We start from the raw sequence: 71,932 nt of genomic DNA on the forward strand, positions 1-71,932 counted from the left end.
TTTGCTTCAATTGTTCAGTCTTGTTATTAAGGGTGCCCTCAACTTGCACGGTGATTGGTCAATCCGCGACCTCCCTCGAGAGAACAACTCTTGTCCATCCAATGACAGCAGTTCTGCATGTTCGCGGTTGGACAGCTTGCCTTGTGTTTTTGTTTGTATTGCCCTCTTTTCAGCTGACATAATGCGCACAAAGGTAAAAAGAGCACACGAACGCTTTAAATGCGGCACGCGCCGGCAAATTAGCCAGTTGATACAGTGACACGCTTGCCAGCCTCGTGCCAGCTAAAGATTCGCGTGCGATTTGTACACAAACTCTTCGAAACCTTGCTATCGAACGTTTGATCGTGAATTTTGGGAAAACATTTTGGTTAAAGTCCGTTTAAGAGCGTCTACAGTTCTGACAGCGAGATTAACAGAGCCCAATATAACTGTCTTGAAGGTCATAGGGACATGCCTCGATCATTTCTTGTTAAGCTGAAAAAGAGTAGTCCATCTCCAATCTTCTGGGATGAAGGTAAGTTTCATTTTCTGCAAGAGTGATTGTAAGGGTGGATTTACCTGGTCTGAAATATTGATTTTTCATAAACTGCCAAAAAATTTTCGCTGGAAAAGCCCAATCTTGAAACGCTGAAGTTTTTCAGATTCAAAACTGCCACACCTCATTAAATATTCATTAGTGCGCAAATAGAGACAGCAAAATCTAACACTGCTCTTTCCCTCTTATTTCTGTAGCAGGCTCTGACGTGCCAGCCGCACCGCCAAACGTTTGGGAGCCTATCAGAGTTGAGATCGAACCGGCGCAGATATTCCAGCCCATCAAGCTAGATCTGGCTACTCTCGACCCTGAGATTTTAACTGGAAAAGGACAGCTGAGACCCAAGGCACGCTTTTTCAGCCCATTTACGTTTAATTCTCTCCAGTTAAATTCTGACCACCGCGATATTGGTGTAGGGAAGCCGGTGTTCAAGGAAGTGCCGTGTAGTTACGACTCCAGAAATCACAGTCCTGTTGGTTTGGATGGTGCCCTTGTGCCTTCGCCGACTAGCAGCGATGACGGCTACCCTAGCGCGGGTATTTACATCCCCGGAAGTGGATTCCTTGGGCTGGAAAACACAAAACCCTCTTCACTGCCGGTGCCAAGCTCCGGAGCTGGTTCTGTTGGCCGCAAAAGACGTAACGGCGCCCCGAAGACCTTCACATGCGAAGTCTGCGGCAAAGTTTTCAACGCGCATTACAACCTTACGCGTCACATGCCAGTGCATACTGGCGCGCGCCCGTTCAAGTGTAAGATATGCGGGAAGGGATTCCGTCAAGCAAGCACCCTCTGCAGGCACAAAATCATCCATACTAAAGAAAAACCTCACAAATGTAACATTTGCGGAAAAGCTTTCAACAGATCTTCCACGCTGAACACTCACATTCGCATCCACGCTGGTTACAAGCCATTTGTATGCGATATTTGCGGCAAAGGATTTCACCAAAAAGGAAACTACAAAAATCACCGGCTGACACACACAGGCGAGAAACCCTTCAAGTGCCACATCTGCGGCAAAGCTTTCCATCAAGTGTACAATCTGACATTTCACATGCACACGCACAATGACAAGAAGCCATTTACATGCAAAGAATGTGGAAAAGGATTCTGCCGGAATTTCGACCTCAAAAAGCATATCCGCAAATTACACGAAAACAAAGAACAACGTGACAGAATTGAACAATGAAGCACGCTTCGCGGTTTTGCAATAACTCAAGAAAAAAAAGACAGCGAAAGTACTTTATCAGTCCTGTAACTCATGTACAGACTTGCAAAGCCAAGTTTACTGTAAAAGAATCGTTCTAGAAATTATAAAGAAAGTATATTATCGAGACAGTTTAAGATTATGTCAATGCAAAGTATATTAGGTATAACGGATAAACTGACACGTGGGGAAACAAAGACAGTTGTAAAGAACAAGTTGTAATGTGTACATTATAGAACAATAGCCTGTGACAAGTTGTGAATATATAAATATCAGTTTATAGTTTATAGTACAGTTCCCCCTTTGGAAAAATACAACAATTTTATTACTATTATATGTAAATATTCAGGGAGGAAGATTCAACCGCTTAACAAAATAAAATGTTTTATTAGATCATGTTATTTGGATTCAAGTCTAGAGGTCTCGTGTAAAACGCGGTCATCATTTATGCAGGAAATTTACCTTTTTTAAAATGTTTGTTTGGGTGAATATTTAAAAGCGCGCACTCCGCAGCTTGATACAAAGTTTAATTGAAAGAAAAATCAATGCGACAAGTTTAATTTTCTGATTGATATAATTTGGTAAATGCATATTTAAGGAAATGCGGCGCGTCGGTCCTTGTGTAGCTGATCTTTCAGTAAATATTTAGCAAAGTTGTTTTTCGCTCCAGTTCGTTTCTGTTAAGTGTGTGAGCGATTTATTTTTCTCTCGATTGAGAGCGGCTGATTGTATTTAGTGTGTACCGTACTGTACTTTGTCCTTGTGTATCGAGTCGCTCGTCACGGTTTTATGAATTCCCGCTCGTCCGTGACCCATACACTGAATTAAGATTGCGCGCGGACAGTCTTTTGAATTGCGTTCCTTTCACGTGGCAAATCTACGTTGAAAAGAGTTTAGTTCCAAGTCCAACCTCCAAACATTAAGTTTCCTTTCTTGTTGAGATTTTTCTTTTCAAAGTAGTGCAACATACGTGTACTTGCTGCAAACAGCTAATTAGCATGTTCGGTTTTCGAGTCCTTAGTTTTTGCACAAATTGGAGAGTTTTAATAGGAAATGATCAAAAGGAAGTCATCATTTTCCTGCCGGTGGATGAAACGAGAAGTTTTCTTGTATACTTGTGTTACTTGTAAATAGAACTGTTTTTGTTCTTTCTGCCGTAAGTTAGCCATCTGCCAAATCTTGCGCTTTTAATTAAGGACGAGACGAAATTTAGAACTTGTTTAAATTAATGTTTTTAAATTTCTCCGTTTTCAATTGGCTAAGGACGCTACAAAAATATCCTTTGGACCAGTAATTAATTTGTTCACATTCGCGTGTGGTCTTAAGTGCAAGCGTCATGATGGTTAAAACGTCAGCAATCGAACGCTTACTGGTTGATGATTGAAATTTGGAAATTTTCTCCTCTTTTGTATTAGTTAGGGACGCCAAATCAATCAGGGTCTATGATGATTTATTTCGGTGGATATCTGTTCGTATCTTAATCCCCTCAGAAATTCGGAGTTAGTAGTGAAGAAAATCTGTAGTTTCCTTGAGCAAAATATCGTAACACGCGCTGGAAAGTAATCCCTTCTGTTTTCAGAGCCGGTAAACCTGATTTTTATGATCATGTGAAAAATACGAAAAAAAAAAAAAGCCTAGGCCAGCTGGCATTTTCTTAAAACCAACAACAACTGGTATATTTGGCGAATAAAATTTCGTTTCCTTAAACCGTTCTTCAACTTAAATTTCAGATTAAGCGTCCCAACAGATCATTCTGTATTAGCTTACCAAAATATGTCTTTAATAGGGCATAGAACGATCTGGGACCAATCCGTGTTTGGTGCCCCTCATGGTCAGTTGATATTAAGCGATTTAAGTCATTTAACTCGACTCCATATCTTCATTTATCTTGGTATCTTCGTCAAAAGTGGATAAGAATTCTTATCCACTTCTAGCATAGCCAACAAGGCGCGCAGCGTCGAGTTGGCTATAATCATGTTGTATCAAACGACCGCGAGTGGAATAATTGTTTTATTAAAAATAAATAAATAAATAAATAAATCAAATCAAATCGATAAATCACTAAATTTTACTGGTTTAGTGATATTTTCTTTTCCCCTGACGTATACCTCTTACCATTTTTGTGGGGCGTGTTATAATGGCTCATGTGCCATTACGACTAAACCAATCATAATTCAGGAACTACGTCATCCAATGAGTAAGATTTCAATAATACCGGTTATTACCGGGGGTTGTAGCCCGTCTGCGAAGCAGGTTAATCTACTTCCGGCACCATATTATTTTTGACACATCTCCGTTTCGACTCCTCTTTTTAAGGAATCAGGAAGTGATGGTAAGAGGAAAAAAAATTTTTGTTCTCTCGTGGTGACCCCGCAAACTGTTTCGATCGACCTGCGGCTATCAAAAAACGCATTTTGTTTTTATATAACTGTAATGAAAAGTCGCGGCCTGGATGCTCAGTTTCTGTCCGATCAGATCGATCAAGTTACAAATTGAAGACCAACTCGAACGGAAATTATTCAGATTTGGGGCAGTTTTCATGACCTGAAATGGTAACTAGCATTTAAGACATTACATCGAATTTTCTTTATGTTTAATTTTTTCATTTGAAAAAATTTTTAGGCGGAAAATGAAGTCAATGGCGAAGCAGAACATGGTTTGTCTTGGGCAGTGAAAGTTCTCGACGCGAGCAAAGATGGCGAGATCGTCAAGTTCACGATACAAACAAACATTGTAAGTGTACGCGTTTACCTCCATTTAAACAGTGTGCAAACCGACCCTACTTACCCTTGTCCTTGTCAAATCAGATCATGTCTTTTAATGTACTGTCGGGTGCAGAAATCGATCTTTAGCCTCCATTGTGAGCTCTGGGATGTATTGTGAGCTCCGTTTCGATGGGAGTTACTTCGAAAGGGGGATAACCCGATGAAATTTGGTGTCCCCGCATACCTTGTGAGTGTTTCGGGTTCGCTAGCCTTGTGAACAGGCTAACATGGTGAGAATAGAGCGAAAAGAGCGAGAGACGAGAGCCGCACACGAGGAAACAGTCGAATCCATGGTCAAGTGAAGACGATAACAGATCATTATATCATATCATATTTTTTGGTTGAGGAATGGGGCGGGGGGAGGAAGGGAGGGGGGAGAGAGAAATGAAGGCCCGAGAGGTTTTACACTTCCTCTCCACCTATTGTATGTCTTGTTTATCTTATCTTATCTTATCTTATCTTGGTTTTATCGTCTTCTCCAAAACGAGAGAATACAAACAAGGCAATAGCTGTCCTTTAATAGAAAATCATGAGGGTCTTGCCAGTACCCTTCTCTTATCTCCCCTCTATGCCCCCTCCAACCCACTCCCTTTTCTTTTCACTCTTTATCCTTCTTCCCATTCTCCTTAATATGCCTTATCACGGTTTTCGACGCCATTTGGACGAGTAGGCAAACAGGCTTGAAATAACAGTGTTTGTATGGAAATCCGATGTCAAATAATTTTCATAAAACATCGCTTCTGAAAAATTTGTGAATTGGAAACTTTTGGCACTAGGAAAAGGATTTTAAGAACAAAATTGGAGGGATGTAGCTGTGACAGAAAGTGTCCAGTCGTGTTTTGAACTTTCCATGCATTTCCCTGTATTTTTTCCCGCGAAGTATTTTCAGTAGCAGTCCACGGCTGGTTCACTATACAGGGAAATGTATGGAAAGTTCCACCATTTGTACTCAGGGCCAGTCTCTCCGACTTACATAGAAATCTGATGAATGATATATGCTTTCAAGTTAGCTACAGTTAACCAGGAAATACCGTTCCATTCGGCAGCTAAAGTTTCAAAACTCCAAACTGGAAGATTTGGCTGAATGGAAAGCGCTCTATGTTTCTCTAATGTATGGAACTGAGTTTTTTTTTAAAAATGCTATTAACTGTTAATAGTCGCAAAGTCTAATATTTCGATATCAGTAACTTAACTTTATCATATGCAACTTAAGCACAAATTTTCCCGGGCTAATTAAATTATTCTTAGGTTTTATTGTGGTGGTACAGCATCTCTTATTTTCTGTTCTAAGTCCTTTTTTCTGAAGCAGTTTCCATAAACAATTTTGTTTTTCATGCAGGATGATGGTGGTGATAATGAGAAAGGAGTGATAGTTCTTCGACAATATGAGGATCTTGAATGGCTATATCACTGTTTGATAGCTCACAACGATGTGGACGGAGTTGTTGTAAGTTAGTAAATCAGATTGTCAAAATTTAGGCTAAAAACAGCGGTGCATGCCATCCATGAGCCTACCATGTCCACACGTCTCAGTACCACTCTGGGCCCGTTGTTCAAAGGCCGATTAACGTTAATCCACTATTAAAAGTTAACCTCAGTTAACTTTGCCTCAGTTCCAAACGTTTGGAACTGAGGCAAAATTAGAAGGATTTGTATGGAGTCATCGGGGCATAACAGAGCTAATATCTCGACCCCAAATCGCAATAAGATGCTGATTTTTGGCAAGTAAGCATTTTTCATCATGCTCTTTCCAATCATATGAAAAAATCCCATAAATTGTTAAGCTAGTGGTAAAGAAAAGTCAATGTCAATTAAACTGCGGAGCAAAACTCTTTTTGAAAAATCTTTATTGTTGTGGTATTAAACTTGAACCAAAGTTGTTGTTAATCCAGGATTAGCTTAATCAGGCTTTGAACAACTGGGCCCTGATGCTGACTTGTCCCTAGTCACGTCTCTTATGACCTGGTACATGGGGTTGAGAGTCACAGGAGACTAGGACTGCTTCCTTCTTCCCATCTTCCCTTTTCTCTCCCTGCACCCACCTCTCTTGCGCTTCTCTTGTTAACATCAAAATTTAGACTGGGAATGAGTCAGACTCTAATATTATTGGAGTAACCATACATTTTTCAGATATTCACATGATGATGATGAATATTTAGTAAGCTTCACTCTGGAAAAATTGCCATACATTGTTTTGTAATATTCAGAACGCCTTTTTAAAAAATTGTTGAGATTGTGTAATTATCTCTTAAAAATATGTGGCTGCCCCCACTTTTCTTTTTGGATTCCAATAGCCCTTTCTAAGGTCTGTTTTTACCGCATACAGCAAAATATCACTGTCTTAAGAGGCACCGTCCTTAAAGGGACAGTATCACGCTATTTCCAGTACTTAACACATTGAAAATTGAAAAGACGCTATTCCGTTGATAGCAGCCAAGATGTAATGACCAAAATTCCATTAAAAGACTATCAGAATGCAAAGAAACTATCCATGGATATTTTTGGTGGCAGATGGCAAAATAAAAGTACATGTACTATATTTTGGTTCAACCTTTCGTCTCAGTAGAATCACTATTAATATTTCTTTAAATTAGTGATTTAGAAATTAATTAACAGATTGTTCAAAGTTTAAATTTAGTGAACTTTTGCTTAAAATAATGATGTCTCCCATGATACAGTAGTTAGTTATTTTACTATCTGTGAATTCACCAAATTTCCAGTAGCACATATTGACTCTTAAAATCCACCATTGTAATTTCTTAATTTATTTTCTGGTCTAGATTCCACCTTTACCTCCAAAGCCAGTCACTACAGTGAGTGCCGCTGAAGCCAAGTCTAAAAAACAGTTAGGTTAGTGAAACTTCCGTCATGTTATTTGACTGTGATTTAGTTAGTTCTTAATGTTACAGTCTAATTTTTTACTTATCATTTAAATTTCTGATTGAATTTCTCTCAGCAACCATCAAATTGCAAATTAGGTATATAAAGTGTAATGTTATGAGCACTGTGAAAGGTGAGGCCCTTTCACTTGTAGGAAATTCACCTGGATTTGAAAGCAAGTGGCTAAGGCGATTATAGATATCCCAGGCAACATATGTGTAAATCTGGATGTTGCATTGTGTGTTGACAGTGACATACTCCCATGATTAGATTGACATCTGTAGCTTGATATGGCATACTCCTGTACATGATAAATTTTGACTTTTGAGCACTTACCAGTTGATTAGATGTTGTTGATAATTTTTATCGAAAACTTAAAAATTCTGAAAATGCTGGTGGCCTTTTCAATGCAAGATTTCCTTTTACTGAAGGTCGTGATCTTTAGCCTTAAGGGGAAGACCTTGTGTGCCTTACATGCATGTTAAGCCGAAAGTGGGCCCATTAAGGAAAATAATGTTCTTTTGTGCTTTCTAACGATATTAACTGCCATTTCAGGAAAAGATGCAAAGAATATGGTGGCAGATGAATTTACAAGAGATTGTCGCAACTTTGAGAAGTAAGTGTAAACCTATATATATTTATATGTATGTTGTGATTTAGTTTTTTTTTTTTTGGTTTAAAAAATTTTCAAACCACTTTAAATTAATTTTTATTTTCCTTTGTACAGTATTTATTACCATAATCTGAGACTAAGGGAAATAAAAATCAAAGCTGTTTAAAAATTTTTAAATTAATAAAAATTTGAACCCCGACTTGTGCGTACTACATACAGTAATTACTGCTGCAATTTATAAGCAGATGCTTGACAATGTGGTTTCTTGATGTGCCCCTAAATTCCCAGAACTGTGTGTAATATTAAAAGAAATGTTTGGAAGTAAGTGCCTGGTTCCAAATCTCTTTTCTCAGGTCTTTTTGGGTGAGAGTGTGAAAAGGTGTGAAGAACTGTAAGTTGTGTAAAGAAGTGCATTGAAGGGCGTTTCCCCCAATATTTTGACGGCTATTTTACTTTTAACAGCAAGATTCACACGCGCACAACTAGACAACGTGATCTGCTTCATTTACCTGCCGTAAGAACAGAAGTCGCCAAGAGATCCTTTTACTATCATGGGTGCATAGTTTTTAACAATTTTTCAAAATACCGGTAGCTTTTTTTCTCTTTTGTTTTTTTGGTCTCGGCTTATAGCCGAGTATTTTCAATTTACATGTTTTAAAAACTTGAAACCGATTGAAACAGACAGAAGTTTAGGGTCTCAGGGCCGGCTTGTAGACAAATAAATACAGTAGCTTTTTTCTCTTTTTTTTTAATTAACTTATTATATAGTCCATTGCTTTTATTAACACATTGCATATAATTTTTATAGTATATTGTGAATAGTTTTTCCTACTTTTTATAGTATATGTACATTGTAATTAGTGTATTTAGTGGTCAGGGCTCCTATTGATAGCAGGCTGCTATTAAGCTCCTGAAGGGACTACCCTGAGCTTTATAACTAATCACACGAGGTTACACTTGTCCACAAGCCTTTCAATTCCTTAAGATCACAACTAGTTCATGTTAAGGACAAAACAGAAAATCTTAAAAAGTGTGGAACAGTCTATCACATCGGGTCTTGACAATCTGCGAGCCAGCGAGCCAGCGAGCCATGCGAGGCAGATGTGCGAGGCACTCAGGTTAGCCTAAAAAACACTCCGGTTAGCCTAAAAAGCACTCCGGTTAGCTTAAATAGCTCCCCGGTTTGCTTAACGGTTAGCATTTATGTGGGGGTTGTTCATGCCTCGCAAGCCTCGCATGTTTGGCTCGCATGGCTCGCATGCCCTGCATGTTTGGCCCACATGCCTCACACCTTTGGCTCGCTGGCTCGCTGGCTCGCACATTGGCCACACTCTATCACATCCATTGCAAACAATGTGATAAAGATTATATTGGTAAAACCTCTTGGTTATTAGAAACTCAAGTAAAGGAATATCTTTCTAGAAATTTGTCAGCTATTCATGAACATTGCCAGCTCATGGGTCATTCAGTGGATTCCAGTAAAACAAAAGTTCTTGCCACGGAAAGTAACACATTCAAATGCAGCATAAGGGAGGCAACTGAGATAAAATTACGTAACCCTCCTTGAACAGAGACAATGGCTTCGAATTAGCCAGCATCTATGACGCCATCTTAGCTCCCTCAAGACCATTATATAACCCTTCCTAACATTCAAATTTGCATTGTGGCTGACGAAGTTCGATCCGGATCCGAACAAAATATCCCACTTTTAAGTTTTAATTGTGCTCTGTGTACAGAATTTTTATATTTTAAAATCATGATTCCAGGGCAGGAAAACGATATTTTTGATTCCATAATGTTGATGTTTGAAACCTCAGTAACTTCTGTTGTACAACCAGTAAGTGTTTTCTTCTCCAATCTGCTGGTCCATTTACTGTATATATTGTACTTTTCTTGAAAACTCGTCATATCCGCCGCCTCCTACAACAGCCATTTGACATACACAGCTGTACAAGAGCCATATTTTCCTGTCTTGACTGCCAAATATATTTTTTTAGGTTTCTTCAACTGGTTATTGCACACCCTGCCTTTTCAAAGGATGAAGATTTGCAGAAGTTCCTCAAAGATGAAAATGTAAGTAACAACTACAATGATTTGAAATTTCATGTTAAGACAGCTTCATAGTGGAGGTTTGCTGTCCATGTCTTTTCAAATGTCATAAGTCATGTAAGAGAAAAAGATTTTTCCTTGATCCTGTCATATTATATCAAACAAAAGGTTTTATTTTCAGGATCAAAATTTATGTTCAACCACAAGCTTTCGATTCCCTCACGGAATCTTTGTCAAGTGGTGTTGGACGTTTTTGTCACATGATTAAGTTGATAAAATATCACGTGAAAAAACGTCGCGGTAGATCATCGGGAGCTCATATCCAATGTTGCTATTCAGTGTCGGAGCCTGGCAATGAATTTCAATAGCCTCTCGAATTCTTCTTTTGAAGGTGCCGTTCTCCCTTACAACAGTTGAAGAGGAAGAAAGATTGAGCGCGTGCCTCATGTTCCTTAGGTGGTCACCCACTGCAGTTGTTGAGGATCTTGTACTGTTGACATGTTCTCTTAATCTGACCCCAAAGGGTCTTGCCGTCTCCCCGATATAAACCTCATAGTAATTAGTCATGCTTTCGTTCATTTACTGTTATTAATTTGTTCCCTAGCCACCAGTAAGAACCAAAGTAAAGAAAGGCGTGATCGAAAGCTTGTCACGTTCAGTGAGCGACTTTAGGCATCATAACCACAAGGTGAGGACACTTTGAATTTTTTATGTTGAATGCTCTTAAAGGGACACTGTCAAGAAGATTTTTGCCGTATGTTGGTCAAAACGTCTGCTCAAATATTTGACTAAGAACCTCTTTTCTAACATGAATTTACTCTCAGAGTACTGGAAAGAAAATATGAAATAATTTCTGTGAGGATGAATAAAATAGCCATTTTTTTCAAAATACTCAGAAAGAACTTGAAACAGTTGGCCAATCTTTTCAAGTTTCATTCCGCTTCCATCCTAGCTATCTGAAGCCAAAGATGAATGATTCATACTAGTTTTTGTACACGGGGAAAAAATGCCTTACAGTGCTATGTATTTTACTGCTTTTAGAATATTTGTCCCTTAATTATCTCTAAAAACTGTGTGGTTACCCCCAACTTTCTTTTGAGATTTAAGTAGTCCTTGCTAAGATCTGCTTTTCCCGCACAGTCATAAACTGCGCAAAAATACTTCGGTATTAGTAGGCACCATCCTTAAGGATGGTGTACCAACCATACCTACACTATACTATGACTATGTAGGAAAAGCAGATCTTAGCAAACTGTGTTATTCAAGTCTCACATGGACTGGTGATTTTCAAAAAAAAAATTTTTTCTTGGGAAAAGAGACTTTAGATGACTCTTTACATTACTTTTCGACAGGTCCTACACTAGGGGAGCATCCTAATATTGAATACCCTGCACTGGTCAAATCTTAGCCATGTCATTCACTGTTTGTACCATCTACATGCATTTCCAGTTGTATCCAGTTGAGCACTTAGGCCTGGTTCAGACTTTGTACTTCACATGAGCCGAATCAAATTCGACTATAGACCGGCCCAAATTAATTAACCCTTGCTACATTGATTCAGACACCAAACTTAATTCAGCTGAAATTAATTCATAGAAGCATAGTGTGACTGAAGAAAATTGTGGATTTGTCATAATTTATGTATTTGATTCGACACATGTGAAGTGCGGTGTCTGAATCAAAGCCGGTTGAGCCAGGTCGGCCGTTCTGAATTGATTCAGATGCCGTACTTCACAGGAACTTAATTCACTGAATTCGATTCAGCTCATGTGAAGTACACCATCTGAACCGGGCCTTGTTGACCTTAGTCTGCATTGAAGGGTTTTTTGTGGTGGATTAATGCTGCATTTGACAAAATATTTTGTTGTTTGTAACAGGATCTAGATGAAGAATTCCAGAAAAAGAGAGATTTTGTAGAGCAATACACACCTTTGACTAAAGAAACTTATGGGGTAAGGCAGTTCAAAAACAGTATTCCTAACAGACTGGAGGTGTTTTGTTAGACAGGTGGGAGAGGGGGGAGGGGGGGGGGGGCAGATTCTGCCCTTGGCGACTTTGTACCTGGATAACGTTTAATTTTTTAATATTCGCCCAAATGCAATATTAGTGTTCCTTCATTAGTCTTGATTACTTTTCGTTTGATTTTGGCGCTTTCCTGAGGTTTTGGGAAATACAGAAATCAAAGATGCCCGCCACTTTGGCAATCATGACGTAATTACCGCCTTATATGACGTCATCACTTCCCGATGCGGACCTCAAAGGGACCGTCTTTGGTTGTACTATCTATCCTCCTCCAAGGCTCATTGTCATAGCTTCTGTAGCTGGAAGTTATGGAGAGGGGGCATTCCCCCCTCCACCCTCTGGCCCCAAAAGACACAAGAAGCCTGGTCAAGATAGCGTTAAATGCTTGCAACAACAAACACAACAAAATTTAACTTTGCTCAGAATGCCACTTACGTCCAGAAATTCACCCCAGGGTACTTTATATAAAACAGGCCTTTTTGTGGTTTTCATATGTCTTCATGTTTGGCAGAATTGTGTGTGTTTTAGTGAGAATTAAGGCTAGGGGACACCTTGCGATGTCTATCATACAGTTCATGAATCTCAGTAGCGTGAATTTCTGGATGGCTAGTAATTAAACCCACCAAACTAAACTATTTCATATAAATTTCAAACCTAAAAAGATAACTTAGTTTCTTACTTGAAATACGCTATACTGCTTTTTACCAAAGATACTTTTCAGATATCTTCGTTAAAATTTTTTTGTTCCATCTGTCTCATCTCTTCTGTACCTTCTGTTTTCTAGAACTTCGTCAAAATGGTTCACAGTCAACAACGTAAGTGGCGCTTAAAGAATCGTTTTTTGTTTTAATGACTTTGTTTGTATGAAACAATGTGGCATTTTGCGACTACAGTCAACTTTCACCTTGTTGACACCTCGCTATTACAGACACCCCGATAAAGTAAATCCCCGGCAAAAATAAATAATTATGACAGACGTTTGACTGAAATAAATTCCTGCTCTATTACAAAATTAAGGACACTAACTCGCAATCCCGAGGGTGTCCGCAGTAAAGAGAGTTGACTGTATATGCTGTCAACTTGACATTAGTGGTATAAATTTATCAGTCACTCTTTCAGCTTGCTTACATACTGCCTTATCCAGAGGTCCTTTCCTCTCTTCTCAGTACTTCAGCGTTAATGTAGATATTCACAGACTGATTTTTGTCCAAAATGGCGTCTCCATTCTCCAGGTGTCGCATTAGCAGTGAATGATTTCAGCGCTGCTGTGATGACATCATCCGCAAACGATGACAACAGTACCAAGGAGTTAAAAGGGTTTGTTAAACAGTTTCAGTGAACTTTACTCTATAATGTTCAACCTCTATTTTCTCCGTTTAAGTTTTGAACTTATTAATCTTTGGCCTTATGGACAAGTGTCACCCGTTTGTTCTTTTGCAGGAATTTGGGAACTTTAGCGAGTTCACTGAACGGAATCAAGGTAATTATCTGTCACACAAAGATAGTACAAAGTCATACAAAGATAGTAGATAGAAGACGAAACGCGTAGCGCCGAGTTGGCTATAAGCATCTCGTATCCAGCAAGCGCGAGTGGATTAACCGTTTTATTAAAAACAACCACAAAATATCGCTAAATCTTGCCACATATTATTTCGCAAAACATGACCGGAAGATCAGGTATATTATTAAAAACTGGATCGTTATATAATGCAATTCCAGGGATTTGATTGGCTTAGCGGCCATGGTATATGAGCCATGATACCATGCCCGAGAAATGGCGACCATTAAATTGTCTTCTAATTGTTCTTGCAAGCGAAATGAGCAAAATCTAGCAATATTTCTTGATTGTTTTTAATAAAACAATTATTCCACTTACGCTTGTTGGATATGAGATGATTATAGCTAACTCGGCACTACGCGCCTCGTTGGCTATCTATCATCTCATATCCAACGCGCGCTCGTGGAATAATTGTTAAGTGTAAGTATTTGTGGGGATGGTATAATGCCTCATATACCATGACCGCTAAGCCAATCAAATCCCTGGAATTACATTATGCAATGATCATGTATTTGATGATAGAGAGATTTAGAATCGCGTTTACGGGAAACAGCAAATGTGAAATTCGCGTTTATGTTTTCTTTAAAAAATGAGTACATAAATGAGAATAGTGCAAAGCAGTTCTGACCTTTCATGATAAAGGAAAATTAATCAATTTTACTCAGACACTGAAAACAGCGAGCGACAAATGAAGGATATCAATTCTTTTCAATTTTTATTTTTCACACGTACAACGAGATTCAGTACAATACATAAAAAACAATAAACATTTATATATTACAAAGGAGAATTAAAAAGAATTAGGATAAATTTGTTTGGTTTAGTGTGAGCAGTGCCCAAAGGAGCATGCTGCTTTCGAGTTGGGCACTTGGTCATTTCTGCCATTTGCCGTCAACGTAATTCTATAGAGATTTAGCATCGCGTATACGTGAAACGCGAACGGCAAAAATGACCACGTGACCACGATTTTCCCGCCATTTTTCGCGTTTGCTGGTTGCCCTTTCTACGTGAAAACAGGCTATTTCGCGTTTGCCATCGACATGAGAACTACGTAAGTATTTCTTCCTTTTTTTCTGATACATATAAGTTGTTAATTGTTGAAAACAAGTACCCCAATAATTTTTTCCGGCAAGTCATACTAGAGCAAATTAAGTTTCGTGTTTAAAAATCCTTCATAACTCACTCCTTACCGCACTTTTCTTCATGAACTCACCACAGCGAGTCGCAAAACAGCTTCATCGAAACTCGCAAAATTAGCTAAAGTCAAAAGGTTCGCGCTATTTTACATGGAACATGAAACGGCAAGGTGACGTCTACCGTTTCACGTAAACGCGATGCTAAATCTCCGTGATCTCTCTAATATCTCTTGTGCGATGTCTCTCATTTATAACAGGACTAGTGTTTTGTCGGGATTTAAAACCACGAGGCGCAGCCCAGTGGTTTTAGACCTATATAAAATACGTGCCTCGAGATTTTTGAACCGCTTCAAAAACATTCCTGGAAAAGCGTGTGTCAAGAGAGTTCATAACAGTGATGCTTTTGTGGACGTTGGAAATTAGCGTACGAGAAAAACATTAAACACCGCATACTAATAAGGAGGAAGTTTTATCGGGTTTTAAAACCAATGCACGTGATGTTTTATCGACCATTTGATGATATGAATTATTAATGACTTTTGGAATGTTTGCTTATAAGCGTTTGCTCTTTTGTTTGTTTCAGGAGTCACTTGACGTGATGACCACCAATGACGAGAATACTTTAGGATCAACTTTAGAGCTTTACTCTCGATACATGGAGGCAGCGAGGGTGAGGAACATGTCTTTACACTTTTCGTTAATTTTGAGAACACAAAGCAAGGGGGACTAGAAGACGATTTACTACAATAAAATTTTCAGATTGTTAAGCAAATTATCTCCAGTAATTTCCAGTCTTTTTTCGTTTTCCTCCAACAAAATTTTGCCGCGAAGCCGTAGCAGTGTGTTTTAGGAGAAAGAAGAAATAAAACCTTATGGCCAAGGTACACCAGCAAAAAATTCCGGAGTCAACCATTGAAGTTGGAAACATAGGTTATCAAAAACAAAGGTATTGCGATAAACTCTGAGCTGTGATTTTCGGAAGGCTCGACTCATGTGAAGTATACTCGGTGGTTCGAGGTGATCTCGTTTGCAAAAGAAGAATGAATTCTGCTGCATGCAGCTGCATATACCTTAATGTTGTATTCATTCTTTTCTACGAAGGAGATGCTTTTCCGTCGAACTTGCAAACTGGTAGAGTTTGAGAATGCCACGAAGGCACTGGAGAAAGCGAAACCCAAGAATCAAGAAGCGGTAAGCGAGAAAATTGTTTATGTTGTTGTTTTTCGTTTGTTTGGTTGTAATGGGACTTTTTTCGGGGATGATGTATTATTCAGTCAGTGATTGTTCACAGTCCCTTATTTCCGTGGGATTTTCGAGATTCATACGCTTCGGTGGAACTACCGCCATCTTGGTTTGTAAAAGCGAACGCAACCTGGGGAGAGTGTCTATACTACCGAGGGGAGCGGGCGCTTTTAGCTGTTCCATTAGACTGTTCGCAGTCCCCTTTTTTTCCGTGGGATTTAGAGACTCGTACGCCTCGGTCGAACTCCCGCCATCAGTTTGTAAAGGCGAGCGCAACCTGGGGAGAGTGTCTAAACTACCCAGGGGGGCCCTAGTCAGGGTACGTTGAGTGGGAGAGGAGAGGTGAGAAAAATAGCCCCCTCCCCACTCCCCTCAGTAGTTTAGACACTCTCCCCAGGTTGCCTTCGCCATTAAAACAAAATGGGGGGAGTTCGATCGAAGCGTACGAGTCTCGAAAATCCCACGGAAAATAGGTCTAACTAGTCAGTGACACATGTGGAAAAAAAAATCCGAGGTGTCCCAACAGTTCGGATGCTCTACCACTGAGCTACAGGGGGTTCGTGGCAACTATCCTAGGTTCATGTGACAAACATCCTGCATACTGCTGGGATTTTACATCTTCTTTGCTTAATGCAATAATTCTTGACTCATAAATAAAATAATTCTTGAATTTTGACTTGACAGCTTCAGAAAGCCAAAGAAGACGCCGAGAAAGCGTTCAACACAATTTCTGAAGTTTCTAAGAAGGAGGTCAGTGATCGAAGTTTATGTTGTGAATAGTGAAGTATTATTGTCGTCGCAATTATAAAACAAAAAGAAGAAAAACCTTCTTCTCTTGTGCCTTGGAAAAATATCCAATCATTATGGATTGCTTTGTCTTCGGAAATTTGCGTGACGCCTTCATCAGTCTTTATGCTCTTCCTGCGAAAGATGACGTGTATAAGCGATGGTACTCAGTAAAATTGGTGTCAGATGTAGGTTGAATTTGCTGTTGGTTTTCGTCCTTGCTCCAAGAGGTTTTTCTCCGGGTACTCCCTTTTTCCCCTCTCCTCAGAAATCAAACTTGTTCAAAACTTGGCTTTGAAACCACTCGCCTGTGGCTCGTGGTTTCTACTTGAGTTTTGAACATTTCATGACGTCATTTTATGGTTTATAAGAGTAAGGACCATAGTAAAAATGCCTCATCCTCGATTAAAAGTTAACCAAGGTTTTCACTTAACTCGTTGAAAAAATGCAAAGCAAAGCAAAGGTATATAAATCTTTTAGAAAAAAATTTATTGATTAGTACTTAAACTTGAATCAAAGTTTACGTTCACCCAAGATTGGCAGAATCGAGCTTTGAACAATTGGGCCCTGGCTTTGAAGGGTAATTCTCAAACCATTAATAATTCAAAAGCCAAAGACAAAGGAAATCATGCACCGTACCGTGTTTGGATATCTGATGAAAAACTCCTCATTTTTGCATCCTTAATTTCCCCTTGAAAATCAGTTTGTTTGATAAGTTATATCAAACGCTCGTCACAGTGTTTCATCACAATATCAAAAACCTCGAAGTTTGTCGAAAATACTCCGGCACGCGTCGTATTTTCAACTCTCTTCTCGGTGTTTAATATGTGATGAAACACTGTCTCGTGTTTGATATATTACTTCATATCCGTTGTTTTTATTTTTAACAGCTAAGTCGTTATAACGCACAAAGAGTTTTAAGCCTTCAGTCAAGTCTGATCCAGTATGCAGACTCCAGGCTAAAGAATGGAAGAGACACGTATGCTATATTAGCTAAACTATTGAATGACTTGAAGAAATCATCTTAATTCACTAGATAAATAATTTTGTCGAATGCGTTGCGTAGTTATAAATTTTTGTATAACAAGACTTTCAATAAAATGAAATGCTCAAATTGTGGGAAATGCACACAGATAATGAATATGAATTGTATTTTTGGTATCAGGTTTAATTAATCACATCATAAAATCAAAATATAGATTTGTTACTTACTTGTTAGGATAATTTATTAATTACATCTAGGATAAGATACAGGTACACCCTGTGCAACTAAAACATAATACTAAGGTTCTGGTACGGTACATGCTGAGGAAAACAAGGAGTTGTTAGATCGATAGATCGTTCACTGCCGTTATTTTTGACAACTTAAGTAACGGCCGTTTCTCGGTAAACGGACATGTTATTTTCCTAGTTTGAAAGCCTAATATGTGATCAGCCCACCCTCTTTTTCTTTTCTTTCGCTAAAATAATCGGGATGTCACCTTCGATCGTGTAGCCGCCATTTTGGATCATTTGGCGCGCGAAATCTTGGGACAACACAACACCGCTCTGGGGATGGGGGCGGGGCCCATAGTCAGTGGGAGGAGAGGCGCCATAAGGCCTCGCCGCACCCTCCCCTATACTCAGAGGTTTTGTCCTCTCCCCAGATTTCGCTCGCCAAATTATCCAAGATGGCGGCTACACGATCGAACATAACGGCCGGATGATTTCTGTGCTAAAAATAGGGGAGCTGCTCACAGTTACGAGAAATAACTTGTCAAACTTTTCCGGAAACGACTTTTCACTTTGTGTTAGCAATGGAAGTAGAGAATGTCAAAATGATGTGCTACAAAAATACATGTTTAAAGTTCGGACTCGCCACTTTTTTAAACCCTAAACAGGTTTGCTGAGGATAAGTTGGGTAACGGGATCAGAACCGTGCTATTGTTTTTTGTTTGTCCTAAAAGTACCGTGCGAGCAGTCTCTTTCTCGTTGGTCAAACGGGAAAACTTAGTAAGTGTGGGTGAGCTCGAGGTGACAGGCTCTCCCTTCCCCCCTCGACTTTTACTCGTTCCAGTCTTCGGTTCTTTCGTTTGCCAGTATAAAAGCTGGCCCTGTGGACTATTTAGAGAGGGACTGTTCGTTTGGTCAATCGTAAACATTAAGGGAGAGTACATTTGTAGCGACTATGCCATTTATTAATTTCAATAGAGTGGTTTTCAATTTAGTGTCGTAAAACCAAAACCACAGTCATTACTCTAGCCATTCACAACAGACGCAAGCAGCGGAATGAACCAATCAGAACTCGAACTAAATTCATGTACCAAGCGCGGGAAAACGCGTGCGGACAAGCCACGATTGGTTCTTACTTCTGTTTCTCATTGGTTGAGAAAATGGCGCGAGTTTTGTTAACCAATCACAGAGCGAAGTGGAGCAAAACGAAAACAAAGCAAAATTACTTTCGACGCTCAATTTTAAACCGCTTTAAGCATGAGATAATGTAAAATGATTATTAATATTAAACAAAGGTTATCTTCACTGGCATTTGTGCTGAAGTGACATCCAAACGTGTGAACGTTTGTGGTTCAATTTTATCCTTGGTTTTAATTTTAATTTCCTTTAATCTGTTCATGTTGTCCTTCAGCAGCATGGTTAAAAATATATAAAAAAACTGTTCAATTGAGGCCTTAAACTGCTGTTTAAAATTTTTTACTTTTAAACAGCAGTTTAAGGCCTCAATTGAACAGTTTTTTATATATTTTTAATTTCCTTTGTTTCAAACTCATTATCAGACATTACCATACCTAAGAACAATAGAAAGTTAAAATTTAAACCAAGAATAAATTTGAACCACGACACATATATATTATGTTTGAATACTTGTTTTATACCGTTAACTTTTTTATCATTGCCCATTCAGATTTGGTATTATACTTACACTTTATATTTTCTCTTTCCCCTGACGTAAATTTCTACTTACGATCGTAACATTTATAAACTGATTGACAAATTAGAAGATTGCACTATTGCGTAAACATAAAAAATTTAATGATAACTTACAGAGGAACTCGTTATGTCGTTTGATACACAAGAACGAGGTCTCTTAAGTTTTCACCAGGGATAAATACGAGAAACATTAAAAAATAAAAACTAATATTAGTTAAGTATTTCCATTTGAGAATTCCCTTGTATCAAAATAAATGTCCACTAAGCTAAGAATTTGTATTGGTCTATTGTAGGATTTTCTGTTACATTCAAATGTAATTATGAAGTCACCATACATTGGGTTTTTGAAGTTTTTTCATTGTAAATTGCCCTGCTGTCTTTAGTGTAGAAAAGGCGTTGTTTACTGTCTGCCGTCTGGTTAAAAATACTTTCAGTATATTTTTTTTATATAAGAGAAAATTGAAAAAGGAATGGAAGTAAGACATTGATTACAACCTAATACGTAAATTGTGTTGCCTTTCTATGACTGTTTATAATTGGCCATATTCAAGATGGTTTAAGGACGGTGCCTGCTATTGTTATTGCGCATGCGTTCTGCGCATCTCGAGATACTCGGGTTTCCTATGGGTGGTTCCTACTAATACAGCAATATTTTTGCGCGGTTTAAAACTATACGGAGAAAGCGGAACTTAGCAAGTGGTCTTGATATCCCAAAAGAAAATTTGGGGTAACCATGCATTTTTCAGAGAAAATTAAGCTTCAATTTGGAAAAAAAATGTGATACATTGCTTTATATGTTGGCGCGTTTTGAAAATATTGTTGCTTAATTATCTCTGAAAAAAAAAGCGTTTTTACCCCCCAATTTTCTTTTTGGATTCCAATAGCCATTGCTAAGATCTGCTTTTCTTGCATAGTCATAAACGGCACAAAAATACTTCTGTGTTAGTGGGGACCGTCCTTACTTTTCTTAAAATTCGTATATAAACCCTGTGGATACCAGAGAAAACGTACTTGAAACGGGGACTCGAGATAAATGCGGTTTCAAATTATAAACGGTTAATGAACGATGTTGTAGTGTGATGCGTCTAACTAATTCATATCTTATTTTGGTGCATACTGCATCTAACAGTCCTTTCCTGGACAGCATGGATGTGTTTTTCTCTCTCCTGCCCGAAGGAAATGCTGAATTTTTCAAAATCACTAACTGTGAACTGGGAGACCTCATGTGATATACCATTTAAAAGGTATTTTTTGGGGTGTGCTATAAATCATACCAACAGAGATGGAGGAGGTCACATATTGGAGTGAGAAAAGTCCAAAACGAAAGAACAAACACATTCATTAACAATTTTCCTATTCGTTGTACATACTGGGTATTCCCCTAAACTATAGCTTAATGTACAGCTCTCAGTGCATTGGTTGTTGTAAGATATCAACTGGCCCCTTAATGTACAAAGGAAAAAAAGTTTAAGGAGTGGTAAATCAAGTCTCGTATAGGAGGGGGGCATGATTTTATGCCTTCCGGCAATTTGTAGATCTTTCCAAGATCTTTTGGTTGTGCAAATTTCACACAAATTGATCATACACCCAGCTCAAAATTGCGTCTTGTACCATATGAAACTCTTGGGCAGGAAAGGGTTAAAAAACCATTGGGTAGTGACATTTCACATGTGCGGCGGTACACTAACCTGATTAGTGTTTACGAGACAATGTAATTGGTTTGTTAACGTTATCGGGTGACTACGGTTCTTGTTCATTGACACTATACCTAAATACGTACACGGATTCAGTGGTCTGTAAGAGAAAGTAGTCTGCTAGAAAAATCAGTCACTGACTGCTTTCAGGACATACCCTCCCAAATGCTTTTGGCAGCTGGAGGTCGAGTTGAAAGCAGGCGCGATCCAAATTGAGTTGGAATTATTCTTTTGGCGCTTCGCTTTATTCCTTTTCCCTAATCCCCCATATCGTTGCTGTCGATTACTGACACTGAGCTACACTCGGAAATAGGATAACTGAGTACTGTTATAAGGCCTTAACTGTTGATAAATATATAAGTGATGTCCGAGTTGCTTTGAACCTCATTATGAAATCGCGGCTAAGTGCAAAGTTTTTATTTTGAAAATTAGTTTTCATTCTTATGCAAACAAATCTAATTTTCATATGAAAAGCTTTGCACTTTAAGCCTCTTTTTCTTAATGAGGTTTAGAGCAACTCGGAAATGGGCTTTGGCGGAGCACCAAATACTTTCGCTTCTCCCTCCCCCCCCCCCCCCCCCCCAAAAAAAAAATAACTTTCGCTTCCCTAGCTATTTATAGTGCTGGCATGAAAACAAAAATATATCAGTTTAAGAATAGGTATATTTCCCGTGTCAACCGTATCGAATTTTATGGCAATTGCGTTTTATCTTTAGTTCCAGATGGTATATGATTACAAGATTAAACACGGAGAACAGGCACGTAACCCCCCCAGAATATGAATATTTTGTCAGAGTAACTGAAGCGGTAGTGTTTGAAGTTAAGCGAAAAAATATAAATAATCGCAAACCCATTTTCGTCCGAATAACTTGAAGGACCTGGCCATATGCCGACTTAAGTGATGGACTTATATAAATCGCCGATGAGCTAGACAGTGACAAAAAAATGTCATAGGTTTTGTGAAAGCAAATTCCCCTTATTCGTACATCCCTTAACATTTCCGCTCTAGCTGGAGCTTCATACAGTTCTAGTAGTTTGCTAGTTAAACGGACATAGTTTTAGCAATTGAAAGTTGAATTTCTTAGAGAAAGGATAATTCATGGCGCTTCAAGACAAAGGAAGCTTTGACTGAATGAATAATGTCTAACCTCTTCGTGACCTCCTCGCTTAGTATTGTTACTTGGCTGAAAAGGCAAGACGTTCGACACGAACAGTTGTGCATTGTATCGAACAACGAATGGCCTGCACATAAGGATTTAAGGTAAGCCCACTTTGAATGAAGCGCCAACTTAATACAGATGAGGCAACAGACGAAGAAATTTAACCAAGTTACATAAAATACCTTTTTCTGTTAGTCCCACACCGTTTTAGGGCGCTTACGAAGGGCTATTTGGATCGGATAAGGTACGTAAGAATACTTTCGTCTTTATTTCATCAGTAAGTGTACACTAAATTTAAAAGTGCATTAATTAAATGTATAAATACAGAGAAATGAATTTAACATAGCAACATCGCGTTATGATCTCTTGACAAAATTTAGCCGACTGATATAATTGAGGTTGGAAAAAATCCGGTAGCGAGTTGCTTTTGGTTTCCAAAAACTAGCTCAAAGCGAATGTTTGCCTCTTAGAAAACCAAATGCATTACAGTTGCCAATGTCATGAAATTTTGAGTTTAAATTTTACTTAAGAAAACAATAGGGCGTCATCTTAACTGAATTCGAAAGTCTGAGGCAATCAACGGCTTTAAACAAATCACGGCTGACCAAGAGATATTCTTCGAATTAAAAGGAACCATTGCGGGCTGTTCGTTCAAGAGTGTTTAGGGAAGTATTACAATTATGTTTCCACATTCATTCGGCAACCCGAAGAACTGTATTAGATTTAAATAACTGGATTCAATATTCATCGTTCAACTTTCTGAATTAACAACGGATAGGTAAGAACAAAGATACCTTGAGTCCATGACGAAACTCACTGCATGTATTCTCGTTACCTTAAATTTAACCAAATTTTGGCAGCTGAGCATGTTCTGTGCTTCTTGAGCAAAGCATGGTCAGGAGTATTTTATGGAAGGGAGCCTTTTTTTATTCAGTAACCTTCTTAAATGTATAATCAAGAATACCGATTTTTGGCAACAATTGGTTATGTGTTCAGGTCAGATCCTCTGTACTCCATTATTTGCTATTTTGTTTATTCTCATCGACATTTTAGGAAGTCGTTACAAAGTTTACGGAAATTTTTAAGTTCAATGTTCCCGTGAAAGAAATGTGATGTTATTTTATAAGTCTGGATGAATTTTTCAGTCAGTGTTACAGGCATACTCGAGAAAACAAAAACCGAGTGCACCCAACAGGAGTTGAGCCTAATCGTGATGTGACCTTGGACATTACTAGTTCGGATTCTCTACCACAGAGCTGCAGGAGACTCGTGGGAGCTAAGGCAATTAGGCTAGGTTCATGTGTGCCAAACATCCTCAAACAAATAAAAAAAACTCAGATTTTGTACTGTTTTAACTGCTGTTTTCTATTCTTTTTAGGGTTTTTTTTTTTACGAACAATGAACCCTTTGTTTGCGTTAGCTCTGGTTCTTGCCGTAACAACCACTGTTTACCACGCTGTTGTGGAGGGATGCAATAGACGTAGAGGCTCATCGGGGGGAGGACCGTGTGAGTATGTTCTGGTGATGCAGTTTTAAGGAACGAGTAAGGAATGAGGACGGCAACACCAACGAAAACTTCAATTGCAAATATCTATTGACGTTACTTACAATTCTCCCAACTCATTCAAATTGTCTAAGTTCCACAAGCGCTAAAAAGGTTTTCTACTTTCACAGTATTACGAATAACGCCAGCATAAAACTGGCCTTTGTACTGATCCTTTTGCATGGAGGTATCATGTAGACCGTGAAAATGCTATTTTTTGTTCAGTCATCGGATCCATTTCCCTGTTAGTTACAATCGTCCGCTTCCTAAGAAGCAGGCTCAACCTTTCCTTTCATTCATAGCCCCCACACACGGTGGGTGGGGTGCCTGGGTTCCACATGGGTGGCCCAACAATCCCTGCTCTGGTCCGTCCAACACTGCAAGCCGTTCCTGTAACAATCCACCTCCTGAGCACGGAGGCAGGGGATGCAGTGGTCCAAACACCGCGACAGTCGATTGCAATGAATGTATGTATAATAACGGAGAATGTGACCACCGCTGCATAAACATTGTTGGCGGGAAAAGATGTGAATGTCATCCTGGTTACAAAAGCAATCCTGAGGACTCAAACAGGTGTACTGGTAAGATTTTTCTTCCCTTAGACATGCCTTTTGTTAAGGACGGTGCTTACTTTTGTTTCTGCGCATTTCGAGATACTGACGGGTTTCTATGGGTGGTGCCTACTAATACAGGGACATGCGTGGTTTAAAACTATTCGGAGAAAGCAGAACTTAGCAAGTGCTCTTGGTATTTTGTATTTTCCTACTTTTTAGACTATAATTGTTGCTTAACTATCTCTACAAAAATATCTCCCCCCCCCCCCAACCCATTTTAGTTATGGATTCCAGTAGTCCATACCAAGATAATATTGAGATGTGATGTTCATAGCCTCAGGCGCGGGCCAACAAAAGATCTCAGTCCCCAACGAGGATCGAAGCCATGGCCTTCAATTACGGCGGTCAGATTCTCTAGATATCTAGTGAGCTGATGAAGATTTGGAGCGCGTTTTGTAGAGACCGCCAAACTTACGAGAGCAAAGTTTTGACAATTAACCTTGAAGGTTGAGTCACACTCCAAAGATTTTTCCTTCGAGAGATGTTCATAATTTCCAAACTTTGGCCGTCTTGGAGCCACTAGCATGGATTTGTGGATTTCTCAAACACTTCATTAACTCACTGAATTTGACCAAAAAATAGAAAACTAAATCAGTCTGACTTTGAATGTTTATAACGTTTTTAATATTCGCAAAACGAAAAGAGACTCATGATCAATGGCGTTTGCAGGAATTTATCGGGAAACAGTTTGGTATGGTAGGTAAAAGTTTACCTAATTCATGTCACTTTGGCCGCCAATTTCTGATAGGCAGGTTTCTAATTCTAATGTACGAAAAGTAACTTTTTACAACAAATGTCATATTTTTATATCACTTTTTTCATTTTCATTCCTTTATTGACCAATTTTGGTGGTTATCTTAGGTTTTACCCGAATCAAGAAATCAAAAACGGTGGATCAAATTAAGATGCACCAGGCCCGCCATTTTGAAAACATGAGACGTCAACATTTCTCTTTGCTGGACTCAAAGGAAACATCTTTTGCGTACAATCTAGTATTGCCAAGTGTTTATTATTTTCTAGCTTCCGAAAATTCAAATTCAATGAATTATGACCAACTTCGCCAATTTATTCCAAAATAAATTTGTGAAAAAAATTGGTAGCGCGTGTTCACATGTTTCTGATAATTTCAAAGCCGCGCGGGAAAAATCCTTTCGCCTCCTCCTCCCTGTGACACGTGTACTGTTCTGCGTACTGCTAGGATCTGTAATGTTCAAACTTCCTGGTGTTGAACAACAACTATTTTTGCGCGAAAATTTCACACACTTCAACAAAGATGTACAAACCAGAAGATGACGAAGAATTTAAAAAGTCTTGTTGCTGAGAATTCAACAAATTATACCGGTATTGTATTTTTATTTACAGCAATCACATGTGACGCAAGCAACTGGCCCACTCCTAGTAACGGATATTCTTCTTGTAGCGGGCTATCGAAAGTGAAGTCTGGGACAATTTGCACGGTCACATGTAATCGAGGCTACAAGATATCCGGTTCTCCATCTTCTCGCTGCGATAATGATGGCAGGTGGTACCCGAATGCAACGTCAAACTGCCAAGGTGAGAAGAAGGCTCAACTGTGAATGATACATATGCTGTTAGCCCCCAAGATGGAGCCGTTTTGGTGGGAGGAATAAAGTACGGTGCGATATTAAGAGTGACAGTTCTCAAAACAACGAGATTAAGAAGAATTTAGTCAAATTTGTTGTAAGAAGTGTTCCATGGTAAGCAGAAATATTTAACCAAAAGTTATTATAAGTAAAAAGTACATTCTTGTAACTGCCTCTGAAACTTTAGCCTCCTTTGCAGACGTTGCTTGTGTCGGTCTCGTTCTCCCTCCTGCTGAGGAGGGAGAATGGGACCGACACAAACAACGTCTGCAAAGGAGGCTACTGGAACTTAAGTTTATCCACTACCATTGATCAAAGGCTTTTCAAGGAAGGGGGGGGGGGGGGTGAGTCACTTACGCACCTGCTGTGAGATACCAATAATCTTGGGGCAGATCGATCTCGTTCAAAATTAACCAGTCTGATCACAGCCAAAATTAGTAAGAAAAACAAGAAATATTGTGGAATGCAACGACCTACTTTTTGTCAAAGTCTGGGGGGTGCATGTTTCCATAAACACGCTTAAAGTTGGAAAAATATTTTTTCTTCAAGTTTGCTTGCTTTATTCAAGCTAAGTTTCAGTCTTTTGGCTTCAAAATCTACACCGTTTACAATTTTTGTCATTTCAGTCAAAGGGTGCACACCCTTGCATACACCCTATAAAGGTGATATCACTCCTGAAATCTGCAAAACAAATCCCTTACATGGTCAAAAATGTGCCTACAAATGTAGTCCAGGATACAAGCTAATAGGCCCTGCCTTAAGCACGTGTGACAACGGGGACTGGACACAAGTTGGCTTCTACTGTTTAGGTAAGTTTGGGTTTTTTTACTTGCCTAGAGCACATTTTCTGTGAAAAGTTCTATTTGCTGAGGCACAGGCAAAAAATTTGCCCAATTGTTATGTGACAAATGCACAGCCTCTAGCTCTACAAAGGCCACTTTTACGCTTGAGTGAAGCCCAGTAAGGAGAGGGAAATAAAGAGGAGTGCTTGCGTCTGGCGGATCGGAGACAATCCATTTCCGATTTTCTACCCATTTCAGACATTTTGCTCCTTTTTTTCTGTTAAAAGAGCTTCTACAGCGGAGAGAGAGTGACAAATACAATATGCTGAAAAACCTGCGAGCCAGTTTTTATGTGGGAAGGAAACAATGTCATATGCGAAAGTTTGTCCGTTTGCATAACTCGTCTCAGAAAATTTTGTATGCATTCAAAGGTAAGAGAAGGGGTCCAAGCCGAACTCGGAGCCTACACTCGTACCTGTGTTACCCACGGTCCAACGCACCATCTCCTTTTAATTTTCTTTCTTTTTTGACTTAGTATACATTCAAACTATGATGCTGTTCTACGTACAATTCTCGCCTCATCTTCTCGTAAGAGGCCGCATCTTTCAGAACGAGGGAAAGAAAGCCTTAGGGACCTCGCCTTGTTTTCATGCGTTTCTCCGCTGTCGAAAGTTAAACTAGTATAAAACATATATAATATTTGGTGTCACGTGTCACTTGTACAAGAGCAAGTATCTTTGTGGCAGAAAACTTTCCAAAGATTATTTTCCCCGTGGGATCCTGGCTTAATCGGCTTAAAGGTTATTAGGAGGAACGGTGATACTGCATCGGATGTTCGATTTGAGAGTTAGGGGTTCAAGGCTGGGTTGATCGCTTTACTACTGTGTTGTTTCCTTAGACAGGAAACTTTGACTCAAACTGTCTGGGTGTTTTAATGGCTATCGGCGATCGATTTCCACTTTACCATAGCTAATGGCTTCGTTACAGTTTCGATTTAAAAAGGACCATGACCAGTTGGAAACTATATTTATCTATTTACCTTACGGACCGACTGACCAACTAACTGAAATAAATAATGAACTACTCAACTAACTGACTATTAGTAAAAAAAAAAAATTTACTCATTGTTCCAAATAATTTATGAAAACAGCTAATTATCTAGCTGCCTTATATAATACAAAACTATGTACTAATCATAACCCGCGGCCTTTAACTAAGAAGCTTAACTAACTGGCTAATCCACCGTTAAGGTATAAATGTAAATTTACTTTCGTTCAAAAATTGTATGCTTTTATATTTGTTTCTTTGATTGATTGTTTGCCGATATTTAAGATTCACAGGCACCTTCCTTTGGAAAGACCTGCCCAAAACCGCGAACAGTCTTCGCTGACAAAGGGAAAACTACAGCCACGGTGACCTGGGCACCAGTCAGAGCTACTGACAATGATCCTACTCACATTAATGTCACGGCAACACCAGATGTGACGTCACCGCACGAGTTCCCTGAGGGAAGCCATACTGTGATATACACTGCGAAAGATCCTTCACAAAATACGAAGTACTGTTTCTTCACAGTCAATGTCCAAGGTAAATGGTGACATTTCGAGCTTTATTTTTAAATCACCACATTTGGGGGGTATGCTATATGATCTAATAGATAAAAAGAACCCAGTATATACTATACGGGAAGCAGTTTTTAGAAAGGCATTTTGAAATCCAAAACAAAACCACGCATTTTGCAGAGATTATTAAGCAACAATTGTTCTAAGAAGCTTAAAATACAAAACAATGTGTGGATTTTTTTTTCCAAATTGGGGATTAATTATTTCCTAATAATTCCTGGCTATCGCCAATTTTCTTGTGAGATTTCACTGACTACCCTCGGCAATGTAACCAGTTACTCTATATCCTACAAATGCATCACTTCACTGCAGTGACATGATTACCATAAACACGTTTAATTGTTTTATTCACGGTCACGGCTGTATCAAATTGCGATTAATAGGTAATATATGAAGTAGCTATGGTACATTTCCATTCCTGATGTTGCAGTCAATGAAAAGGTGGGGGAATGGTTGAATGAATAACGCATTTCAATTTTTTAACAGTATACCGTGGGCATGCAAGTGTATAATGGTTTAGCTGATTAGTCATGAAAATATACTGTTAACGGCAAATCTGGAAATTGTTTCCAATCTGATTTTTTACTCATTTAAGTTCTCAGATGCCCGTTTTTCATCCCACCTGAAAATGCAAGGCTAATATCCGGCGTGTGCGGTAACGTGTTTGGTAGCGTTTGTCGCTTGCAGTGTAACAAAGGTTATATACTAAAAGGATCCATTGTCAAAACATGCGACAAGGTACTGGGAACAAATGAAGTACGTTGGGCAGGAACAGCAACAGTTTGTGAAGGTACATGAAGGGAATGGGTGTATAGCATTGTCAAAATGGCCAATTTTTGTTTCCGATCACAGGTCTGTTTATCGACAGTCCTAATAACTTACCAGGTCCAATAGTAATGTTTTCACATCCACTTTTTCCTCGACAAGTGTTTATGTTTAGCAGAACTGTTATGAAAGTCCAGTTTTCAAATCAAACTGAAGATTGAATGTTTGTTAAGACACGTTATGGAGGTAAATTAGCACTTGAGCCGCGTAAGTTATGGGAGCTTAAGCCAATGCAAACGGGACCTTTAAAACATATACTGCTAAACCTTGATAGAGATCTTGAAGGGACTAACAACTTGAGCTCAAGAAGAGATTTTCGAACCTTTTTCGCGCTTTTTAAGTTAGTTTTCATATCGGTTCCTCAGGTTTAATTTTAGTTTATTAGATTTATTTTACTAACATTATTTGATTTTTGCAGCTTAAGGTTTGTTTGTTGTTGTTATATATTTTCTCACGTTTGAATTTATTTAGTTGTTCGTGTCTTCAACCATCCGTAGCTATCGAATGTCCCTCCTTGGATACTCCTGATCACGCGGTTAAGACTGGGTACGGATGCAGCAACCCGACCTCTAGTTATGGCACTTCCTGCTTCTTCAATTGCATGCTGGGATATGAAGCAGTCGGAGGATCTCGACAAAGAACATGTCAGGAAAATCAACAGTGGTCTGGTACCCTGCTTCAGTGCCAAGGTAAAGAACCAGCTAGGATTAACTACATGTTTTGTACTCGTGTTTGTCGTGTTAATACCTCAAACGGCTGATACAGCCAAAACGTAAGGATTCTGCGCAACAGTGCAGTCAAGAGTATGACTACCTTCATGCTCTTATTTTGTCGCCCCACCGGGAAAAGATACCCCCAAATGTTTGTTTCCCTTTCATGACTATTCACCGACATGATGCATGCACAGTTTACCAGAATTTTCGACAGAGTGTAATAGAATACGGTAGGTTATGCATTGCTATACCATACCATACCATACCATACCATACCATACCATACCATACCATACCATACCATACCATACCATACCATACCATACCATACCATACCATACCATACCATACCATACCACACCACATCATACCATACCATACCATACCATACCATACCATACCATACCATGCCACGCCACGCCACGCCATGCCATGCCATGCCATGCCATGCCATGCCATACCATATCATACCATACCATGACATGCAATGCCACGCCATGCCATGCCATGCCATGCCATGCCATGCCATACCATACCATACCATACCATACCATACCATACCATACCATACCATACCATACCATACCATACCATACCATACCATACCATACCATACCATTTAAGAATTGGTTCATGCTTAGCGTGCGCATATCGAGTTATGGATGCACGCGGAGAAGTTTGGAGAGCACGAGAGAAGCGTAAGAGTTGCTCGAGACGTAGCCGAGAGCAACTCTAGCTTCTTGAGTGCTCTCCAAACTTCCCAAGTGCATCCATAACTCGATATACGCACAGCTAAAAGCATGAAACAATTCTTTTATAACATAGTGAAAATAAAGTAAATGATTCTTGGAAAACAGGTTGTGTTCCCGATTAATTGCAAAATTCTCTGTACAAAAAAAAAAAAGGCGAAAATGGTTTCTCATATTGGTTTAATCTTAACGTTTCATCAAGCTTAAAGCTCTTATAAATATACATTTTTTATGCTGTTCTCTCTCTGTAAAAGTTTTTTAATAACACAGCGCGCACATCCTTCGCCCATCTGACTTGCACACGTCATCGGATGGACGCACAGCCGTGCGTTTGTTGAGAAATGCACCATGATGACGCCAATAGGAATTAGATTAGGATGCACGCGCGCTATGTTATAAACCTTACCATACCATACCATAACGCACCACATCACACCACATCACACCATACCATACCATACCATACCATACCATACCACACCATACCATACCACACCACACCACACCATACCATACCATACCATACCATACCATACCATACCATACCATGCCATGCCATGCCATGCCATGCCATGCCATGCCATGCCATGCCATGCCATGCCATGCCATGCCCTGCCCTGCCATGCCCTGCCCTGCTATACTATACTATACTATACTATACTATACTATACTATACTATACTATACTATACTATACTATACTATACTATACTATACTATACTATAAATCTACTAGTGTTCTATCACTCTGATTGGCTACGCTACTCCCTATCTATTCTGTGATAGATAATGAGTAGCGGTTTTCAACAAAATAGCGGCTGCTTCCTCGCGTTTTCGATGTGTCTGCGATGAGTAAATAGGTAATTTACTTGTTTAGTTTTGATCGACTAGTAGACTTATACTCGTTCTCGATTTCAATGCATGATAGCTGATTCGGGCTGCACCCTCATCAGCTATCACGCGATAGAAATCTCGAGCTCGTAATGTAATTGTTAATTATACTGTACAATTAGATACTATGCTTACTTTACTATACTATACTATACCATATGCTATAATACACTAGTATAATATACTATATCATAAATGGAAATTAACTGTTGTTCTGTTGATTTAAAGCTGTGACATGCGTTCCTACTGCCGTTAAATCAGAGGGACTTCTTGTGAATCCACCCAAATGCGGAAACTCGAGGGCTATCTTTGATTACAAAAACGAGTGTAGCTTTACCTGCAAGAGAGGCTATCAACTACAGGGGCCTGGGCTTAAGACTTGCGCTCAGAGTAAGGAATGGGTTCCCATGGGAAATCCTTACTGTTTGGGTATGTGTTTGTGTTTGGTACTGATGTCGTACCTGTAGCCAGAATTTTATACTGCTTGTTTCAGGGCTGGGGTCCATTACTTCTGTTGTTGGTTTGTTGCTACTCTGTTATGTTTGGAGCCAATCATGTGAGCCGTTCTAAGAGCTACGTACTCCCAACATGAGAAGAAATTTACTCGCGCTGAACACGACTTCTTCGGTTAGTGTAATCTCATACCCACAGTTCTCAGGCTCTTTGGCCAGCGGTATTCGCAAGTGTCAGCACTTTGTGGGAAAAAATTACCAGTAATAAAATGGTTTGATAGTATCCATTGGTTGATTGATTGATTGATTTTTTTTCTTTCTTGTTTTTAAGACGTTTTAGGTCCAACCTTTACAAATTGTCCCGCGGATAGGGTAGTAACCGCTGACCGAGGTACCATGTCAGCAACAGTCATGTGGTCTCCTCCTAAGGCTACCGATAACTCTGGATTTATTCCCAACGTTACGCATCCGCGAAAGGGGCCTGGGGAGAAATTCTTAGCCGGTGAACACACTGTTCGGTACAGAGCCACTGATAAAGCAGGAAACATCGGGGAATGCAAATTTAACATTCTTGTTACAGGTGGGTGTATTCTTTAACAAATTATAACCAAAATCTTTTAATGTACGATGTTTTTACGCGCGAGACAATTTGCAACAACCAAGATTAGAATTCTTGTTATTGCGTTTATGTCATTTGCACAACACATGATACTACTCACTAAGTTAAAGGGAACACGAGAAGAACTATTTTATAATTCCAATTACAATCATCTCCCCCTCCATAACTTCACAAGTATAGAAGCCATGACAGTTAGGCTGCGAGGATAGATAGTACGTCCAAAGATGTTATCTTTGAGGTTATGACGTTATATGATATTGTAATTACGTAATGATTACCAAATGGCGGCCACCTCGAATCCTCCATCTTGAAGCGAAATTGAACGAAACGTAACTAAAGTCGCCGCGAGTAGAATCCCGCTGGTCTAGAAAGAGTTAAAAAAAGAACGTTTTTAACTTACTTTTAAAAATGAAGTGGGAGGACTTTTCCTTATTTGAGCTGGTAGGAAAGCCCAAAGTTTGAGTTTACCCATTGAGAGAAAACACCTTGCTTCCATAAGTCTTGATAGAACTTAGCTTACAGTTTACTTTTCTTTAGAATAAAATATGGGCTCAATATATATGATGGTAAGAAGCACCGTTTCATTGTTGTTCTTAACTGATTCTTCTTTACAGTGGTCCGATGTGCACCCAGGTTATTCGCCCCCGCTGGAGGCACCAAAATTTGTACCAAAGACAACATGTTTGGCTCCGAATGCTCCTTCACTTGTCACGTTGGGTACAGCATGGTAGGCTCGGCAAAGCGAGTTTGTGAAAAGAATATTGATAGCTCAACAGGATTTTGGACTGGAAATGAGGCCAAATGTGAATGTACGTAATACTGGGATATACATTTTAGTGTTAATCCTGCAAAAATAGCCGCGACGCTCTGCCATTTCTCTGGGTTGCTTTACAGCCCGCGACTGGCCGGAATGATTTGGTATATATAGACTACAATCAACTCCCTTTATTGCTGACACCCTAAACGAGTTAGCGTGTTTTATAGCGAGAGTCCGTAATTACGGGAGTTTATTTCAGTCAAACATCTGTTATTTATTTTTGCCAGGGATTTAGCTGCTGTCCGTATTATCGGGGTATCCGTAATAGCGATTGGTATAATGATTGGTGTGTTCTTTCCAAATATAAAGTATTAGATAAATAAATAAAATCCCAATAATGATTATCCCTTTCCAGGTCTTCCACAACCCTTTGGGTGACGGGGATAGGGTGAAAGAGACTCCTGCAACTGCCGAAGCCAGTCAAAAGCTGTTAAAATATAATGATCGTTCTTTAAAAAGTGATGATAATATCATGTTGCAAAGATTATGCTTTTCGGGGAGGGAGGATTGAGAGGGAGAAAGCCTCTCTGTTCCGTCCTTCCCCTGCAACTTCGCAGTGTAGTTTTATCGTCACGCGTGCATCACTTTGCCGTCATCCTTTCAGTGGTCAGGTGTCCTCGACTCCAACCTCCTCCACACAGTGTCCAGTCAGGTTGTGGAGCTGGTACCACGCATAATGTTTTTGGTGACAAATGCCTTTTGTACTGCGATATCGGTTATCGACAGATAAGTGGATCAGCCCAGAGAATCTGTCAGGCAGATGGCACGTGGTCTGGACAAGCGCTACAGTGTGATGGTAGGTAGGATAGAATTAGTAAGTTAACTGAATCTAAAGACCATATCAGTCTATGATTTCATAGACAGGATTCGTCTTATTGTGTATATGTGTTTGTAACGACCACTAAGCCCAAAGCGGGGATCTTAATGCGCCAATCGTCACACCAACCTTAGTGCTACTTATATTGATTTATAAAATATTAGAGATAGTATGAGCGCTCTCATTGGACCTCTCATTGGTCGATAGGTGTGTTTGATGAGAGTATGTGAACATGGTTGTGACGTCACGCTTTCTGTATCTCCCGGCACAATTTGAAAACATTTCAAAGCTTTCGCAAGACACCCAAAGTAATTTCAAGTATAACTGTTAAGGCAATGAAGAAAAAATTTCCCAAATTTTGATCGGGGTTTATCTATCTCTCCCCCCCTGAGCCCAAGAAAAAAAAAGCAAAAGAAAGAAGAACCTCGTCGAGGGAGCTCAGGCGGAGACGACAAAATACGCATTTTTTTACGAGGATTAATAGCTGGGATCGCCGTCATCTACATGGGGCTTGCTGACGCTTACCACAAATTTCGACTTGATTTTGATTTTTATAACGCAAATTTTGATTGGTTCGACTGCGTCTTGGATTTAAATACCTGTCATGAATTCTCCCAGCCCCCACCCCCCTCGTGTTTAGATGGAGCTATGTAAACCCGTAAAAAGTCCTCTTTTGCTAAAATCCAACCAGTCAATACCATCGACTCTTTTGTGACACAAATTTTTATCTGTCATTTTAAAACGCGATAACTAACACCTTCCATTACCTTTCTTGAGGTCAGCCAAACTTCTTGATCCATACTAACATTGCCGCAAATGCCACCACAATTACGTAAACCCACCACTTGATGTCATTGCAGTTCGGTCGGTAGACCAACGATTTATTGAATTGACAGTCATTGAAAGCAATGCAAAGAATTAACCGGAATTAAAACCGGTTCACTAAGACTAAAATGCAAAGGAATAAATTTTATATAACTTAGCACTTAACTCTGACTCACTAACTTAAATAGTCTAAATACGATGCAACATAATTTAATTAATATAAATGAATCCTACCTAACTCTTGGCAAAAGTGTTAGTCATACGTAATCTTAACACTTCTTTTGTATATGGTATAGTTGTTCGTTGCCAGGCAATGTCAGCTCCAAACAATGGTCAAGTGACGCCAAATTCGTGCGCAGTCTCTCCAGAATACGGCACCACGTGTCATTTTTCTTGTCGGAAGGGCTACATGCTGATGGGTACACCAGTAGTTTCTTGCATCCGAGACGGAAAATGGTCTCAGAACACCAGACGTTTTTGCAAAGGTTAATTAATTTCCAGTTGAAGTTTATTGTTTATCGTTAGTATTTTTCATTGTTAAATAATATATCAAGCACGAGAAAGAGTGTCTCCTCCTATTTCCAAAAACTGAGAAGACGTGGCGCAGCCGAGTTTTTTTAACCAACTTCGAAGTGTTGGAAAATCGGATGACACACTCTTTCGAGTGTTTGATATAACTTCTCAAACTATTGATAATTCTTAAACAAACTCAAAGCAAAAGTTCACAAAATTTTATGATAATTAAGATCACATTTTTAAACCTCCTTCACGGTAGTGATTTGCTTTGTTTTGGCTTGATGAATTATTAATGAGTTTGAGAAAGTAATTTCCCACATGCCTGATAAACACGGAAGACAATTTACTCTATTGGGTCTTTTATCTTCAAAGACTAAAATCACAGAGGAGAGTTGAATTTATCATGACTGGTAAATAAATCTATTGTACCACTCAATTTATCGTTGTATTGCAATCCACCGTAGGGAAAAAAAGGTGGCGCTTTTACATTTTCCCACAATACCTTAACGTTGCGATAATCAATCGAATGCGATTATCGATGCAGTTGAAACGTTATATGGCCTTTAAAAACGGCAAAAAAAGCGATGTAGAAGACCCCCAAAAAACCGAAAACTGTATTCTCCAAAGCACAAAACGAGAATGAATAAAAATGCAAAGACGCGAATTTATACTAGTGAACCACGGGAAATTAGTATAAATCTACTAGTAGTGTTCTATCACGAATGCCGTTCTCTGATTGGCTACGCTACTCGCTATCTGTTCTGTGATAGATAGTGAGCAGCGGTTTTCAACAAAATGGCGGCCGCTTCGCCGCGTTTTCGAAGTGTCTGCGATGAAAATATAGATGTAATTTACTTGTTTAGTTTTGAACGATCGCGACTAGTAGATTTATACTAAAGCAATTAGATTATTCGCTCTCGATTTCTACGCATGATAGCTGATTCGAGTTGCGCCCTCATGAACTATCACGCATAGAAATTGAGAGCGAATAATCTAATTGTTAAATAGACGAAATTATGCAGAAAAAACTAACAGAATAATAATGAAAACGACATGCAAGCGTGACGCAAAAAATGTTCCTAGAAAACAGAGGAGTTCGTAAAAAAGGAATGCGGTCAAGTTTGTACCCATTGATGGATTGCTTACGTCGGTCCAAGACGCGAATACTGACAATGATAACAATGACGGTGGACTGAAATTTATAGTTAATACCCTCACGTGACAAAAGTCAAAAGTTATCTTCCGAAAGGAATTTTAAAAAAACAATTGCCTTATTTTGATTGTCTTTTAGATGTGGAAAGTCCTTCGTTTGGTGTAACCTGCCCCAGTGATATAAGACGCTTCGCCGACCGGGGAAAGAACTACACAACAGTAACTTGGGATCCAGTTATCGCCACTGACAACTCTGGTGTTGCTCCTAATGTTGTCACGAGTGGTGTGAAGAGTACATACGACAAAGGAAAACATGTGGTCATGTACCAAGCCAGTGATGAAGTAGGGAATTCTAAAATCTGCAAATTCCATGTGTCTGTTTTAGGTAGGCGCGATTAAAGATAAGTTTAATATAATTAATGCATGTTAATGAAACTTCAACGCATTCAAGCACAGAAGTTAAAATCTTTATGAAAAACGAACAGAAAAAAAATCCAATGATGAAATTAAAATGTGAAGATATATGCATCATTATGATAACTTGTTGGTCGTGTTGAAACATTTTTGCCACCAAGAAAAAGAAAGAAAACGTCTCTTAAAACGAAGCCTCTTGCATGCATGTAACATTAGAGGGGAGCTGCCCGCTAATTCCTAGAGCCAGTATTCTGACGAGAATCTATATTTACCATTTCTACATAGTATTGCGATGTCAAAGACTACCGCCACCTTTGAATGGGTTTTTCGTTGGGGACTGTGATGACTCCTACGGATCAAGGTGTAGAATGAGCTGTGACGATGGATACAACTTGGTTGGCGCGAAAGATATCACATGTGAAGCTAAACAGGGGCACATTGTAGGATACTGGGACAAACCAATGCCAATCTGTAACGGTAAATATATGAATTTTAGTCTCGTAGGAGAGACTAGGGTTTTTAGCAAGAGTTAAACTGCTAAGGGCATCCCTGGACTATCCTGTGAGTGTCATGTTTCCTCCTAGAAACAATGACAACAACAACAACAACAAACAAACAAATTTGATCTACAATGGTCTCTCCTTTCCAGGTAGGTTAGCAAAGGACATTGATCCCCAAATAGGAGTCGAGCTTTAAGGGAGGATGTTGATCCTCTGTTGGCTAGATTAAGTACGAATATGTTTAACAACTTATTACAAATTATTAAAAGTACAGTGAAACTAAAGCTCTAATCGAATTATGGACAGCTTGAAAGCTCAATAGTCAAGATGACGACGACGACGATTTGAAGGATAATGACTGGTTACGATGACAGTAAAGACGACAAAGAAACGACGAGAACAATAACAAAAATGATGACGACAGTACAAAGAAGATGACGACGTCAATAGCGACCTTTAGATTTGATTACGAGTACGACCTTGAAATTTCAAACAAGTCGTGTTCCCAAATGGGTTCTCGCTCTTGCTGTCAAGTACACCTAACAAAAGTTAAGTATACTCTATAAACTAGATTGGTGTGACAAGTGGTTATCTAAATCACGCAAACTAGATTTGAGAAGGACGAAACCGCTAACTCAATCTCGTACATGTACTCGGTGGTGATGATGATGATGATGATGATGGTGATATTGACGACAATGTTCTTCAACTTTTTAGTAAGGAAGTGCTCACCACTGAAGGCGCCAATCTTTGGATCTATTTACCCTCATATGTGCACGTCATCTCCGGTTAGCGGAACCACCTGTTATTTTCAGTGTAGCTATGGATTTATGGATGATGGCGGTATTAATGCGACATATTGTGGGAAAGACGGACAGTGGACTCGAGAGGAATCTGAAATCTTGCAATGTGTAGGTAAGTCGTCTGTTTGTTTACTGTAAATATAAAGGTGTTTAATGGCAAAGGGATCAACTAAACTCCATCAAAATCATGCAAATGTACTTATTATTATTAGAACTGTGCTGAAGTTTTCTTTGGAGAGTTGAAAAAGATAAATAGAAGTAAATTAAATAATACAGGAATACATTTGTGTTCTGTTTTTTTTTTCTGCAAACCCATGTGGAAATTCACCAAACATTTTTAGCTGCGCATGATATTACCACATGATATTACATATGACCTTGGCCTGAGAATCTGGTTAGTTTTACGAGACAGCATTCGTTATCCTCCACGAGGACGTGCTGTGGCGCAGTGGTTAGCACGTCGTACTGTCGATCGGAAGGTAAAAATAATGGAGGTTTTGTCTATTCCAAGTAGGTTGGTCTTTAAATTAAGTTTTTGTTTCCTTGGAAAAGAAGCCTTGCTCCATAGTGGTATAAATGGGTACTGGCGACATACTTCTGGGGCTACTCCTGCGATGGACTAGCATCCCATCAGTGGAGAATAGCAATACGCCTAGTTCCTCCATGCTAAAGTGAGAAACCGGATACAACTCCGACCGTGTCGACCACTTAGGCATGAGTGCGACTTAATCTTTTTTACCGTTTTCTTCGCAGATGTAACCCCACCACTGTTTCTAAGCTGCCCGTCTGACATCCGCACTAGTATAAACGTAAACTCTTCCGCATTAGTAAACTGGAAAGTTCCTGTTGCTATGGACAACAGCAACGTCGCTCCACAAATCACAGTATCTCCGCCAGGGGTCATTCCACCTTACAACTTCCTCAATAGTACCCTTGTTGTGTACACTGCAGAGGATGCAAGTGGAAACGAAGAAGAGTGCTCTTTTAAAATTTTGTTGGAAGGTCAGTAAATTATTTTATCTTCACATTTGAAACAGTGTAGCTATTCAGCCTGGATTTACTAAATAGATAGGATTTCTTTAGTACTTTTACTCAGTTCTTATTACTTTATAACAGATAACTTGGGCCCTGAGGTTGTATATTGTCCTCCCGACCAAAACGTTTCTGTCACCAAGATGAAATCAGTAATAAGGTGGAACAGCCCTCAGTTTAAAGACAACAGCAACAGTCCTTTGGTGGAATCATGCAGTCATCAAAGTGGAACTAAGTTTTACTGGGGAACGTGGAACGTGCTTTGCACTGCCTATGATAATAATCCCAATAACAAACCTGCTGTCTGTCGTTTTACGCTCAGGCTCAAACGTAAGTGGTATGTAACGGTCCTTGAAGGGGAAGTTAATTCATGCAAATTTGCTGGGATATTAGTTCAAAACCCAAAAATGTTCTGTCAGCAGAAACAACGAAATAATCGTCAAGTTTGTTATAATGTTATAAATTATTACCCAAGTGCAAAAAAACTGTCAATTAGAGTCTCTGGCCAGAGACAGAGTAGGTCGGTATGGACTGAAACTTGAAAAATGTTAGGCTAATGTTTTTTAAGTTCCCGCATTTTTGTTTTAAAAATGTGCTAGAAAGTATCACGAGTTGTTCCTTTCAAGAATTGAGTTGATTTCTTTCCTCTCGTCATTCTAGAATTATTTGGCAGCTGATTGAAGGTCTTTTTGATCATTTTTAACAAAAGATACCAAAAACCCCATGATACCTCCCCTTTAATTCTCAATGACTCCGAGTAAACTCTTTTAGATAGCCATCAGATTTTTAATGAATTTATATAGTTTTTTAGTTATGATTTTTTTCTTAGACCAAATCAGTACTATATGCATTTCCTTTTTTCTTAAAGCACTTATATTATTGTAGCTTTTATATCTATACATGTACATAAGTAATACGGCCTCTGGCTGCAAACGAGTATACATCTCCCTTCATATTTAGTTCTCTCTAATCACACTAAAGCCGCATATGGTCGGTTAAATTTGAGGGTCGGTTGCTCATTCTGTTTATGCGCATACGTTCTACGCATCCCGGGATGATGTCTTCTTACCCTTTGCGTGTGACCTAGTTAAGCCGTGAGGCTCTAGGGTCGAGAATATATACAAAAGTAGTTTTGCGCAGTTTAGGACTCTGCGACAAATGTAGAGTTGGAAAAGGGCTATTGGAATTTGAGGGTAATTAATGACTGTTGTAAATAAACATTCCCTCAGCCAAAGACTGTAAGGACCTCCCTCCTCCAAAGAACGGAGCCAAGGCTTGTGACGACTGGGCCCTAGGGCGAATGTGCAGTCCATTCTGTAATGACCAATGGGATTTTACTCAACGATTACCACCGTTTACAATATGGAGCTGTGGAGCATCAGGAAGATGGCTTCCGCCGATGCGATGGCCTGACTGTACAAGTAAGGTGGTCGATAATGTAGCACCTTTGTAGCTTAGTAATAATGACAGAAATTTAACCCTATCTAGATCGGGGGGAGAGGGGAGGGGGAGGGGGGACGATTGTGCCTACGGCGACTTTGAACCTACATAACGTCGGGTAAGTGTCAGGAGATACTCCAAGAGATTCCGCAGGATACTTGTTAACTAAATGTTGACTACGGACGATGAATATTCAGTGCACCATAACCATATTTGAGCAGTGTTACAATGTGTTGATAATAACGTCTGATAACCGTCGTCCGATCTTGTACCACGTGACATGATTTGTCCAATGAGAAATTTTACCCGTGGATTATGTATAGTTTGAGATATCTCTTCTCGGCTTCAATAGCTGCATCAGTGTTACGAGTATACGTACAGTCAGTATTTCTGATTTTTTTCCTTTTCCAATAACCTTTGCAGGGGTATACCAGCCCAACAAAGCCAGAATGGCAATGGACTTATATTATTATAATGGAGACTGTACCTCACCGAAAGCACAGGAGGAAATAAAACAGAATTTTATTAAAATTCTGGTCGGATCCATTTATCACCAAATCTGCCAAGATGATGTTTATAAAGATAAGTGCAAAGCTGACAACGTCAAGGTCACGTGTGCTTTGGTCCCATCTGTGAAAAGTAGAAAAAAACGCTCATTAGGTGGGTTACCAAAAATGCAATATTATAAACTAAAAGGAAACCTGCACTTTGGCAACAAACTTTGACGTTAAATTCTTGGAAATGTCTCAATTCTAAAGTTCAGTTTGAGAAGTAGAATACTATTCAAGTGTGCTGAAACTAAGATGCGATTATCATCTATTTTCACTTTTAATTTTCCCGCACGTTGCCATTTTGGATTTTATGACGTCTTTATTGCCGCTAAAACAATTGAGCAACCGTCGTACGACATGAAATCCAAGGTGACTGCGCTCGGAAAAATTTAAACGCAAAAATGGGTGAAAATCAAATGCTTTTTTGTCCGACAAAGAAATATTAATTTTCATGTTTTCCAACAAAATTTGAAATAAATTACATTTTCAAAACCTTATCGTCACTTTATTTAAACAGTGGAGGTTTCCTTTAAGTACTGTTTTTGATACCACACATGTAGCTCTTTACCGCTTTAGCATCAGCAACAACTATAATTTAAAACAAATGGTCAAAGCGCAGTAGTCCAAAAATAAATTAACAAAAGTTCAACCGCAAGACGGGTGCAATATTGAGAATTATCTGTTGTTGCAATGTTTTGATTCACCCTCGTGAACTTAACAATGACTTAAAAACATTTTAGCGCGAAAGGCAGGAATTAAAATACTATTTTCTATTAACATATCACGTATGCAGACGTTGTCGCAAAACATCATCATCATCATCATCATCATCATAGCAGGTAGCTAAGATTTTTTTCCCAAACGTGGAGTATGAAGTTCGCTGAACAATAACACAGCATGTTAAAACATCCCCAGTTGAACGAAAGGTAAAGTTAGTAAGATTAATTTAAACAACATTAACTTGGTCTATTTAAGTTGTGCACGCTATACGCTATTTATTTGGTAACTGACTCTGACTCTTTCACTGGCAGATGACGCCAACCTACTCCACAATGGAACTCAAGGATCTCTCATTCCACAAACAACGATAAGTCTTGATATTGTTGGTAGGTTGACTTAGCCATAAGTGGTCCTTCATTCACCTACACAGCCTTTGAACTTAGACGGTAATGAAACAGCTTCCTGAAAGAGCATTTTAGTTATGCTTCGCTGAGACAAAGAAAGCTCAAGGAAAAGAGGTGCAGTTGCTTGAAGTGCCCACACCTTTTTTCCCAAAATCCATTATCTTTCCCGTTTGATGGGCGTAGCCATGACAACTGGACTTTAGAAAGGACTTGGCAGAGAGACAAACCAGTTTTTTATTGTGGTAACTGTCTCTGGTCATTAACAAAACCCTAAAGTACTATAGCTACTGATGGGGTAGCAGTTTTCTTTTAGAGGGTAGGGGGATTGTAAGGGTAAAACCGGCTTTGGTGTTATTCAGTAACGATTTAGTTACCATTGGGATCTTAACCAAATTCCTAATTTATCGGCATTTGAAAAAGAATAAATTACATTTTGGAAATAGCTGTCAAATTGGTTGAGGTGACAAAGAGGATGCAACCTTATTTAAAGGGCCAATATCACCTATTTTTAAATTTGATTATGAATGAATGATAAATTTGCATCGGTGGAAACGTTAAAACAGCGGTTCAGTTTTGTTAACAATAGCCCCACTTATACACAGAAACTACAATTAATTATCTTTGGCTGCAGATTGCTAGGATGGTAATAGATTGCAAAATGAAAAAATTTGCCATTTTTTTTTTAAGTTCTTCCAGGATATTTAAAGAAAACTGAATATAGTTTATTAACCCCTAGTAAAATCAATTAATATTTTTCTCCGAGTGCAGCAAGAGCAATTTCATATTAGATAAGGGTTCTTTGTCAAGTATAAAATAAAATTAATAATAAATCACTTTATTTAAGTGTCAATATATTTAACGCAAAGCATTAAAATTGGAGACACTATCCAGATCGAATTGTAATTTAGAAGTGTTGGTTTTTGAGGACGCGGGTATACCGGAGTTTCCGGAGAAAAACTTCTTGGAGCAAGGACGAGAACCAACAAAAAACTCAACCATATATGACACCGAGTACGGGTATCAAATCTGGGCCACACTGGTGGGAGACGAGTGCTCTCACCACTGCGTCATCCCTGCTACTCTTTACATAGTTTTGACCAAAATACATCAAAATCTCCGTGACAGTGCTCATTTAACGTTGCAGTACTACTCGAGGGCAGTAAAACAGATGACACAAAAGAGGACAAAGTTAACGCAGGGCTGATTGGAGTTAACATCGCTAACAACATCGGCAGTGCAATCAAGAAAGCAGTTGATGAAGGCAGTCTTAGTTTGAATGTCAATGGCACCGTGTTTGCTGCAGATGAGGAGTCACTTAACATTTCAGAACCTGAAAGATTGTGTGCGGCAGGACAAGCCTATCGAGACGGATACTGTGGTGACTAATTTAAATAATAAATTAATTATACACGTTTTCCATGAGTGACTGTATAGCCTGGAGATTTAGTTACTAGTGCATGTATGACACAGCGCGCTCGATACCAGAGTTCTTCTTGTAGGTCTCAGATCTAAAACTACCTCCGATCTGAAGTCATTGGTTCGATTCCTGTGGCCCGACTCTTTTTGTAGTCATTTTTGTACCATTTTCTGGCTGTCACTGATTGACAAATACAATTTCCTCAAATTTGATGATGTCTGTCTGGTATAAAAAAAAGGGATGAGGACTTTGTGAACCCCCTCCCTTTCAGGCTAAATGGTTAGAGTTTCTAACTTAACGTTAATCGTAGACACTGTCATGGACAAGGGAATTTTGATGATATATAGGCAACCCTTGGACACGGAGGAAATTACACACAAAAATTACTTACTAACTTACTTAATTACATAGCTAGTTATCAACATGTTAAGTGAAAATTAACACCAAATTAAGGGTAACTCTGCATTACTTTAACAGTACCTATCCAGAATTATTTCAAAAGGAAACAAAATTATTTTACAACCTTTTTTTTTCCACACAGTGAGCTGTTCACCTGGGACATACCTAAATAACACACTTGGCACGTGCGAGGACTGCCCTGCTGGAACATACCAAGACCAAGAGTCACAAGAAACCTGTGTTATGTGTCCACCAAAAACATCAACTGAAGATACCAGAACGTACAACCGCTCTGGCTGTATAGGCAAGTAACAGCTAGACTTAAGGACGGTGCCTGCTAAAACAGAAGTATTTTTTCGCAGTTAATGACTACGTGGGAAAGGCATATCTTAGCAAGAACTTTTCACCCAGACAGTAGAGTCATGAAAGAAAATTGGGGGTAACCATGCATTTTTCAGAGATAACAAAACAACAATAATTCTAAAAAGCGCTAAAATACAAAACAATATATGGATTTTTTCCCGAATTGAAGCTTAATTATCCCTCAAAAATAATTGTTTGCCCCTAATTTCCATTTCGGACTCCAATAACTCTTTTGAAGACCCGGCTTTTCCCGCGTAGTTATAAACCGCACAAAAAATATATTTTAACAGGCCTCGCCGTTACGAAACACGAGATTCTCGGACCAATTCCCGAGGTGCGCAGAGCATATGCGTGGTAGCAAAAAGAGGCACCGTCCTTAATGTCTACAAGTCGAACTCAGGAAGCGAAAATGAGAAGGAAACGACCTTGAAAAAGTCTAGATAACAGCTAATTGTTTCGGGTATACTCAGGATTAATCTAAAACAATAGCGTGTTTCTGTCAAGGAACTATTGGTCGATGTTAGGAAAGTTGGTGTTCTTAAAACAAGTATTTCCTAGTTTGATATTTTGAAGAAACTAAAATTTTTAAGAGATGCTATCTGGCCGATAGTTTTGGAAGAGAACCCCCCATTAGTTATTTTTATTGTTCGCCACTAAGTTTGCTTTCCAACTTCAATTATGGCATTGCTTTACTTGACAGATCAAAAATTTAACTTTCTCAAAGTCTGTTTTTGTGAAAGTCCAGGTTGCCCGTCAATCACTCTTTCGGCGCATAAAAAGGCGACTTGAGGCAAATTTATTCAAAAATTTGAAAGAAAGGTTAAAATTAAAAAAGAGAGACGAATAAACAGACAAGACATAAACATAATGAAAGCAACCAGCTTGTTAAATACTGTCGAATGATTAATTAATTAGTTAATTAATTAATTATTTTTTGTTTTCGCAAATTTTTTTACGTCGAGTTCCATCCTATCGCCCGTCCTATCGCCTGCACAGTAATCAGTTTAGACCAATCACTCGGAATAAAGTTTTGTGTGAACCATCAAGATTGTTATATTAGCTATTCAATAACTATGTCTTTAGTTCTGGTTTCACATTGGTTCAGCACAGAAAAACCAATGAAGAATATTTCCCGATTTATCACAAGTGAAAAGAGAAGCATCTAACTAAGATCGTATTTTCACTAAATGTCCTGTTGAAGAAACAAAAATAAATCCCTCAGAAATTTCTAACAATCCCATCAATAAGATCACAGCTTTTAGGTTACAATATTTCTATGTTCACCATTAGCCAAGGCAACTTCTTTCTAAATGTTTATTTTATTTTATTTTTTAATTTTAAAGCTATGTGCAAAATTGGTTCGTATTCACCTACCGGCTTGACGCCTTGTATACCTTGTGAGAAAGGTTTCTTTCAAGCGATTGAAGGACAGCGTCTCTGCCTAAAATGCAGGCTCGGTACAACGACCTCAAATGAAGGATCCAGTAGCTCAAAGCAGTGTGGAGGTACTTTTTTTTATCAGTAAAGGAGAAGATTGTGTCGTTCTCGTTTCATCTTCACTGCATCTTTGTAACAGACAAGACACTAATCTTCTAATCATCTTTCGTCAAGAGTTCATTCTGACAGTGTAAGAACCATCAGCAGCTCTCAGAAATGGAAGGCAATCTAGAGAATTAAAAACCTATATCTATATCTATTAGGCTTAAGCTAGTTCTAAAAATGTTGACAGCCACGCATGTGCTGACAGGAATGGTTACAATAGTTTGAATTTATAATGCAATGATTTCTGCTGAAATGAAGACCAGAAAATGCTAGCTTAATAGGACTAATAACATCTCAATTGCTACATTGAGATTTCCTTACACTCATTTACTGTTATTTCGCATACTTTCGGTTTAACTAAAATAACTGTGCTAAAGCTGTTCGTGTGGTTATTTTGATCCCAGTCCCCTGCCCAGCTGGCTCGTTCTCTCCAACTGGATTGGCTCCATGCTCGCTGTGCAGCCAACGCTCCTTCCAGCCCCATAACGAGAGTCGCACCTGCGTCCCATGCCCAGGAACAACGGTGACAGACCAACCTGGCTCGAAGAGCTTACAGGATTGTGAAGGTAAGAGGATAAAGCATAAATACACTAGCTAGAGGTAGAGAGTTAATTTGTAAGATCGAAGTGGAGGAGCCTGTTAACTTCCTGAGCACCAGTCAGATTTTTCAGTGGTAAGCTTTAGGCTTGAAGGGGCAGTGTCATCTATTTTAAAAATATTTTTTATCTGTGGAATCGTTAAAATAATGGTTCAGGTTTGTTAACAACAATCCTGCTGTACTAGTGAACAGAAACTAGTACTCTCACCGAGAAAAATAATTTCAGGAAGGAGGTTTTATTCCCAAGTGTTTCATGCGTTTCAGTAAAACTCAGAAAGGGCATTAGTTGGAATAAAACTTTATTTTTTCTTTTGTTCTGTTTCTTTGGTTTTTTTTTTTCAGAAATAAGCAAATGCGAGTCAAACCCCTGTAAAGACAACTTTGCTTGTATTGACCTCATTGATGATTTCTTGTGCACCTGTCAACCTGGTTACACTGGTAAGCAATGTAAAATCAACATTGATGACTGTCAAGACCAACCTTGTTTGAATGGTGGCACATGTCATGATCTGGTGAACAATTATACCTGCACATGCGCACAAGGTTACCAAGGAATTAACTGCCAAGATGATGTTGATGAGTGTGTTTCGTCACCGTGTTCCAGCAATGCCTTATGCAGCAATGTTCCTGGAGGGTATAATTGCCAATGCAAACCAGGTTACACTGGAAGGTTGTGCTATACGGAAATTGATGAATGTTTGGTATTCCCGTGTCAAAATGGGGCGACTTGCAAAGATGGAATAAATAACTATGAATGCCGTTGCGCACCAGGTTAGCAACCACGATTCTGTAGTTGAAATTGCATAAATTAGTGTGATGCCGCAATAATAATATATTAATCGCAATATTAATCGCGTTCCTCATGCCAAGCATAATTAAAATAATTGTGATTTGCTTTTTCTTCATTTTTTTTTATTCAGTTATTGACTTATTTAAATTTTGAGCAAAGCGGATCACTTTACTGAAAACGATGGTGGCTGGTACATGTAACCATTAATCTGACTTACGAAAACCCTAAAATGTTAATAAAAACACAGAGAAAAGCTCTAAAAACCTCAAACCTGCATACACAATGTTGTTAGTACAAGGGCGAATTAGCAAAATATATGGCTTTCTGTGTGCTTATTTGCGGAGTTCGGTTTGCAAGGTTAACTGTGGTAAAATCAGCCGCTGCATCTTTTTAAGTACCTTGGACTGGAAAAAGGCTGTTGCAAAAGAGCTTTTATTTAATAAAGTGTATTATCGTTTGTCTCACGATATAGTCACTTTGAGATGTAAATCACGACGTTTCGACTGCTTACTGATAGTCTTCATCAGGCGATAAGGTCGACTGGTTATACGGCACCATTTAAACTCAAACTCAAATTTTTATTTTGACCCGCCTGAAAACTCATCAGGTTTTGGTACAATATAAAATACAACTACATAACAATATTTAATAACAATCTGAATCGGTATCTAAAAAGTCTTACTCACAATTACACTAAACTACACCTGTTTTCATGAATGCCGTGTATCTAACTTAATTGACTAAAACGATGGTTTAACAATTGCTTGAAATGATTTAAAGACTTCCCTTGCCTAAGACTGCAGGGCTGACTGTTCCAGAGAGTTGCACCTCTAGTAGTATGTTTGATTCCTAAAGAATACTTGGAGATACAAGGTAAAGAAATCTGGGAGGTATATAGATGGGGAGTTGACGGAATTGACTAACACCATCAAGCCGACACCAGCATATAATGAAGACCAGTAGCGTAGCTTAGCGGTAAAAACGTCGCAATCCACACCTTAAAAACTATTGATTTTGAGCATTTCAAACCACCATGGCTAACACCGTTCGTGGCATTAAAATTCCCCTTATGCAAGCCTTGCCCCAAACTTGTGTAAATAAGAGATTGCTGTAAAAAATAAAACTTGAATTATGACTCAAATGACTATCTCAACGAAATAACAGCATGTGTTTCGTTACAGGCTATCAAGGTTACGACTGTGAAGAGAACATCGATGACTGTGCATCTTACCCTTGTCAGAACGAAGCCAAATGCATAGATGGAATTTCCGAGTATCGCTGCATCTGCCTTGCTGGTTTTAAAGGGCCAAATTGCGAACACAATATTGACGAATGTGCACATTCAGAATGCAAACACAATGCTACCTGCATTGACCAAGTCAACGGATTTTATTGCGTTTGTCAGGAAGGATTTTCAGGAAAACATTGTGAGGTCGACATTGATGAATGCATTTCCAATCCGTGTATGAACCAGGCCAGGTTTGTTTATTATTGAATCGGGATGATTATCTAGTAGGGAATCATTTGTTGCTATATATAAACAGATATTATTCTTGCAATAATATGAATCAGAGGCTTACGATAGTGATGCATCTACTTGTCCCCGTTATATACATGGCTATATGTAAGTTGTTCAATTAAGTTAAGACCATGTTCTCATCAAATTTTAATATCTTTTGCTGAATTTTGAATGTTTTACAAAAAATTAAGAAATTTAAGATGATAAAAGAATAACTTCATTGAATTTCCAAGGTCTTTAGCGCAGAGCGCTAATTGGGGACACTTTCCAAATCGAATTGTAATTGAGAAGTGTTGGTTTTTTGAGGAGAGGGGACAACCTGAGTACTCGGAAAAAAACCTCTTGAAGCAAAGACGAGAACCAACAAACTCAATCCACACACGACGCCGTGTCCGAGAATCGAACCCGGGCCACATTGGTGTGAGGCGAGTGCTCTTACCGCTCAGCGCCATCCCTGCTCCCCGTCGCCCCCCCCCCCCCCTCCCGTTGGAAGTTATGAGCTATTACGTTATTACCACGTAATACGATACCATAAGGTTTTGATGTGAACCACTATACTACTCTCCACAATTCGCTGTCATGGCTGGCTTGAGTAATTTTGATGCGAGTTACAAATGGATATGATTCACCTCAGACTCCTACCACCTTCCGATCAGTCTTAAAGGTATAGCAGAAGTTTTTCGTAAACAAATACAATTGAGATTAAATTACATCTTAATATGGCATTAGATAAACTTTTTCTACATTTTTTTATTAGGTGTGAGAACAGAATGAATGGTTACTCCTGTGATTGCCAAGACGGATTTGATGGCCTCCAATGCGAAAACAACATCGATGACTGTGCTTCCAATCCTTGTTCTAACAACGGTTCCTGTCATGATAGCGTCAACAACTTTACATGCGTGTGCTCTACGGGATTCACGGGTAATACTTGCAGTTTAGACATGGATTATTGCGCCTCGCTGCCATGTTTCAATAATGCATCCTGCTTTGACGGTGTGACGTCTTTTACTTGTCAGTGCCCTGATGGTTTCCATGGAGACCAATGTCAGTACAACATCGACGACTGCCAAAATGTAAGATGTTCCAACGGTGGCACGTGCATTGACGGCATTGATGAATATGCATGCATCTGTTCACCAGGATTCACAGGCTTCAACTGTGAAATTAATATTGATGAGTGTGCGCAGAATCCTTGCTTAAACGAAGGAACCTGTACTGATATGACAAATTATTTCCATTGTACTTGTCAGAGCGGCTATACGGGACGCAACTGTAGCGTTAACATCAATGACTGCTTGAGCTCTCCTTGTCAGAATAATGCCACATGCTTCGATCAAGTCAACAGTTACACTTGCGCCTGCGTTGATGGATTCAATGGGAAGCACTGTGAATTTGACATTGACGACTGCTTGGGGCACTCGTGTGTTAATGGTGCAAAGTGCGAAGACGGAATAAACAGTTACACTTGTATCTGTCCACCAGGGTATTCAGGAGAACATTGTGGGGATGAAGTAGACGAGTGTGAATCGTTCCCGTGCTTATTTGGAGGAACCTGTTATGATAAAGTAATTCAGTCTTCTTTTCTTTGAATGCGATGCAAAAAAAAAAAAAAAAGAAAAAAATAGTCATGTAGTCTGACAGATGTGGTATTCATCCTCTACTGATGAGATGTAAGCTGGCATGATATAAAACAATCCTCTAATATATGGTTCAACCATACACCTAACCTGTTCATGATTTGAGGAACATTTTTTATTCTTAATGGTTTTGCACTGCTCATATGTAACAGAAACGAAAGGATAATGCGATCGTCGTTTAAAGGCCCGTTAAAACGGTTTCAATATTTGCGTCAACATGCGTTCAACACAGTTGTTGAAGCAAATGTCGGGGGCGTTTAAACAGGTCGTTCATCATTGTTGCATACTTTAAACTGGTTTAAACTTTCATGCAACATCGCTCCAACATTTTCTTTCTTCTTGAACTGAAGTGTTGAATGGCGTTGAAACCGTTTGTACACTCCGTTCATCCAACATTTGCCCAACATCCGTTCAACTTTTGTTGAACAAATGTGGCCAAATATTGAAACCGTTTAAACGGGTGTTAACATTGACACTGCAGAAATTTGGATAAATCATTAAGTGGCGTTCACAATTTTCACAGTTTTAGAAGGCCTGCTGATAAATTCAGTGAACGCTTAGTGAGTGTCAGCTTGTTATGTTCTCTTTTAAATTTTACCTCTACAGATTAATGGGTTCTACTGTGGCTGCCGAAATGGGTTTACCGGTCAGCAATGCGAGGTTAATATTGACGACTGTCAATCTAAGCCATGTGCAAACGACGGAACGTGCATAGATCTGATGGCAGATTACACTTGTTGGTGCCCTAGCGGGTACACTGGCGTCCATTGCGAGAATCGCATCGATTACTGTAAAAATGTAAATTGCAGCCAGAATGGTGTTTGTGAAAACTTACTCGAAGGCTTCCGTTGTAGCTGTAGCAGCGGCTACTTTGGAAAATACTGCGAGTTTGATTTAGATGAATGTTCCGTCGAACCTTGCTTCAACAACGCTACTTGCCATGATGCGATCAACAGCTTTACTTGTTCCTGTACCGCGGGGTTTACAGGCAGGTTCTGTGAGCTGAACATTGATGACTGCTTTGACAACTACTGTCAGAACAACGCCACTTGTATCGACCACACACTTGGATACTCCTGTCTATGTGCAGACGGCTACAATGGTACATATTGCCAAACGGAGATCAACGAGTGTGAGTCAAACCCTTGCAAAAATAATGGAACCTGCGAAGATCAGACACCTGGGTACAAATGTAAATGCCTCGATCGCTACACAGGAGGAAACTGCGAAAATCTGAGAGACATTTGTGTTCCTTCTCCTTGCGAAAACGGAGGATCGTGTCTCGCTGACAACTCAACAGGAACCTTCACCTGCTTATGTAAGACAGGTTTTACAGGTAGAACCTGTGATGTGAACATAGATGATTGCGCATCAGACCCCTGTATGCCTAACTCCTATTGCGATGATCGGGTGAATGGCTATGAATGCAAATGTTTTCCAACTTACACTGGAGATCACTGTGACATCTGTAAGTAGCATCTTTTTAATCTTACACTGAGGAATCTACTTGAAATTAGTAGTAATGTGCTTACCTGTAAGTAAAGTGGTTACAGCGAAAACGCCGAAAAGATTGTCTTTAAAAAATGTTGTAGGAATAGCTCAAAACGTCGATTAGGTGTTTACAGATACTCATTTTGGCCACCTCGATCAAACGAGAGCTAAGGTTTCAAGCGTTACATGTAGCCCTTCGTCAGAGCAAATCACGTGCCATCAACTCCGTTGATAAAACTAAACATTCGTTTCCATTTCCCATCGACGCAGCACCACAGTTTCTTTAGCCGTTTCCCATCCCCCTCATCTTTCGGTCATTAACTCGTTACGAAATGGGCCCTTTTGTTCAAAGCCCGATTAAGCTAATCCTGGGTTAACGTGAACGTGAAGTTTGATTCGAGTTTAATTACTCATCAATAAGCTTTTTTCCAAAAGATTTTTTCCCCCCTTCATTTTTGAATATTCCTTGTCTTCAGCCAAAAATCAGCCTTCAAAAACATTTTAAAAGACCGAGAAGAAAGTTTAAGAAAGTTTCACTCAACAAATTTACATAAAATAATATTTTGCGAATAAAATGAGTTGATCTGACTGATGATTTTCATTTTTGTTGCAGTTCTCGGCACCAACTTCGACTTGATATTCAAGCGCCAGAATTTTAATGACATGGTTATTATATCAGATGGCGAAGGCATCCCTACTATTAGATCCTTTACCATTGTCATGTATGTCCGAGCTGACTCGAAGTACAAATCAGGAACTCTCTTTAGTTACAGCGTTCCCAACGAGCCTAACGACACAATAATACTGTCTTACACGGAGTCTCAAATTGAGATCGGTATTAAAAATGAAACCTTTAGAGTTAATTTTGAATTGGCAGACGATCGCTGGCATTACGTGGGAGTCGTTTGGAACGGAATCGCTGGAACTGTATCCGTCTACATCGATGGACCGGAAATTGAGAAGAAGGTGAATGCACTCTCAAATGATACCATTAGTGGTGGAGGATGGATTGTCCTTGGCCAGCGGTACCTCGCGGGTCAGAACAGTTCGCTTCTCTCAACAGCTTTTGTTGGTACATTGCATCAAGTAAACTTTTGGAATGTACCAGGCACTCCCGACCACATGTGGATTGGGGCGCTTAACTGTACCTTGCCTATAGCCGGAACTATTCGAGGCTGGACAAGTTTTCTTTTTGGGATCAAAGGGAACGTGGAAAAACGATTCATGACACAATGCCAAGGTATCTGGTACAACCGAGGGCTGATATCCATACTAAATATTCGCTTTTATTCTTGGTTTTCACGTGACGTCACCAAATTCTAAAATTCAAAACTGGGAGGCCTACAAAATTTTTACCTTCATTCAAGGAAAGATTACCTAAAAATATGTCTGTGCACAATTTCTTAGCTCGATGTCGTGCTTCCTTTTGAAAATAGAACGGTTTCAATTTCCGAGTTTCCATCGTGCGTGACATAAGGAGGACGGCCGTGACAGAGCTTTTCCGTGTCTTAAAAATGACTCTTCGGGTACTTTTCAGCATTCTAAACAATTTAAGTTTGAGGAGAAATATTAAGCTAAACATTCGAAAATTCACAAGGGCAAACAAACCTCTTTTCTGGCAAAAGTGAACTCCAGATGTTTTTTCGTATTTCCGGCCGCCATGTTTGTGTCCCTCAGAGGGACACAATCATGGCGTCTCCATACTAAGCTCTATAAATTTATGTGGAACATTTTGTCAAATAACTCCAGTAGGGAATGCCGCACAGACCTGACACTTGGACAGATGCCTTATTTATTTATCCTCTATACCATGTCAATTTCTTGACTTCATTCATGGAATGGTTTCTATTTTTTTTTTCAATGGCGTGACAGTGAAAACCGAGAATTGATACTGAGATTTGTATACTTGTGAGAAATATCGGTTGTCTTGATAGTGTTATTATTCGTGTCGATGTCGAAAAACTGCCAGACATCGTTATCTAACAGACTCGTATCGGATCGATTGGAAAAACTGGTATCTTCCTTTTTTTGGTATTTGAACGTTATCAGATTTAGACACGAGGTAGTATGTTGATAACAAAACAAACAAACATTCATATGAAAATAGATTTAACAATGGCGAGAAACTGAGATGTCTTCAGTTTCTCACTTTGGACCAACACACGTCCTGCTAATTATGGTTTCAGTACTGAGTACGACAAACAATCAAACCAGTTTTTGACGTCAGTACCATTAGCTCACAGTCCTAGTAGTTCAACTATATATTTTGGCTTATCAAGCTCATGCTAAGAATAGTTATCTGTGTAGTATATATCCAGGGGCACCCTGGAACAGTTTTTTTTCTCAGTTTCTTTGAAACGCTATTTCCGGCTATCTGAAGTGACTTTAAAGCTCTATAGGTTCATTTTCGGCAGCACTATAATATTTTTATTTGTTCGGTCATTCTAGGGGAACTTGAGTCTTTTCGAAATAACTATAGGACATTTTTGTCCATTTCCGGAAAACCTTGGGTCTTATTTTCTTTCCGAAAATCTTAGCTGACCTTTTTTCGATACCCGAAACAACATTTTTATCAATCCGAAAATACTATGCCTTAAATTTTTCACATCACGATAGCTCGTGGTAAAAAAAAAATAACCTTTAGAAAATTGTAGGGGATTAAGGGCCTTCCGAACAGGTTATTTACAAAATGATCCGTTGATTGCCTCTGTATAGCTTTCACTAAGACCTGGACATTCTCTTACTCACATCATTTTCATCAAGTTCCTGTTTGAAATCTATGATCGATCAAGACCTTCGTAGCAATGCTCAGCAAGGTTGACAAAAATATCCCAGGAAGATACAATTAGAATATCAATTAGATCAGTTAGATTATTATCAATGCAGCTGTTTTGTACTGGCGATTTCAGTCTACTTGTGTCTTCAAAAAGTCATTAATAATTCATAAGCCCATTGACCTATCAAATGGTCAATAAAACATCACGGGCAGTGGTTTTAAAACCAGATAAAACCTCCTCCTTATTAGAATGCGGTGTTTAATGGTTTTCTCGTATGCTAATTTCCAACTTTCACAAAAATATTATTGTTATAAACTCTCTTCATACACGCTTTTCCAGGAATGTTTTTGAAGTCGTTCAAAAGACTCACAGCACGTGTTTTATCGGGATAAAACACTGCTGGTCGTGTTTTAATCAGTACTTAAAATCAGCCTTCTCTGTTTGTAGTTTCCAACGCGTGCACGAGAAACTGTTCCCATTTACTTGACTGTTGGTCTGTCCATGGTCTATACGTCTGCAACTGCCAAGCCGGTTTCACAGGAACCCACTGTTACACTAACATTGATGACTGTACCTTAAGTCCCTGTGTCAATGGAAAGTGTGTGGATGGTATCAACCGATATGACTGCCTCTGTGACAAAGGTTATTGGGGAACGAACTGTGAAAAGAAGATCGACAATGAAGGAGGTAATGAAGAAACTATACTGTAAACTCAAAAGAGCAAAATTGAGCCGATTTGGTGAGTACAATACAGCGATATATTGTGGCATGATTTCGCTCTCCCGAACTAGGGAAATAATCAACTGACTTATCAATACTCGAAAAGGACTTAACAAAACCACTAAATAGATGGTGACGTCTGCCTGCACCCCTCTTCCTCGACCTCAAAAAAATTTAATGGTGTCTTTATTGCATAGCCACCCCTTTATCCAGCAGTGAAAAATAACAATGAGATTCAAACCTTACTTTTCTTGTTTATCTGGGTGGTCACCTCTAGATTTGGGCTTTACTTTTGAAACTCGCGTAAGTAACTCAAGACTCACTGTAAATTCGAAGGATCTGTGTCATCCTCAAACGCCAATTTAGCCCTGGTGAGGTGTAAACAGGTAAAAACATGCGAAAAACCCTGATTTTTTTTTAAAATCAAAGCCTCGTTATAAACGACGACATAAGTAAGGCAAATAATACAATATTTAAATACTTTTTAAGAAGTCTTAAAGTGCAAACTTTAAATAGTGATAAAAGTGCGCACTTTATATTAAGGAGTCTTGCCCCAAAATATTACAGCATTTTTGGTCGCTTCAATACGATTTGTGATCGATTGGCCACCATTACCGGATTTCTATCGGCGACATATTTAGGCAAATATTTTCTTCCTTTTCACGCCACAACAAAGTTTTTTAACCTGGTTGTGGTCACTTGCAAAGGTTGTTGTTGGGTGCTTCATCGCAAAGTTTTACCTCCCTGCGACAATTAATATCTTCTATTTGTTCGCTACTCCTCAAAAGAGTTTGCAAAACTTTGTTGACCAGTCACTCTGGCTGGCTGTAGACGCTGATCACCTGCGTCGATCGGTCCCACTACTCAACGACGTCATTCGCTCTGTGCACATACCTCGCTAAACCAATTAAAACACGAGTTTTACACTGTTCTTTATATAAAGAAGCATACTCCACCCTGAAATTTGATTAAAAAACTAAATTATTTTATCTTATATCTGCAGAATGCCCGCCGCTGTCGGATCCTAAGAATGGAATGAAATCTTGCAAAAATTTTTCTGGCAGAATGGATTGCACTATGACATGCAATGAAGGTCACGCATATGATTCAGAGGCAATGACCTCATTTGAATGTGGTCCGGACACTGAGTGGAAATGGAATCACATGGATCGTGTTCACGTTCCTGCCTGCTCAAGTAAGTATTGATTTCCGTCTAAAGACGCATGGATTGTTTCAGTAGCTCAAAGTTTGACCTCGAGTTAAGCATATAAATTGTCATCGGTTGCTTCAAACATTGAAAACTTGATTAACTTTCCAAACACTCTGGCAAATACTGTGTCCTTACAAATCAATTTAGCCAAGATTTTTGCAGCAACAACGTGCCTTAACATGTCAGCGCTGCTGTACAACGATATAAAAGGACGGCATATGCTTTGGATTTGTTCCCTAGTATCGCTAACAAAAGTAGTCTAAGTAATGCACGTTAGATTTTGATTAAAATAATTGTAAAAATGAGATTTCCTATCATCCAGTTGTTTTTTCTCTTCTAGCCTAGTGGTCTAGTTTTCTTATACTGAATAATATTCATGGGTGAACAAGAATACAAAACGCAAATATGGTTTAATTATTGTGTAATATTTTATTTCTCACAGGCAAGACAGCGCCAAAAGAGATAAGACACCGCTTCCTTTTAGGGTTTCGTGGAATGCAGTGTCAATTTGGCAAAGCTTTCAGTAGCTTTCGCACCTCAATCGAGCAAACTGTCACCGACACTCTATCGGAGATCCCAGGATGTCTTTACTCTGATGCGTGTAAGCTGAAGAAAGTAGAAGTTCCCGGATGCGGCTGGACCGCTGACCAAAAGAAGAAAAAGAAGCGTGCAGTCACCAAAGGAAAGGATGTGCTTTTATCATTGTCAGTGAAAGCAGTTGACTCGCCCAAATTGACAGACGATGTTGAAGAGAAAAGTGAGGCTGTTCTGTTCCAAATGCAGTACGCAGTATCCACAGGACAGTTCAAAGTCATCTTACACGGAGTAAACAGTGCCGCTGATCGATCTTCGTTGAAGCACCTCTCATCCGACATCACGTGCAATCCTGGGTTTGTGACAAGCAGTGATCGGCAGGGATGTGGTACGTATTGGCCAAATTATTTCATTAGTGTTGGAATTAGTTATAGGGAGACCTGCACGATATAATTCCTAATGGGTTTTTTTCACGCCGTCAAAAATCCATTCATTTCATTCCTTCACCCATTCGATCATTTGGTTTGGATAGATCTTTAACAGAGGATTGAAATGCTTCCGTCGTCTTAAGACCTTCCAACAAAATTAATAAACGCTAAGATCTCTTTGTTCGTAGCTGGTCTCCGACTTTGTGGATTGTTACCCACATCTTGTACTTGACCACACGATAGTAAGGAGTAAGTGCAGACAAGCTTCGTTTGAATTTTCTGAGCTTAGATGCAGATCGCGATTTAAACGCTTCACCCATACACTCCGCAAGAGACCGACATATTACAAATACCATGACTCAATCTTCGACTCTGGAGGTAAAGCACGAGTGCTATCCAATGTACAGCCCATTGAGTTCTGTTCTTAATTTCTTGTTTCTTTTCTTTTTACATAGTTGCTTGCTCAGTAGGGACATCCTACAGCCAAGAATTTTCCACCTGCACATCGTGTTCTCGAGGCATGTATCAAGACGAGGAAGGACAGCTTAGCTGCAAACCATGCGGTGAAGGGAAAACAACAAATGATTTTGGGGCTGATTCCAGGGACGAATGTTTCGTCGAGAAAGGTAGTCGACTCCACCATCTTAGATCTTCTCTCAGCGTTTTTAATTTTTAAGTGTACTTGATACTAGGGACCTGTTTTTAGCACGTCCTGATAACGCAACGGCTGGTTGAAACAAAAAATAGTTGTACAATGATATCGATTAATTGACTGACTGACTAACTGAATGACTGACTGACTGACCGAACGACTGACTGACTGACTGACTGACTGACTGACTCATTGAATGACTGATTGACTGACTAACTGATGAATGATTGATTGATTGATTGATTGATTGATCGATTGATAAAGGCGGTCAGTTACTCTCAAGTCCGTGGGTGATAGGGTATTGGGGAGCTTAAGAAACTACGACGGCAACGGCAACGAAAACGTCACCTGAAAATACATCTTTTTTTCATTTGTGCTACTTCGCGATTATTTAAACTCACTCAACTTTTACAAAAATGGCGAACTATCCAGAAACCAAACTGGTAGGAGTGGCGTACAAGTTCAGAAAGAAAACGAAAGATTCACCGTCATGCGTCCACGTTCTCCACAAAACCTTAAATGTGGTCGTTTCACGTTGTTGTTTTGCAGAGGACGGCAAAGAAATGTACCAAAATGTAAACGCACGTGCAGAGCGATTGTTTCTGCTCATTAAACCTATTGGTTTCCGGCGTTATCGTTGCCGTCGCCGTCGTAGTTGCTTAAGCTCCCTGTTAACAAGTTGGAAAAGTAAATAGAGTTTAAGAGAAATCTTACACTAATATTCATTTTGTTTCTTTGTGTTGTCTTTTTAGAAAATTTGTAAAAGCAAGGATATGTCCAGATTATCCAGGCTTCACAAAAGGATAAATGGATTGAATTAGCTCCTCAAAAAGCGATATTGATTTTGCCTTAGTTTGCTTAGTTAGTTTGCTTCTTGGAATCATGATTCTAATAAACAAAAGTTAATTAAATAGAAGTGACGCTGACAAACGTATGAAAGCAAATTCCCAATGGTCAGCTCAGAATGGTGAATTTACTTGCAGCCAACTTTATGCGACTGTAACATTTTGTCATGAGAAACCTTTTTGATCTTGTCTTTTTTTCTTTGAATGTTCGTTTGATTTTTCACTGTAATCAACAGACTGAGTGTCTTGTTTGTTGGATTACTTATTTGTTTGTTTGTTTAGGAATTTGTGAAACAAGTGACACTAGTACTAGTGGCGTAGGAAATTAGCTGTACGTGCATTCAGTTTTAATAAGTTGATCCAAGGTTCCCTTCATTGTAATGATCAGTTATCTGGCTCAGCGGCAACAGATTCAATAAAGAGCTGCTTATATGCTGGTTAAAAAAGCTAGTTTTTATAGTTGATTAATGTAACGCGGTTTAAATCGTGATTCCCTGTGATGAAAATACACCAATAGAAGCGAATGGGCGGTGGGATTATTTATACAGTTTAAGCTTTCTGCGATTCCGCTCCCTCCCCGTCTCTTCAATAACTCCGAGACAATTAAAGCTTTTTCAATTTCACTTCAAGGATATATAGTACATCCAAAGATTTTTCCTTGCAAGTTAACAACGGAAGCCCATGACACATATGACGTAGTTCATTGTCAAACTACGGTCATCTTAAATCCGCCATTTTGAATTTCTGAATTTCCTTAAAGATCAGAAAACCGCCAAAATTGTCCCTGAAAATAATCAAACCCAACAGAGGAACACTAAAACGAGCAAAAAACATGAACGTTACTATGAGGAAAGTAATTTTTCTTTATAAGAAACAGGAACATTCCCTTTTTTTTTAAAAAAAAGCTGATTGTTAATTAGTTGCTATGGTAACATCAAGTTTACTCAACTCTGACCTAAGACATCAAATTACTTCCTGATAAATTTGTGAAGAAATCACGAAGTTTCCTGGCTTTTGGTTAAAATGAAAAAAGTATATTGGAGTTCAAAGTCAGTATGTGCAGAACTATCAAATGAAATAAACCGAGGACGTTTGAATAATACAACTGTACTAATTTTTTTCTGTCCAATTTTTTTAGCCATCAGGAAGATTGCTAGCCAGTTTTAAAATAAAGTTTCAATATAAAGCGCGTGCTGATTGGTTGAAACAGCGTGCTTTATCAGAATACAGATGCACGGAGCAACGGTGTCACGCCATCAGCCCGTTTTTAAGTTTATTGGGAAAATAAAATAGGAAGGTTTTGGACAGTGTTGAGATTAGATCAAAGCAGATGTACTTGATGAGGACATCTCATTGCAGAATGGTTACAAGTTTAATTCTACTTCTTTTCTCAAGAAACATATAGATATTCTAGACCTATATACTTTGTGATCAGCCTAAATCACACTATACAAACCTGTGAGGGTTAATTTGTCATTATATTAAAGTTGTACAATGTTTTGCAAATCATTAATGGGAAATTGACTACAATACGTTCGCATTTTTAGGATTGAACTGGCGTTTTCAAGGGCTAAATTTATAACACAGATGGACCATCTGATGGATCATTCAATAATTCGTTTCTACGTTTTTACACCTGTTTTAAAATCATTGGTGATCCTTGCAATCCGATTGGCTCTCAACAGTACAATTTATTCACGAATCGCGCTATTTTTGGTCTCCAAATCACATCCATTTAGCCCATGAAAATAAAATGAAATAATAATAATCACTTAAAAATGGGTTTTTTTTGGAGCAGATAAATAAATTTTAACATTGACAAAAAAAAAAAAAATGTGATTTCAAAATGGGTGTAATAAATAATCAAAAATTGAACTTTCCACTCCACTCAGTTCTATTAACAACTATGCTTTTAATAATTTCAATACATGAATTCCATTAGAAGGATTATCTGTGCCCATACTGTTATACTTTAAAGGCCCCATTTCCCTTAAAGGGAAAAGGACCAAATGATGATGATGATACTGTTATACACAGATGACTGATTTTCAGACAAACTAGAAACACTTGTCAGCTCAAGTTGTTACTCCTTGAAAGGTAGTACCATGTTTCCAAATGTACCTATAGTCGCACTGACAGTAACAGCAACAGAGAAAACAAGAGATATAATTTCAAATTCCTTAGGGGTGGTGGATCCTGTCATCATAGTATTGCAGTGAACTCAAACAGAAAGAACATACTTAAGAACACTTCTCTGTAAAAGTCAAACAAAGTGGGAAATGAAAATTTTTGACCCCCTCTCAAATTTGGCATGCAAAGAGATCTTCAGGGGGGATGTTCCAAAACGCCCTTTATTAACGTCCTTACTTCATTGCTGCCATGGTAATATCAGATGTTTGTTGGCACACAAACTCCAATTTGGAACTCAGAACCTGCTGCGAAAAGTGCAAAATGTAAGACACCATTTCTTTAATCTATTAATACGCTACAACTTAAGACTTACGCCAAAGTTAAAACATTAATTCGACTTTACAAAATATATGTGACTTTTTGTTTTATCATTTGTAAATAAATTAAACGGCCAATGAAGTAGACTGTTTAAGCCATTATAGTTGACGAGTAGAACAGGCAACATATTTTCTTAAATTTTTCTGAAAGTATATCAGTCCTAGAAATTAAACTATATTGCTAGTTTAGAGTAGACATTGTTATTACTAAATCTGTAAAAATTTTTGCGGGGCCGACTTATTTTATTCCCGGGGCGAAAAATAAAAAAGGCTATAAAACGGCAGATTTCCCGCATTTTGACATAATAACTGAACCCGTCGATTCGCCAGTAAAACGTTAAAATACTGATACGGCCTTGTATTTAAAAACAGTTGCGTACTGGTTAAATTTCTGATAAATCCATCTATTAATGACCGTTATTTGTAAAACAATTTCACGCAAAGTAACACTTACTTTCCGGTTTTGTCCAATTCTCTACGTTTTGACGTAAGTTGAAGGAGTCGTTGCTTACTACAAATCAATCCAACTGTACAAAGTTGCAGACCTCTGAACCTTTTCTTGCAGCTAGCAGGGCTATTCAGTATCGTCACTGGTATTCCGTGCTCTCATTTCATACCATTACTGAACAGCTTTGGGGGTCCCGTGGGAAGACAACATGGACCTCCATTTACGGTGATTTCCCCTTGAAATTCACGCTGTTATTCGCTATCGGCGGCCATCACTCGCTTTAATTAGAAGAAATTAAACTTAGAGTTTTACGGAATATCGTATTAATGCAAGCTATTCACTGCATATTATGCGCCAAAATTGGCCGCAAACCACTCTTTCCAAAGTAGAATCAGCTCATCGCTCATGGAAACATAGGCCTTAGACAATAAGCGGTCAGCGGCGTTGACTAAATTTATTTTCCCATCCATATTGCGATGACCTAAACTCAATTTCTTGGTTACTGAAACTGTCAATAATATTACTTCTCTAGTCAGGAGGTCAGGAGATCACACTTAACGTACAAAATCCTTTACACTGTTAAAAAGGTGACAACTTAAAGAAATCGCGAGTTATTTTCGGCTCCGATTTTTATTTCTTATCTGTTCAATTGGGCATCTGTGCCCTTCAGACTAACACCGGGACTAACTTAATGGGTACCATATCTTATGTGGGAGCACTTATTCGAGATAGGGTGCTTAATAGGGACAGGACACACCTGTTTTTCGAGAAACAACTGAATGTGCAAAACAAAACTTTAATTTATTTATTTAAAAAAGAGCAATAACAGAAACGGTAACCCCTAACTGTGTAACAGTAACAAATATACGGTGACAACAAGCTGCAAAACAAACTTGATGAGTCATTTGCGATGGTATTTCATGAGACAACAAAATGCATGTCTAGGTGACAGGATCAAAGAGACTGGAAAACGGACTTGTTGTCCCTGGATCCTTCCTGGCTAGAACGACCAGCCAAGCAATCCCCAACAAAATTTGAAGAAGAGATCATTCGTTTGAAGGAATTGTGAACTGACTCCGGCACATGGACATAATAGTTGAACAACTTAGACGAAGACCACTGTTTTTGTAATAAGGGATTACGTGAGCAATTAAAGAAGGCCGAGACGAACCACAGTTCATCTGACGGATCCGAATTAAAAGACCTTGAAAGAGAGCAGGGGCGCTTACTGGAATGAGGGGACTTACGTGATAGGGGCGGCTTATTAGAATGGGGCCGCTTATTAACAAGAACACATTCGAATATAATTTAGTATATTATATTTATATTTTTAAATTTTTATTTGTTTCTCGTTTGCGTATGTGCGTTACCTTTCCTCTCTTTCTTCTGCGGTATGAATTTGTCATCCTACGTCAAAAATATTCAGCGTTCAGCCCTCCTTTAAAAGAAATGTAGTCTCAAGAGCATGCTCAGTTGAATAGACAAGAAATATAAATCGAAAAAAAAAGGTTTTTTTTTTTACACAATACTTCGAAGTGATGCGAACCTTTCGATATTGTCGCACGTTCCCTGTCATTTTCAAAATGCAAAATAGCTTCCTTTGTGGGCAGAAAAGCGAAAACTTTCATCCAGTCAGTGATAGAATTGAGTAGCATCAGGAGCCTATTAATGGGCTCCTGGTAGCATATTTGGCACGTTTACATTAATGAGAATTTCCGCCTTAGCTGTGAGGTCATGAAACCTTTAAGAGCTATGTGTTGTGGCTTTTAATTCCGCATACAAGGTGTCTATGGCCGATAGGAAACTGGCAAGAAAACGAAACAAAAGATCTTTTATTTCAGAGACGCCATGCCGCGCTAGCTGACACCGTAATTTAACACTGGCAGGAGTGGCTCGTCTGAGACGAACCTGACAAACAAAGGAAACATTTTGAACATTTCAGAGCTAAATTTAAGCTGCCTGCAGTCGCGATAATACAAGGTATACAAGGTAAGTTCTGCTCATTTCAGGTTTTCGTTTGTTTTATTTATATTTTGGGGGCCCTTCTCTCTTTTCTTCATTTTACGCAGCAAGTGAGAAAATGGAGAGATTTAGAATCTCCTTTACGGCAAACAACAGCAGTGAACATGTTTATCCTTCATTTGCCGTTCGCTGTTTTCAGTTTCTCAACAAAATTGATTATTTTTTGCGTTAGCATCCAAGGACAGAGTTATTCTGCCCTATGAGAACATAAAAGCGAATCTCACGTTTGCCGTTTGCCGTACACGCGATTCTAAATTTCTCTATTATTAGGCAGCACTGTGTTGCGTTTCACCAACCCATGCAGAATATTTGCAAGACAGTGCAGCCAAATTGCAAGATCTGTTGACCGTCTGGGCCAATTTTCACAAAGCAACATCCAAAATATCAGGTTATGCCCTTAATTCCGTTTGATGTTGCATTTGTTTCATGGCAAATCGTATTTTTTTATCATTGTTGCTTGGCGTGAGTGAAAAATGTTAATATTTGCTTAAGAGATGGAGGACAGCTCAAAAAGTTCAAAAACGAAACTAACTGAAAACAAAACCGAGACGATAAAAAATGGGAAAGGTGAAGGAAACTTTGTAAGGTTATATCTTTGTTTATTTTAGTTAACCTTTTAATTACGTGGGATGCCCGCGGGGCAGATCGTGTGAAATTTTCGGTCGGGTAAATTTTTTTCCCTCGTAGTCACATATCTGCACATTAATTTATGCATTAAACTCTGCTCTCTCCTAGAAGTGATCTATTGTTCTGATTATCTTCAACAAAAACGGCCCAATCAAAATCTGTTATCGGCGCGTATATCACGAGGAAGGAGACCCACTCATCGCTACCTGCGTAACGTATAAGCAAATCATCATTTGGAAGGTTATTTTCGTTCAATGACGGCCACATTTATAAATTTAAGAATCTAATCTGCCGTTTTCAGAAAGAAAAAAAAACCTTTTTCAAGCGGTAAATCGAAATAATAAGTTCTAAGTAGTACTCGACAGTTTAAACGATGGAAATTGGAGCGTTCTCAGCGAAGAATCTATACTATTGACAAACAGATCGAATAATTTAATGCGAAGGAAGCCAGACCAGTTTGTAACAAGATCCCCCTAATTTAATTTCCGCGGAATGCTTAATATGGCCCCATTTATTCCCATTGTATGCTTCGCAGATTTGTAAAACTATCCTAGCTAATGGAAAGTTTGAATCACAAAGATAGCGTGATGTTAACGTTGTTTCCGTATTCCCTTGTGTTAATACCGGAAATTGCATTACGATAACGTGATTGACTCACGTTCTATTCTGGTTATGTAATTTCAATAAAAGTGTAAGATTACAAATTGTTCTCGTTTCACCAAAAAAGGAGAAAAAAAAAAACAGAAAGAAAACAGGCAGAAAGCTTTCCTAATTGAAAATTTTAGTAAAAATTGACAATCAAACCTTTAATTTTTTGTGTGAAGTGGATTTCCAGTTGCATTTAAGCATCAATTCAACAAAGTGATGAGACGTGTGTTTTAACTTATCAATGACCTCTTGTCCTCGTGGTTCTACAACTGCCAAACAAAGCATGATTCCTTTGGCAGAAACTGTCCAATTTCCACCGTTTGAACTGTCGAATGCTTCTTAGAGGTTATTCTTTCGATTTACCGCTTCAAAAGGGTTAATTTTCTTTTTGAAAACGGCATAGTTGAGTCTACAACACGTAAACAATATGGCCGCCACAATAGCGACAAAACATCCCATCTAGGCGAGAGCAGAATTTAATCCAGGTTTAATAAATAAATGAAATGATGATTTGACGTCACACAGGTAGCGATGAAGGGGTCCCCTCCCTCGTGATATACGCGCCAATAATGGATTTCATTGGGCCCGCGCTTTTGTTGAAGACAATCAAAACAATACATCCCTACTAGGAGAGGGTAGAATTTATCTAGTTGAGTCTACAACACGTTAACAATATGGCCGCCACAAATGCGACAAAAACATCCCCTACAGGGGAGAGCAGAATTTAAACCAGGTTTAATAAATAAATAAAATGATAATTTGACGTCACAGAGGTGAGGATGAGGGGTCCCCTCCCTCGCTCGTGATATACGCGCCAATAATGGATTTCCATTGGGCCGCTTCTTGTTGAAGACAATCAGAACAATACATCCCTACTAGGTGAGGGCAGAGTTTAATGAATAAATTAATGTGCAGATTTGAAGCTACCATAAAAAAAAATAAATAAAAAAAAATACGGAGCCCATTTTTAGACGCGGTGTGCCCTGAGGGCATCCTGCGTAACTAAGTTGTGAGATTGCCAAGTAGGAACCAAGCTACTACACAGGGGAAAGCATTTGTTAAGAAGAATACCTCATGCTTTATACGGACGTTTGATCCTTACGTTTTCACCTTAAATTTGGAGACAGAAACCGTTTCTACATTGGTTATTTCTCAATAGTAAACGTGAGTTAGATCCCCTTATCTGTACTTGTAAGTTGCCCAGCACCCAGCGGGGTCATGACGTTATCGGAGAGTAATCTCCGGTAACACAGTAACACAATGATAATATATCGCGGACCTCACGCCACCTTTTGCCTAAGTGTTCAAATGATATTCTTAGAACAACAAAAAATTTGAAGGATCCTTTACGGTTGTTCAATTATTTTTTCATTATTAGCCGTGACAAAAAGATCAAAGTAATCATGTCGACATCATTTTGGTCTTTCCTGGTCTTCCTGCTTGTGATGTTGGACCAATCAGAAGGTTGGAGGAGGCGACGCAGACGGCGGTGCCCAGTTACGAACTGTGCCGTGAGTGCTTGGTATCCGCAGAGTCCTTCCTGCCCTGTGACCTGTGGCATAGGAACACAGGTCCAGCGGCGCCACGTGACCAGGGGAGCAAGCTGTGGTGGCTCTTGTCCATATGCACTCAGCCACTCCTGGACATGTAATAAGGGATGTCCTAACGGAGGGACCCCGATATCAGGGCGCTGTATTTGTAGAAGTGGCTACAGTGGACGGTGTTGCACTGGAGGTACCTTTTTCGGATATATCTTTTCACATGATAGGCAGCCCGCATAAATATTGGCGCCAGGCAGGAATAGCTATCACACGGAACTTTTACATTAGAAGTTGGTCCCACTTCAAAGACCCTTTTCTTAAAACACCCTTCACATTTTCGTGGTCCGCGTTGATGAAAACTGTCCAATGGAAGCTATTTTCACTTGCAATGTCGTCCTTTGTAATTTCCTGAGTATATTCCTGACTTTGTCACCGGTATACCATTTAAAGCGTCCCTTAGAGATCAACTTCTGGCAAGTGACAAATTTCTGTGTTTCATCTCTGTATTTTTCGTCTGTTCCTTCTTCCTCTTTTTTAATTAAATTGCTTTTAACCGATGGCAGAACGTTATTTTATCAAAACAAAGCTGAAAGCACAGCAAGTATATTCAAAACTAATTTGCCCTATTGTGAAATAGATGTCCTTCCTTTCCCGTTTTTAACCATAGTCTCTGGTTAATTTGGTTTGATCGTTTGTCTGTTTATCGTTCATTCATTCCTTTTCTCTTCACTATCATCATCATCATCATCATCATCATCATCATCATCATCATCATCATCATCATCAAGCCGATCTCAATCAGTTCTCGATGCATGTCCTTCATGACAACTACCGTGACATTCTGGCAGGCCTGCCCCTACTCTTCTTGTTATACGTCGGTTCCCAAAAGTGGACGTGTTGTATGCACTCTTGGGTATACCTACAGCAATGACCAGCAAACTCCAGGCACCTCTTAGTATACTTATTCCTTAGTTAACTCTTCATTTTTCTAATTTCCTTCTTTTTTTAATCCTAGTTGATGGTGGTTGGTCCAGTTGGCGTCCATGGAGTAGGTGTAACAAAAACTGTGGGACAGGTCAACAACAGCGTACACGAGACTGCACAAACCCGTCGCCTAGCAACGGTGGAAGGCCTTGTGCTGGAGACATCCAACAATTTCAAGCGTGTAACACACACTATTGCCCAGGTAGAGAACCATGTGTTGGTTAGAGTCATATTGATTCACTCTGCTCTTATATCATTTAACATAACAGAGAGAGGGTACCAATTAAGGCACATGATACAAAACGCGGAAGGGCGTTACCTTAAATTCACTCAATAACTGAAGGGTGCGTTCGATTGACCCTATTTTGGAATAGGAATACATAAGAAATCTCATATGAGAGGTTTTTGGATTTACTGAAGTACAAAATCGCTCTTAAACTATCATGTGTCAGCGAAATTTTGCAGAAAGGTCTTCCGAAATTTACTTGAAAAGAGAAATCTAACAGCTATTCCGCTTATTCTTGTTCCGGGATACAGTCAATCAAACGCAACCTTAATAGTTGAAGAGAAAAGAATATATACCATTCGGTAGCAATGACGTTCTATTCTAAAATTTTTTTTCACTTTTTTCTTTGCAGTGCACGGTGGCTGGTCAAATTGGAGCAAATGGACCACTTGTAGTGCATCCTGTGGAACTGGTGTTCAAAACCGATCCAGGACCTGTACGGAGCCTCATCCAAGTTACGGCGGAAAATCTTGTCAAGGAACAACCAATGAGAAACAAAAATGCAACAGGCAGCCCTGCCCTGGTGAGAAATAAAATGCTTTTTTCTACATCACGTTTCTTCTTTTTCTTTTTTTTTTTAGCACCATGTCGTTTTTTATTAGTTTTTGGCCACCCCCCATTTCTTCGCAAAGATAAAAGCTATGACAATGAGGCTTGTAGGATAGATATTAGGACCAAATATGTCTCCTTTGAAGTCCGCAACGGGAAGTGATGACGTCACATGTCGTGGATATTACGTCATGATTACCCAACGACAGCTATCTTAGAACCGCCATCTTGGATTTCAGGGTTTCCCCAAAGCTTCAGGAAAGCGCAGAAATTGAACGGAAAGTAATCAAAACCATCCAAGAAAGGAACACTAATATGAGTTAAAATCAAGAAAATCACGGTTTCTGAAAAAAAACACTACCTGTCAAAACGTGGTTGCATGGTAACATCAAAGTTGATAAATCAGGCTAACCGACCATATTAAAATTTTCCCAGATAAATTTCTGAAAAAAGTCCTTAAGTTTCATGCCGTTTACTCCAATATTAAAAAAAAGGTATTCAGTTTCAAAGTCACCGGGGCAGAATCCTTCCCCCTTTCCCGTTCTAGATAGGGCTAAGTTAAGGAGTTCAAATTACACTTTTAATTATTATATTTTCTTCTAGTTCATGGCGGTTGGTCAAGTTGGAGAGAAGACAGTTCCTGCAGCAAAACTTGTGGAACTGGTTTTCAAAGACGCTATCGAACATGCACCCGGCCACCCCCAAGTTTTGGAGGAAAAGACTGTGATGGAGCAGCACATGACACACAAAAATGTCACAGGCCACCCTGTCCTGGTATAAACCAAATGCGTGAAGGAATTTTGGACTTTGAATTTATACTTATTAACAGGATGTACACCTTCTTGAATCCTCTCCACAAAGGATTCTTTAAAAAAGGAAGCAAATCAGAGAGTAGAATTAACAGCATATTTACAGGATCTGAGCAGTCTACCTTTTTGAATTTACAGCATATTCACAGGATCTGAGCAGTCTCCCTTTTTTAGATTTACAGAATATTTGCAGGATCTTCCTAGCAGTTTCCTTTTGAATTCACAGCATATTTACAAGATCTACAATTTACAAACTATTTACATGGTTTATTACAAGAATTTAGAAGTAATTTACACTCGCAGATGCTTTAAATTCTGTTGGTATAATTTACACCTTTTTTTACATGGTCTTTAAAATATCATCCCGAAAAGCTACTCGGTAAATCTCTTTTTACAATAGAGTTACATGTTCCTACGTAACTGTAAATTTCATGCAAATTATGTTTTTCAAAATACAAACACGATAATTGAAATTTACAAAACAAGTAAATTATCATTTTCTGATTGTAAGTGTTGATTTAAAGCCTTTGTAAATTTTCAATTTTTCCAGTAAAGATAACCTTTACTTTGAACGATGAATATTAATGATTTCTACTCCGGAGAGTTGAATCGACAGGACAACAATTACCATAGTAATATCTTGGGTGACATATTACTCTTTAATTTTGGCGCGAAATTTCAGCGTTAATTTCTAATTTCACATGTGAAATTATGAAATTGCTATGGCAACGTTTTTTAAATCTCAGTGCCAAGATGGCGACCTGGTTTAAAGATGTAACGGATGAAAGAAGTTAAGGCATTAAAATACGCTACAAAAAAACTTAAATACGCGAAAGACCACAATTAACTGGGCAAAGGTTTTTGAGAACTGGTGTGATGAAAATGGCCTTGAGAAAAACCCTGAGACGGTTCGTCCTGACAGTTCAGATAAAGTACTCGAGCGGTTTTTTGCCTGCGTGTGTAGACAAGACCACGAATGTGAGCGTACTTTGTCACCCATGGTATTAAAAGGTAATCAAACGGTATACTCGTGAAATTAGGGAGTAATTCCACTTGCGTGTTGTCAAAATTCTAATAATTTCCCTAGCCTTTAGGTGAGGGAAATTATTAGAATTTTGGCAAAACGTGCGTGAAATTGTTTCCTAATATCACTCGTCACCCTTTGATTACATATACTTACTTGTCTTGTCTTTGTCTTGCCCTTGGAAGTTGATTATGGATTTCTGTTTTTTACGTAGTACATGGAGGTTGGTCTCATTGGAGTGATTGGACGCCCTGTAGTAAATCCTGCTGGGGGGGCTCTAAGGAACGTTCTAGAAAATGCACACAACCTCCCCCAAGTAATGGCGGGAAGATTTGCCAAGGAAAAGCAATGGAAAAGAAAATGTGTAACCGTGAGCCGTGTCCAGGTAAGAAATACCTCTTATCTCAGAGTCCCGGTTGCCAAGACCAAGCGTTTTGCCGAGTCATTCATTATGAAAGGAGCGCAACTCGCATAGGCCCCCGCTAAACTAGTGAAACTATGAAGATGTGTAAATAGCTTAGTTTTATATATTTTGATTATTGATTTTTAGTATATACATTTGTAAATAGTCTGTAATTTTTTCTCTACG

General features: G+C 39.0%; 4 protein-coding genes across 4 annotated transcripts in view; all 4 read left to right on the top strand.

The window, feature by feature from the left end:
- The first annotated feature begins 223 nt into the window (after positions 1-223).
- Positions 224-2,140, top strand: LOC146459009 (uncharacterized). Its single transcript, XM_085089793.1, has 2 exons — positions 224-514; positions 733-2,140. Exons 1-2 carry the CDS (start codon positions 451-453, stop codon positions 1,719-1,721), a joined length of 1,053 nt encoding a protein of 350 aa, XP_084945919.1. The 5' UTR covers positions 224-450; the 3' UTR covers positions 1,722-2,140.
- Positions 2,141-4,188: 2,048 nt separating this feature from the next.
- On the top strand, positions 4,189-20,006 carry LOC146459010 (sorting nexin-6-like). Its single transcript, XM_085089800.1, has 15 exons — positions 4,189-4,291; positions 4,362-4,472; positions 5,844-5,951; positions 7,285-7,354; positions 7,940-8,000; positions 9,995-10,070; positions 10,651-10,734; positions 11,924-11,998; positions 12,853-12,883; positions 13,301-13,385; positions 13,509-13,548; positions 15,346-15,432; positions 15,864-15,953; positions 16,689-16,754; positions 17,681-20,006. The coding sequence occupies exons 1-15, from the start codon at positions 4,289-4,291 to the stop codon at positions 17,816-17,818; spliced, it is 1,125 nt and encodes a 374-aa protein (XP_084945926.1). The 5' UTR covers positions 4,189-4,288; the 3' UTR covers positions 17,819-20,006.
- Positions 20,007-22,143: 2,137 nt separating this feature from the next.
- Positions 22,144-60,344, top strand: LOC146459011 (uncharacterized). The gene is made up of 34 exons (XM_085089978.1): positions 22,144-24,076; positions 24,415-24,693; positions 26,089-26,280; positions 26,957-27,139; positions 28,445-28,699; positions 29,330-29,524; positions 30,057-30,248; positions 32,140-32,340; positions 32,695-32,943; positions 33,597-33,791; positions 34,404-34,595; positions 35,738-35,926; positions 37,249-37,494; positions 37,809-38,000; positions 38,741-38,938; positions 39,580-39,828; positions 39,943-40,188; positions 41,088-41,279; positions 41,722-41,958; positions 42,881-42,955; positions 44,118-44,351; positions 44,932-45,093; positions 46,496-46,657; positions 47,099-47,260; positions 47,635-48,063; positions 49,264-49,561; positions 50,359-51,169; positions 51,848-52,709; positions 53,346-53,972; positions 55,957-56,196; positions 57,233-57,424; positions 57,882-58,361; positions 58,857-59,027; positions 59,806-60,344. The coding sequence occupies exons 1-34, from the start codon at positions 23,968-23,970 to the stop codon at positions 59,814-59,816; spliced, it is 8,907 nt and encodes a 2,968-aa protein (XP_084946104.1). The 5' UTR covers positions 22,144-23,967; the 3' UTR covers positions 59,817-60,344.
- A 4,805-nt stretch (positions 60,345-65,149) lies between these two features.
- Positions 65,150-71,932, top strand: part of LOC146459012 (uncharacterized) — a 22,015-nt gene continuing 15,232 nt past the window's right edge. The window contains exons 1-6 of the mRNA XM_085089857.1: positions 65,150-65,263; positions 67,529-67,884; positions 68,707-68,877; positions 69,314-69,484; positions 70,114-70,284; positions 71,558-71,728. Coding sequence (XP_084945983.1) covers positions 67,554-67,884; positions 68,707-68,877; positions 69,314-69,484; positions 70,114-70,284; positions 71,558-71,728 — 1,015 coding nt within the window. The 5' untranslated portion in view covers positions 65,150-65,263; positions 67,529-67,553. The remainder of the gene's footprint in view (positions 65,264-67,528; positions 67,885-68,706; positions 68,878-69,313; positions 69,485-70,113; positions 70,285-71,557; positions 71,729-71,932) is intronic.

The sequence above is a fragment of the Pavona decussata genome, unplaced genomic scaffold, assembly GCF_977016875.1.
Source record: "Pavona decussata unplaced genomic scaffold, jaPavDecu1.1 SCAFFOLD_223, whole genome shotgun sequence".
NCBI lineage: Eukaryota > Metazoa > Cnidaria > Anthozoa > Scleractinia > Agariciidae > Pavona > Pavona decussata.

What these genes read in the sequence shown, in the direction of transcription:
- LOC146459010 (XM_085089800.1), top strand. An exon ending in ACGATGTGGACGGAGTTGTT is followed by an intron (nt 5,952 to 7,284) that starts GTAAGTTAGTAA and finishes TTTCTGGTCTAG; the next exon opens with ATTCCACCTTTACCTCCAAA. An exon ending in GTTCACTGAACGGAATCAAG is followed by an intron (nt 13,549 to 15,345) that starts GTAATTATCTGT and finishes TGTTTGTTTCAG; the next exon opens with GAGTCACTTGACGTGATGAC.
- LOC146459009 (XM_085089793.1), top strand. Translation starts at nt 451, where the DNA reads ATGCCTCGATCATTTCTTGTTAAGCTGAAAAAGAGTAGTCCATCTCCA. An exon ending in TCCAATCTTCTGGGATGAAG is followed by an intron (nt 515 to 732) that starts GTAAGTTTCATT and finishes TTATTTCTGTAG; the next exon opens with CAGGCTCTGACGTGCCAGCC.
- LOC146459011 (XM_085089978.1), top strand. Translation starts at nt 23,968, where the DNA reads ATGAACCCTTTGTTTGCGTTAGCTCTGGTTCTTGCCGTAACAACCACT. An exon ending in CTCATCGGGGGGAGGACCGT is followed by an intron (nt 24,077 to 24,414) that starts GTGAGTATGTTC and finishes TTTCATTCATAG; the next exon opens with CCCCCACACACGGTGGGTGG. An exon ending in ACCAATGCCAATCTGTAACG is followed by an intron (nt 38,001 to 38,740) that starts GTAAATATATGA and finishes TCAACTTTTTAG; the next exon opens with TAAGGAAGTGCTCACCACTG.